General features: G+C 39.1%; 3 protein-coding genes across 5 annotated transcripts in view; 1 reads left to right on the top strand and 2 right to left on the bottom strand.

Annotated features, from left to right (window-relative positions):
• Nucleotides 1-711, bottom strand: part of fyb1b (FYN binding protein 1 b) — a 13,701-nt gene extending 12,990 nt beyond the window's left edge. For both annotated transcript variants that reach the window (XM_062435043.1, XM_062435044.1), the window contains exon 1: nt 539-711. In XM_062435043.1, coding sequence (XP_062291027.1) covers nt 539-541 — 3 coding nt within the window. In that variant the 5' untranslated portion in view covers nt 542-711. The remainder of the gene's footprint in view (nt 1-538) is intronic.
• Nucleotides 712-4,335: 3,624 nt separating this feature from the next.
• ccdc80l2 (coiled-coil domain containing 80 like 2) lies at nt 4,336-10,129 on the bottom strand. The gene is made up of 12 exons (XM_062435108.1): nt 9,777-10,129; nt 9,604-9,692; nt 9,281-9,454; nt 9,022-9,173; nt 8,102-8,428; nt 7,715-7,952; nt 7,443-7,599; nt 6,514-6,650; nt 5,915-6,066; nt 5,429-5,532; nt 5,012-5,092; nt 4,336-4,670 (listed from the first exon to the last, which is right to left on the bottom strand). Exons 1-12 carry the CDS (start codon nt 10,060-10,062, stop codon nt 4,336-4,338), a joined length of 2,232 nt encoding a protein of 743 aa, XP_062291092.1. The 5' UTR covers nt 10,063-10,129.
• Nucleotides 10,130-15,725: 5,596 nt separating this feature from the next.
• On the top strand, nt 15,726-50,741 carry nnt (nicotinamide nucleotide transhydrogenase). Of its 2 annotated transcripts, none has more exons than XM_062434152.1 (22): nt 15,726-15,791; nt 17,962-18,181; nt 22,787-23,016; nt 24,059-24,276; nt 24,562-24,649; nt 24,791-24,879; nt 25,483-25,670; nt 26,072-26,205; nt 26,353-26,544; nt 27,998-28,151; nt 29,197-29,358; nt 33,339-33,449; nt 35,807-35,952; nt 36,301-36,496; nt 37,152-37,385; nt 37,958-38,118; nt 39,896-40,075; nt 41,635-41,794; nt 45,087-45,168; nt 46,493-46,611; nt 47,526-47,641; nt 48,621-50,741. In XM_062434152.1, the coding sequence occupies exons 2-22, from the start codon at nt 18,028-18,030 to the stop codon at nt 48,768-48,770; spliced, it is 3,264 nt and encodes a 1,087-aa protein (XP_062290136.1). In that variant the 5' UTR covers nt 15,726-15,791; nt 17,962-18,027; the 3' UTR covers nt 48,771-50,741. The 2 variants fall into 2 exon arrangements, with proteins under 2 accessions (XP_062290136.1, XP_062290135.1); XM_062434151.1 differs by having other exon boundaries at nt 22,778-23,016.
• Nucleotides 50,742-72,089: the final 21,348 nt, after the last annotated feature.

Genomic DNA, 72,089 nt, shown 5'->3' with positions numbered 1-72,089 from the left:
GGTCAAAGCAAAGAGGAACCACAATTTCTATTTCCAGTGTGATGAAAAGCGGACACCAAAGTTGTCTTGCACAATATAGTTGACACAAAACCAAACCTAATGGTGACTTCTCCTGTTTATACATTATACATGGGAAAATGTGGCCAAAAATGTCTTGAGTATCAAGCACCGACTTATCAATATAATCTCACAGGGTCCTAAATGCTATAAATACAAATCACCAAAGTGAGTTTCTACGTGAGGTGTCGATTGCAAGAGTAAAACCAAAATATATTTCCTCTCTAATCACACATGCAGTAACTTGCCCAAAGACACAGCAATGTCAGAATCATGTGTACAAGAATGGATGATGACATGTAGGTATTGTTACACATAAATAGTCCCATATATCAACGTATAATAAGTGTTAAAAATGATCCTAACATAGATTTCCAATAGCAGCTTTCGTTCACAGACCCCAGAATACCTGGCACTATAGTTTTCTTATCTAGAAGGTGATTATGTCAATAGTTTCAATATAGAGATAAAATGTACTCACCATGTTGAGGACAACAAGCTGCCTCTGTATGTCCGAATGGTTGGTGGATAAGGTCGTGGACAGTCGGTTTGCTCAGTTTATCTGTGTGAGTCTCTGTAACTGTCGAAGAGAGAAAGGTGCAGAGATAGTGAATGACAAAGAGTGTGACAAAGCATTGAGTGTGTGAGGCTGCGTGTTGGTACGTGGGGGGGGGGGGGGGGGGGGGGGGGGGTGTATACTCTAGCTCTGTTGGTGACATAGGCCTTGTCCACAACTGACTACTTCCTCTCTTAGTAGTATGTGTGCTTTGTGTGAGTGTGAGTCTGCACAGCCTCTCTTATCTCTGTGTTTCCATCTCATGGATTTGCCTATCCCTGGCAAACTCCCTGCAGTTTCCCCTCTGTGCTCAACAACTAATGGTCACGCCCTCCATGCCTGGTCAACAAAAAAAAAAAAAAAAAAGAAGAAAGAAAATATAATGGTTTCTTAGCAACCATATTCAACACTTTAATACTGATAAAGTGATTTGGTAAGCAAAGATATCATAAGACAAAAACACCCATGAGACAGTATTGGACATTACAATAATTATCTGCATGAGAAACAATTTTTTTAAGTATAGAATTTAAAAATGAGAAGAATTACAAAGAATTAAAGGCAATCAGAGCTCATTACATGAACCATACATTGTAAATGACTTAAGGTCAGTGTTGAAAATCTCTCAATAATTAATTTATCAGGGATGTACAAGCTCACCTTATTGTACCTTAGTAAACCTAAGATAGCTGAACAGTCCCCCTAGTGGATGTCATTGCTGCTAGCATTATCTTTATGTCATAAAAACAAGTTGTGTAAAGTTAGGAGGGAAAGTAAATCAGGGTGAGTTGTACTGTACATAATTCTTCTCAATGATGGTCACAGGCATTCTGATTTTGTACTCTTTCAGAGCTTGTTTATAGAAAAATGTAAAATGGTTTCTTTGCTGTATAAGAAGTGGGTTTTACTCTGTGTTTTATTGTTTCCTTTATACCTGCCCAGGGACTGAAGATGGAAATTACCTGGTAGCTAAATCTGGTAGAAAGCATATTTTCTCTTTTTTGATATTAATATATTATGTACATGGTCCCTGATATGAATAATTTTTTTTTTTTTTAAAGAAAGAAGAAAAAGTGGACAAAAAACAATTGCAGCTAAGCTTCATCTGTGGCCATTTGTTATCTGATCAATTCATAACTCAAAAAAAGGTGATCCTGCAAATCAAATTAATCAACCAAATGCAAAAAATAGTTGCAAATAAAATCTTAAATTAATGTTAAAGGGGACATAACATGTTTTTTTTTGTGAATTTCTGTTTAAATACTGTTACAGTGCCGGATGTCAATCTTAAACATGGTCAAAGTACCAAATGCAAAAATGCTGCCTTAAAGTCAAAAGTCCAGGCTTCTGCCGGCTCTGAATGCTTCATTTGCAAAGTTATCTCTACTTCCCCATCAAACTGACGTCAGATTGGTCGTGTGAGCCCACAAATGGATGTCCGTTCCATAGCCTTTGTGCTAAGGTTTTTCCATGTCTTGTTCACATTGTCCACTAGCATGTTTCATATCTGATTTTGAATGAGCATGTACAGATGTATTTGAGAAGTTGCCATTTTGAATAAAGTGCAAGAAAAAAAAAGAAATACTACTATTTTTTGTTTACGTAGCCTCTGGAAGCTAGCCAATCAGGATGGATTGGGCTCATGGGGAGGGGGGCGTTTAAAGAGACAGGAGCTAAAACGACCTGTTTCAAACAGAGACTGCACTGAGGGGCTGTGTAAAGGGTCAGTATAAGATAAATAAGGATTTTTTTTACCACTGTAAATCATGCAAAAATATTTAAGTAGAGTCCTAGAACATAAATATAAACCTTACAATGAGCATGATATTTCCCCCTTTTTTAAAAATTAATTTAAATAACTAATTTTAGCAACGTGAGACCCTCAGACATATTTATCACTCACAGCAAGGGTCAGATGACTTTTACTCTTGAAAGGCTATCGGTAAAGCTTAAAAAAAGAGGAAAATACGATAACAAAACATGTCACTGCTGTTTTGTTGATAAGAATATAAACATAAATGTTTTTGGTGACTCTTTAGTTTTCAGGATGATTAAGACAGACTTCAGCTTTGTCTAAATGTGTCATTAATAACATGACTCAGTCTGAAGTCTCTAATCTGCCACTCTGCCATTTTTTTGGGTCTGTTGATGGTTCATCATGCAAACATGCCAACTCAACAACAAGTGACAGTTCAACTTTCTATTTCACTCCAATGCCCAACTTCTTCTTCTTGTTAAGCCTTTACTCACATTTAACCTTTCACCTTCTTTAGCTTTCTGTGTAGCTCTTTGAGTGTCAGTAGCAGTCAAGCACAGTGGAGCTGCTCATACTTAAGGATGTAAATCGCAAGTTGTTGTTTTTTTTCAGGATGTGCTTTTTTTCTCTCTTTGATATATTTTAGCCTTTTGTTTTGTCATATTTCATCTCTATATCCCTACATTCCTTCTCTGCCCCACTTCTTTCACATACTGCTGCAAAACTTTAACCCAGGTCATGCTTTCACTTACTTACCAACACATTCCACACATCAGTCTTCAGTCTGTCGCTTTAACTTGAGACTGATTTTTGGCATCAACACTTGACGGGATTATTGTATTATTTTCCCATTTTCATCATACAGGCACATTTGGACACGTTGCACCAATTTACAATTGACAAAAATTTATTCAAAACAGATCGCTCCACAAGTAAATCAAATTTAAGAAAATATCCCCTAAACTTTGGATTGTATGCACTTCTTAAAGGTTCGCAGAATTCTCTCTCTTTATTAAGATGCTGTTACGTTTGCAGAAATTATAACCTACATTTATGTGTGGTGTTCTTGTTTTTGACACAGATTCCCCTGAACTCAGTCTGCATATCTCCCTATCTTGATGATTATATTAAGCTTTGCTTCAGGAGGTTTCCAGTGGTGTCATCTCATAGTCACTCTTTACTAGATTTTGGATTGGTCAAGATCCATGTGAGTATCTTCGAAAAGTTATTGTATTCTTAATGAAAGAAACATGAAATTAAAATGAAATTCAAAATGATGTTTGTGTGTTTGTTTGTACTGTATGGTATTTGATGTACTGGTAGCAACTAATAGGACAGTTGAATTAAGGTGATGGAGTGGAAATTCTGGTGCCATGCTTGCCTGCATTCATAGCATGTTTTTTCAACAGTTGAAAGCTTTTGCAGAGACGTTAAATCTCGCTGTTTAAAGAGCTGTTAAAAAAGCTTCTCCTTGGGCATGCAAAGAGTCCAGCATCAACAACTCTTTGTTTTACTAACCCTGAGGTGTCAGCAGACTGCAGCTCCTTAAAAAGACCAGGACCAGATGTTTAGCTCAGAGCTAAAGAAAAGAACATTTGTTTTGTCTAAATACAGTTTCAACTTCAACATCACAATATTTCAAAACAGGAACTTTCCATTTGTGTACTTTACAGAGTGAATGTGTTTGAAAAAGATCGGACAGAAGTGTTGCCAAAAAGCAGAAACTTGGCAATCTGCACTTATGCAGAGAGACATCAAGACTTTCTTGAATGAAACCATTCCACTATTTTCTGCTCCACCTTCCCTTCAAACATAGAACATCCATCTTATTAATGTGGAATCCAACAATCAAAACGTTTTTGAGGTCACTGTTTAATAGCTTGCTTATGTGTAATCCAAGTGTTCATGTTTTGGGTGTCTCATCTTAAGAATTTAGATAGCTCTTCTTCTTCCTGCACCTTTCTCATCATTCTTCTGACCGGTGATACGAGTATGCGTCCTCTGCCCCATCGTCATCATAGCCACCATAATGTCCCCCCTCATTCCCTCCTATTCCTCTGTCCTCAGGGCAGTAGATCCCCAGCCTCCTCTGCAGCTTCTCCTCCTGCAGGCGAAGCTCCATGGAATCCACCAGGTCGTAGATGTTATCCAAAGACCACATGGGTGACGGGAACCATGCCTTGACATCGCTGTCCTTCCCCACCACCAGCATGCTGAAATAATCCTTACTGATCTTCAGCTGTTCTTTCAGATTGTTGACCATGTCGCGGGACAACGGCTCAACCTCACTCTGACTACGACCTGGACAGATGACACATTGAAAACTAAGTAATGCACTTGACAAAACACAGAAGAAGGGGATATTAAAAGACATACAAAATCTGAGAAATACAGCTCAACTTCTGGATCTGTCACATGATGCACACTGGCCTTAAAAAACATGTTATATGCTATCACCTCAGGTTTTAGACACTTGTACATGTTTAACATAGCCATCTAACATCATAACAATATAAAAATAACAGAAAAGTGCAAAAAGCATGATGTGTTTCCTCTAAAAACGTTTCTGTGTTTTAGTTTTTAGTTGCTGCTTTCCATCACTGTCCCATACACCTGGACTGTCCCACATGACTGTGACTTACCATTGAGGGGAAATAACTCAACAGTCCCTGAGGCTTTGTCTCCAACCCCAATCAGCTTCAACATGGCAAAGTGGCGAATGCCTGGGGGAAGACATTTTAACAGTAAGAGCTTGAAAGGAACAACAAACAGTTTGCAGATTCAAATGAAGTGCTTTTCTTTCTATTTCTTCTATACTTTGATATTTTGGGTTGTAAAAATGTTCAGGTATTGAGTCTAAATCATGTCCAGGTATCGGTCTACTTGTAGTAGTAGAGTTTAGTTTGTAATAGTTTACATTTGTGACCTTTTTATATTCAGTTCTAAGTAAGGTCAGAGGGGAAACGTGACTCTTTTCAAAACATTTCCTTATAGCACCAAAAACTTCAGCAGACAGACAGTGTATTGTTCAGTAGATGTAAATGTGATGTGTTACTAACCCAGGTGACACTCCTGTCCATTGAGAGCAGTCAGCTGCTGCTGGAAAGAGTAGTCATCCTCAGAGGGAGCAGAGACGAGTAGCAGTCTCCTCTTAGACATGAACCTAGATGCCAATAAAAAGGCTAATTTAAGTTTGGCTGCTAAATTGATCAGTCACACTCTTTCATTCAGTCATTGAAAATAGCATTCAAGCATTCCTATGGGCAGTTTGGAGTTTCTTTTCTTTTTTAATTTAATTTAATTGTCTTTTTTATTGTAAGGCTTTAAGGCACAAACGTTTACTGTGGCAAACTGTCTAATTCAGATTTCATATTGCGGAGAAAAGGAAGAATAATGTGTAATTTCATTCTGTTATAGTTATGTAACATCAGGACATTTTGAGTGTTAGGGAACAGACTTTTTTTTTAATACTTCTAAAGAGGCTCCAGACACCGTTTGCCTCAAGGAAAATAGATAACAGTGAGTAGTGATTTGTAGTACTTTACCTGAGTAGTGAATTCTCGGCTTCAGGCTGTTGCTTGTCTTTAAAGCAGGTGGGAGGACTTTTCCTTTCTTTCTCTTTTTCTACGCGCCTTGAGGGAAAGTTGTCAATGTACTCAAACAGTGCAGGGCTTGATGGAGGAGCTTCAAACACTCTCTGCAGGGAAACCATAAAAACACCAAAATAAGTCTGTTAAAGTTGAGTGTGTTTGTGTTTTTTCCCAGTATTGCATGTGGTCTTTATAAGCTAACATCTGCAACAATTTCTGACAGCACAAGACAACAACAAACTATTAAAAACACAACTGCAGCACAGCTGGATTATAATAGGGGATCAATTCATTATGTGCTTGTATTTGGTAAAAAGCAAAAGGCTAGTTAGACCAAATAATGCTGGATTCTTTGACATTTTGTTTGAAAGAAATGTTGCCTGTTTGACATCTACGCTCTCTTGAAAAATCTTGCCTTGTGAGTAGGTGAATGTTGTTCTCGTCACTCAAAGCAGCTGTAAACTAGACTTATGTTAGGTGTGAACATGAGAAAGATTGTTGCTGGATGTGGCATGCACACGTATCAAAACCCAAATAAAAGAACAAATACAAACATTGGGCTTGATGTCGTAGTCTGTGACAGTCATGGAAAAGAGGTCAGGGGATGACAGACCCAGCTCTGCTCTCAACAGGGAGATCAGACCTGAATCTGAGAAGTTCTCTGGTAGGCCGCTGAGTGGAGGCTCTGACTCTGAAACACACACATATATGTAATACATGAATTCATGTGTGTGTATAAAGAGAGAGCAGATAATACAACAGGAGCACCTTACAGTTTAATGCAAGCTAGTATAACCACAACAACACAAATCTGTCAATATTAGAGTGATTATTTTCAGCAAATCAGTGAAAAGAATGGCTCTAATTGAGATGCTCCTCCTGAGCAGTGTGTGCCAAACTCAGACTTGGATATGAGTCGGAAAAGAAACAAATATCAAACAGTGCTTTTCATCAGCGTCTGGTGTTAATATGCATGTGTGAAAAAATAAAACTGGGAAAACCATGAAAGAGCTGAACCATGAAAGAGCTGCAGGCAAACATGGACATCATCATGAAACTGACAAGTTGAATTCCTCCATTAAAAAGGCTGTTGTCCAGCTGCTAACTCTGAAGTCTTTGAAGTCAGAAGTGCCCACAGCACAACAATTGTCGGTAACATACTTACAAAGCAGCTGCAGCACATGTCTTTGCTGTAAATCTAATACAGTAGCAGGATCAGGTGTGCAAAGACACCAGCATGATCCTTTACGAATGCAGTGGTGAATAAATTCACTTTTCTAACAGTCGTACATCACGTGGAAGCACCATATTTGCTTTGGTCACGCCTCAGTAAAAATGCACAGAGTATTCTGACAGTATTTGCATCTGTAAAAACAAAATATCTGTGCAAGATGTTCCGATTGAATCAACCCTAGAAAGAACCTAACCAAATTTTTTTGCAAATATTCAAACATACAGAATGAAATGAACAAACACTTCCTACCAAGCTGGTGATGTCGTAACGTGAGTGTGGTATCGCTGCCTTCGCCCACAATGGTTGCCACAGTGATCTTCCTCATAGCGAGGTCGCAGTGTAGCTTCTCGCTCTCCTCTTTTTGCTGAAGGTACAGTGTTGCTTCTCTGCTGGGTGTCGAGATCAGCTACAGACGGATCATAAGAACATCATCATTAAATACTTTAATATCTTGAAAAATCCAGTGTTTGCAGGGATTTAAAATGTTGCTGAATGCGAAAAAAGAAAGGGAAGGTTCTTACCATCAACCTTCTTGTCCCCTTTAAATTGTCCATAAACTCTTTTAGGGCTGTTTTATCCTTCTCACTTGCCTCTCTGTTGGACTTTTTCCCTCTTCCTTTCCCTTTCTTTCCTTTTTTCCCTTTCCCCTTTTTCTTAGAGCTCTGTTTTTCCTGTGTGTCTTCCTTTACATTCTCTGTCGTATCCTCACTGTTTTTCGATCCATGTCTTTTCTTTCCTTCTTCCACAGGGGAGTCATGCCTGCAATACATTACAGAAAATTCTCATCTGGTGTTAGGGCATGGAGAGGCATGACATACCAGATGTGAACACAGAATCTAAGTATGCTTTTGAAATAAATAATTAAAAACATCCACACTATTTCTCAGAAAAATATGAAAAGACAGCACCTGTCTTTCTTCACTTCCTCATTGCTCCTGGACACAGACAGAGTATTGTGTGTATTTTGTTTTTCTTGTCCATTAGATGAGGTTCGACCACCACTGGTTGAATATTTTCCCCTTGTTGACCCCACAGCTGGCTCCTTCCGGATGACAAACCTCGACCGTCCATTCAGTATATCCTGGATCTTGCTCTTTAGGGCAGCTTTTTTGTCTATGGGAGGTTTTCTTTGTGTGGCCACCATAGAAGTCACATTCCCTCGCCTCTGAGGGCTCAGCACCATCTTCCTCCTCATTTTCTTCTTTTTCACCAAAACCTTTTTGGTGGTTTTACACCTGGTAAAAGAGCATTAAATATAATTCTGTCTAAAGTGGATTTGTGTAGATGTTTTCTCAGTAACGTCATCCAAACTGATATTCAGTGCGGAGGTCATACAGAGTTGTTATTTCTCTAATCTCTCTCTCATTTTTTTTTCTTGTGAAATAGTGGATCGTTTTCTCCCATCTAAAAAAATATTGACATACGACACACTGTGAGATGAAAATCACTGACTCAACTGCTTGTGAGTGATAGACATAAAAATAGAGTCACAAATTTCCCAGCAGTTTAAATTTAGAAAACTTTTAGGGAACTCTGGTCCATGCTGCCTGTTTTTTTTGCAAAATTCCCCCAATACAATGACGAAGAGAGAGGAGAAAGTTTTTTTTTTACCAATAATACACTCATAGCAACACATAACATGGATAATTGATTATAGCAGATATTTCTGCTTCTTTTTCCTTTTTCATTATTATTTGAAAATTCAGTAATTGAACCTAAAAAAATAGTCAAACTGCATCCACTTACATGTAAAGCAAACTGAATGACCCTATAAAAACCTCCTTAGTTTTTCATTATTACAGTGAGGGACAAAGTGTTATAATGAAACCTCAAATTGGATCCTTTCCTGGTCATCTTCTCCAGCTTCCTCATGGGGAACTGATCAATGAGCTCCAAGATCGCTTCCACACGGACTGGATAGGGGAACCGCTCACTGACCAGTAGGTTTTTCTTCATAACCAGCATGGTGAATGCTTGATCCTGAAATGATTTCATGTTGAATAAAAGGCACATGTCAAGAAAAAGTAAACCAAAAAGGAAATAGAGACTGTAATGAGTCAAACTGTATTGTATGGCACACTGGTTACCTGACTGGTGAGATCCAGGTAGTGCAGCAGTTTAGTAACTGTGTCAGGGTCGAGGTTCTCTACTGTTGCATCTCCTTGGAAAGTTGTCTTCTGGATCCTACCTTCCATCATGGCGTTCTGGATGATGGTGATGATGAAGGTGTCCCTTTCTGCCAGATGACAGTTCAGCCCTTTCTATGTGAGACAGAGAGAGTGTGAAGTTCCAATGTAATTTATATTTTTTTCAAATCAAATGAAACAACTTTGGAAAACACTCTTCTTTCTAAAGAGTAAATATTGCATTTCCCGGTGCTATGTTTGATAAAGCTCTATAAACACAGTACCTGCTCCATGTCCTCCAGCTGTTTCTCCATCATACGAAGGTAATTGTCATTGTGTGAGGGCGCTGTTATCACCCACAACCGCTTTTTACCTGGTTGGAAGAAGAGGGGTATGTGAAGGTAGGTAGACAGACAAATACTAAAGATATATCAGCTAATTGGTTCATTTCTCTCGCCTGCAAAGTCAGCAAGGAAATCCAGCTCCGGAGCCAAGCTCGATGATGTCTCTCCACCTCCTTTGTGGCTTCCATATTCTCTGTCTTCGTCCAGCCCTAGTCCCTGCTCAATTCCTGGAGGGAGGTCTGAATAGTCTCCCCAGTCCCTTACATTAGGGTCTGACTGATCTTTGGGCTTGCTTCGACCGATACCTGGCCAGGCAGTCAGCAAACTCGGGTAGCTGAGGCTCCACAGAGCAGCAAACAACAGCAGTGGCCAGTGTGAGTTATAGCAATGCACCTCCATCCTTGCTGATTCTCAGGTTGATTTTTTTTGGTTTGCAGATCAGCTGGAGCTGGTTAGGAGCTCACAAATCCTCCTCTGGTCAAACAATACATTTGCAAAGTCATAGGCAGCAGTGTTGCATCTGAAACAGCCTGGGGCGAGATGGATTCACTGGCTGTTTAAAAGTGAGTTAAAAAGCTCAAAAGTAACAAAACTCCCAGTTGTGAAATCTCCATAATTTGAAACCAAATTCAAAACCTCACTGAAGGCTGAAGCATTGTGTATCCTTAAACAAAACAGGTGGACCAAATAGTGAATGTATCTGAAAATAAAAGACGGCAAAGACTGCAGTGATGTTTACCCCTCTGCAGCAGAGAGAGACTGACAGGGGAGACTCTCCTCTCCTTGCGCACAGACACAGACGCACACTCCTGGTTCACATTATACACCAGGCTCGTTAACAGGAAACTCCTGGAATTTGGAATTTTCTTCGACTTCAAAGCAGTTTCTTGCTGAAAAGTCTCTCTCTCTCTCTCTCTCTCTCTCTCTCTCTCTCTCTCTCTCTCTCTCTCTCTCTCTCTCTCTCTCTCTCTCTCTCTCTCTCTCTCTCTCTCTCTCTCTCTCTCTCTCTCTCTCTCTCTCTCTCTCTCTCTCTCTCTCTCTCCCACACACACATATTCTCTGTGTTTCTCAGGCTGTCTCCTATCTGACTGTTGTCCATTATTAACAGAACAGTGTCTTTGATCAAGAAGGCACGGCTGCAGAGACCTCCTTCACTGGTGCTGTTTTTGAAGCTGATCCTGACCTCTGGCCTCTCTAGAGTGGAGCATGTGAAGAGACAAGAAGAGACGGACCAGTAAAACAATAATTTACTTTCCCCGTAACATCAGGTAAAGATTTATTATATCTGACAATTCAGATTTTAACATTTGTCACTTTTATATCAGACACTGGCACAGAACTTTGTCACTGTTACCAATCACAAACTATTGCAAGCTGCATCACACATGGTGGAACAAAAACAAAGTGTTGAGATCCCCCTCTGAGCCCTCACTTTTATTACCTTTTTCAGGAGTTCAGCCCAGTGCTATTTGTTCAGCAGAGGTTAAAGTATTTAAGTAAGGGGGAATGACAGCAACCATATATTACCCTGCAGGCTAACAGACATTGCAGTCTAGAAAAGATAACACCGGTTCAAAGTGGTGAATCTGACTCAAAATTTGTGTCCACGGATGTGACTTTCTGCCTACTTATAAAAAAACCATCAGAAGTTTTCACATTTTAACCATACTAATCCAAAGCCTAACACGAGATTTCACTTACACTAATCAAGCTTTAACCCTCCTGTTGTCCTCGAGTCAAGGAAGGAAGGGAAGGAAGGAAAGAAGGAGGGAGGAGGAAGGAAAGAAGGAAGGGAGGAAGGAAAGGAAGGAAGGAAGGAAGGAAGGAAGGAAGGAAGGAAGGAAGGAAGGAAGGAAGGAGGGAAGGAAAGAAGGAGGGAGGGAGGAAGGAAGGATAGAAGGAAGGAAGAAAGGGGGATGGAGGCAGGAAAGAAGGAAGGGAGGAAAGAGAGAGGAAAGGAAGAAAGAGAGAAGGAGGGAGGGAGGAAAGGAAGGAAGGAAGGAAAGAGGGAAGGAAAGAAGGAGGGAGGGAGGAAGGAAAGAAGGAAGGGAGGAAAGAGAGAAGAAAGAAAGAAAGAGAGAAGGAGGGAGGGAGGAAAGGAAGGAAGGAAGGAAGGAAAGAGGGAAGGAAAGAAAGAGAGAAGGAGGTAGGAAGGAAAGGAAGGAAGGAAGGAAGGAAATAGGGAAGGAAAGAAAGAGAGAAAGAGGTAGGAAGGAAGGACAGAAGGAAGGAAGAAAGGGGGATGGAGGAAGGATAGAAGGAAGGGAGGAAGGAAAGGCAGGAAGGAAGGAAAGAGAGAAGGAGGGAGGGAGGAAGGACAGACGGAAGGAAGGAAGGGAGGAAAGAAGGAACCGTCAAAACAGACGGGGTCAATTTGACCCGGGAGGACGACACAAAGGTTAAATTGTCATTCTAAACAGCTAGCATTACAAGAAACAAGGCTACAAACTTGGCCTAATGTAACTATACATTTGATGATGTGCAATGTTATAAACAGCCTGATTCTGACAGAAATCACTTAATAGGAATGAACATACTTTCAGATTTCAGTTTCAGTCTCTGTGCTTATTGTTCCACGAAAGACTGAAAAACTGTATTTAAACTGTATTTTGAATTATATAATTGAGTTGACTTGAATTCGATTTTATGAGTAAATGAGCGACTTTAACGTCTACAAAGCAGCATGAGGCAAAATATGGGAGCAGCATTCATTGAGAATCAAATTACTAGGTCTGCTCTAATACAATTCATATGTGACCGCCATATGAACCATGAGTCTATTGTTGAAGCTTTTCTTTATGTTGACCTAGATCAGATTCCACAGGTCTAGACTTCTATGACCTTTGATATACAAATCACATTATCAGTTTTTCAGTCATAAAGTGTCTAAATAAGACCTCGGCCAATACGTGTATGGCGTAACAGAAGGAACAGAAGTTTGCTTTTTTGCATTATAAGTAGCAGATTATAGTTTCTTGCACAAACACTGTTTGATAATTAAACAAAATAAGAGACAGGAAAAAGAAAAAAAGAGAAAAATCTTGTATTAAGTTGGAAATGACTGAAAAGGGGGACTTTTAGGGGGGAGGGGGTCACACTCCTCCACCTGTTTCCTGACCCCAAAATGAAATGTGTTGTATAGAGTCTCAACATCACTGAGGAAGAAGAAGAAATTGAAAATATAATATTGGAAAAACAACATCAAAGATGCGCAAAGTGTAGCAATTAGAGTTGTCTTTAGGGTGAAATGCTAAAATGAGAAACAGGTGTAGAAACAATGCATTCCACTCTTTGAGCCTGATAAGGAGAACCAGATGATTGTGAAAGAGAGACTATATATATACATACACAGTATACTGTCTACACTGTACTGTAAGTGAATGGATGCGCTATTGCAGAGTGAATAGAGGGATAAACAAAAACAGACGAAGAAGTTATTGCTCCTGTTTTATTGTATGCGTGTCCACGTAAGTTGTGTCTTCATGCCAGTTTTTCATTAAAAAGATTTACAGTGAAAAAGGAACGACATCTCATTTCTCAATAGCACTGAAATGCAGATGCCATTAGTCCTTCACATCCCATAAAATGTAAAACACATCAGCACTGGAGGAACAAGGCAGCTGTAAAAAAAAACATTTTATGAGAATTGAGAGGAGGAAAAAGGCTTATCATCAGTTACTTGGTGATATTTCATTGGTACTTTGACTCGTGGAGGTTATCCAGCATCCAGAAGCATCCATCTCCCTAACAATTAAAACCTCAGTTGTACTTTAATAATGAGTCCTCAGTTATCATTTTCTCATTTTCAGAAGCAATGAAACTGAAAATAAATTAGTGGCAGATTGTTATATAGTTAAAAAAGCACTGCTTGTTAGAAACCTGTGACTCATACTATATAAATAGGGCTGGAGATCAACAGTTGAATTCAAACTGTGTTGGCCATATTTCATTTCATTTTATTATTTCATTATTTCTAAAAGAATAGGACACATTGAAACAGATAATAACATCTATTATAACATTGGTTTACACCATGTAATCACAGAAAATAAACATTACCATTACATCACCATCACAAGACACTTTTATAATATATATCAGAGGTTTTTAAAGTGTGAGGCGGGTTTCCCCAGGGGGCCCCAGAGCAGTTTCAGGAAAGGCTCAGTGAATGGAAATGGGAAAAAAAATCATTAGTTATCAAAAGGAGATCACATGGAGCAGTCTAAATAAGTGTGATTTGGTTTAACTTTTCTCAAGCATTGTCTGAGAGGAGGCCCACAGTTTTTGATTCTTAAAGTACACTGTAAAATTGTGGACCATTTTGGTGAAAAAAGTACCTAAAAATAGATTTAACACATCTTATGCCTGTAATAATTCATATCCAAAGATATTCAAAATCAAGTGTCCAGCAGACAAGCTTTTGGGCACATCTGTTAAATATATATATTTCTCCTCTCTTACTATTAGATTATCAAGTTCAACTGAAAAACTTTAATGGCACTAAATCAAACAGTACTCTTTCCCAGCCTTTACAGCTTGTGCTTTTTCATTAATCTACAGTAATAAAAAAATAGTATGTCTCTAGATTTCCGCACTTCCTCATCAATTGTTCCCTTTGACCCCTGTAAATTGACTCATAGCTTTATAAAACAACAGCTGTTTGAAGTAACATTTTTTCTCTTATTTCACTGATATCATCGCCGTGCTGAAACTATAAAACTTGTTATTTTCATGTTTGCTTGTTGCTTTTAATGTGAAGCACTTTTTAACCTTTGTTTTAAAAAAATGCTATACATATATATATAAATCATCACTTACTTCCCCCCAGAAACTGAAAGTCCAGACAATGACCCACTGTATGCTGTTTGTGGACGTATCTAAAGCTTTTATTCCTTTGAACGTCAAAACATTAACATTATTATTGTTATATAGTAAAATTGTTATTTTCAGAACAGCTGTAATATTTTAAGACAGCCAGAGCTCCAAGGGCCCTAAACCAGTTTGTTCTGATTTAATCAAAATGTTGTGGGGTTATGTATCACTAAAAGCACAAAACCAACTGACATGATGAGGGGCTTTAAGATAAGTACTTCTCTCTTATTTTTTAATCCTGAGGCCTTGTATTGAAAACGGTCCCCTTATAAAAAAAATACTAGTTTCCACCTTCTTCGTCTGTCTGTGCAAGGTTTCCCCCTACAGTTCAAAGACATGCAGGTTGGGTTCATTTGAGACATATTGCCTGAAGATGTGATTGTAAGTCAATTGTTTTGTGATACATATATCAGCCCTGAGGTTGCCATCATCACCTCTCAATCAAGAACTGGTATGGGCTCCATGCAGTCCTGCGTGATCCTTAAAATTATGAGCTGGTAGATAACAGAAAGATATAAAATAGTAAATAATCAAATTAGCACACTGAAAACCTGGATATTGCCCACTTTTTGACCAATACCAACCTGCAGGCTGCAGTAACACGTTCATCTGGACATACCTGAAACATATATGTGTGCATATTCTGATGCATCATTTATTTGTAGATGAATAATAGATTGATACATTACCAGTCAAAAGTTTGAGACACTTGCTACTTAGGCTCTATATTGATATTTTGCATCTAGTGCATTGCTGAATATAAAATGGTGAAAGAGAGCCACATAGTGGGAATATAGAGAGTTACATCTTAAATATGATTCAGTAATGAGACGCCATTTCTGATATAGTAAAAGACGTAGTCAATGTGGTCATGAATCATTTTTAATCAATATACGTGCAACTGCAATGTATAGCTGTTTGTCTATTTACTCATCTAATCATGCATATGCTTATTTTCCAACACAGCTTGTATTTGATAATTTGGTATGATAATAAGCTGTGAATATGATAATGTTACTGTCAAATGATAAGAGGGAGGTCGCTTTCAGGCCAGGGAGATATATAGTATGTTTTTTATAGATAGCCTACAGCACGTCTGCAGGCAGCCTCTACGTGTCCCGTCAGTGACAGCACATCAAAAGTCATATGATGCATCTGATTAAGGATCCAATCATAGTCCTACCTCCCGTGTGACAGATCTTCCGGGTCGACGGAAAGTTTGCCTGTGCTGCACAAAGCCAGGACTGTCTGCAAAGGTCAGTCGCCTTTCAAACCGCCTCTTACCTCTCTACTCTCATTTTTACTCCATGCTTTTGTTTCGCTTTGAGTGTGTGTGCACGTGCAGGACGCTTTTTTATTCACACGTAGCCTTTATGCACGAAGCAGAGTGTTTGTGGGTAGCTAGCGTGCTAGCCTGTGTTAGCTTCCTCCTCTCCTCCTCCTCCTCCTCCTCCTCTCTACTTTCTCCCGAGGCTAGAGGGGAGAAGTGTAGTGGGATTATAATAATGGTGATATCTGACTCATAGAGGAACTGCTTCACAAAAAAACAAGCAGTCCAACATCTTTAAGACTGCAGCTTTAAGTCTGAATGACAGCATGTCATTGACTGAATCGAAAATGAGGTTTTATTGGTAACTTATTGAGTCATAAATGTTCTGATTGAATCAGGAAGAAAAAAACAACAAGCTGATCGTCCTCAGCTGGCTCTTTAATGAGCTGCAGCGTTTTCGCAATATCTTATCTGAATCTGTGTCGATGGTGTTTTTTGTTTTTTTTAATCTCAAAGTCTAACATGAAGTGACAGCTCATACAAGTCGTTATGAGATAAATCAGCAGTGAAACTAACTAACCCTCTCTATCGCTGCTCTGCCTGCAACAGCTGTGTGTGGTTTTTATTTCACAGTGCTAAAAACCAAGTTGAAATTTATTGCAATCATTTGTTTTGATTCATTGTTTTGGGAAACAGTAATCAACATTTTCTGACAACTTAGACCAAACAACTAATCGATTAATTGAGAAAGTAATCAATAGATGAATCGATACTGAAAATAATCACCAGTTGCAGCCCTACTCAGGTTCAAGAGCTTCTTTCATCTTTTATATATCAGTGTAGCTACTGTACATAGAAAGTCTTTGAAGACATTTTCCACTATAATCTATAAACAAATAATTAATTGATCAATTAAAAACATAATGACAACAACCTAATCAATAACCTAGTTTCAAACTTTCTAAAAAAATGCTTACAATCAGACCTATGCTATGCTTGTGCTTTGATTGATTAGATTTATTGATCCTTTGACTCCACTACATGATGATTTATATATATATATAGTTTATATAGTTAAAGACTCTAACATTTGATGGTGTAATGTATCATTATTTTCTGCTCATTTGTGTTGTGGGGAATGCCCTGTAGGGCTGCAACTAATGATAATTCAATTAATAAAATAATCATTTTTAATGTTTTTAGTCCTGCTTTAGCCTTTGTAACATCAGATAATAGTGCCAATTGCAAAAATGCCAATCAGTCATTCAAATAGTAAAATAAGTCAAAGGTTTTCAATTAAAAATGATATAAAACAAAAAAAAGCAGCACATCCTCACATTAGAGAGCTGGAACAAGCACATTGTGTGCATTTTTACTTGATAAATGACTTGATTGATGGATTTTGTATGAATTTTATTGACGATAAATCGACTAATTGAATAATAATAATCATTTCAGCTCTAATGTAAGCACTAGGGAGAAGAGGTGTTTATTGTTGCTGTTCTATTTGGCTTTTTGTGGCTCTTAAATTGATGTTTGCATTTCACCTTTTCAGTGCAAAGTTTTTTTATTGCCAGTCAATTCCAGTTTGAGCCCCACTCTGTCAGCCAGGCTATCCCAGTCTATCCCTGTTCCACTATCTCCCCTTAAAGTAAACATGCTGTCTCACATGCTGTTTACTGCCTCACAGTCACTGAGTTAGCAGCAGTTTAAAGACGTGGTCATCTATGATTTGTTTTAATATAAAGGTGTTGAAATTATACACTTTCTTCATTATAAAATTATATTTCTTTGCATGAAAATGGCAGAAAAAAATGAGTCTTTGTAGTGTGGGTCCAACAGCCAAAATACGTGTGTGCATTTTGGTACAAATGCATGAAGGAAAGTGTCTGAATGACATAGGTCGTATGTGTGTGCTTGTTACAGGGGAACAGGGTAGAGCGTATTTCTGTAGAACTTGAAGCCACAACTTGCATATCTTTTCAAAAGGGCATCTGTTTGTGTGGAAGTAGTTGATAATGTTGAGTAGAGATAGTGACATTCACTAACTTTTACACACTTTCATCCCGTTGTTGTTCTTCTTTACCCACAACCCCCCTCTCCACTCTTTCTCTCGGTGCCCTTTTTCTCAACTGTCTCTCATCTTTCTCCCACAGGAGGAGTGCCGTCTGTCCTGTTGAGCTCCTCCTGGTGTGTGTGTGTGTCGGGTGTGTGTGTACACCATGGCGAGCCTCCTACGTGTCGTGGCGGCCAGCTGCTCGGCCCCTGTGTTCAGCGGGGTTTCCTGCATGAAGCTGCAGAACAGCCATGCTATCAAAACACCCTGCATTCGCTTTTTCAGGACCCATCAAGCTCTCAGAAGATGTGCAAGTCCAGGTAAGACATACTCATTCACAGGAAGTTACAGAATAGTGCAAATAATATTATAATAATATTCAATATTCAGAAGCCATTGAATTAACACAGCACATTAAGATAATGGTAACAACATGGGTCTTGTTTGTGCAATATACACTGAAAGTATAGGGGTTGAGACCGTGTCACAACCTGGAACATTAAATCTCCTCTGACCATTTCTGAACACATAAATTAGTTTCAATAGTGTGAGTAATTGGACATTTTATGTATTGACAGTGTTCATACATTGATGGACGAGCTTCAGGCTAATCAGATTAGTAGCAACAGCTTGTTCCTGTTGTTGATTGTGCACATTAAATGGCTCTTATTTATATTGTAAGTTTTGCATTCATGTTACACTCTGAGTCTGAAAGGAAAACATTTACTAGAACAGCCAATTCATTAAATAGTAAATTGATAGAAAAGTAATCAGAAACTAGTTTAAGTTTAACATTTTGTGGCTTAGGCTTCCTAATTTGGAGGAATTGGCTTTTACTTTGTTTTATATAGTTGGAGAGGCATTTTCACCATTGTCTCACATTTTATAGACCAATTGATTGCTCAAGAAAATAATCAGTTTATTATATCAATGACAAAAAAATGCTAGTTGCAGCCACAATCACCTGTTGGGTTTAGTAATGGCACGATGGGGAATGCAATTCTCCATGGTGATTTAAAAGGGGCGGTATAAACAGGTGTTATATAAAAAGCAATTATGTGCTGTATACATGTCATGTTTTGAGTAAATGGTTTAGGCTACTTGACCTCTTAACCGATGACATAGCACCTCTTTTTTTTAAGTGATGTGACACACCAGCCACAGAGAAAGCATGTGGAACTGACTTGGAAAAATATTTCCACAGCTGAAACTCTTAGATAATATGTAGGTTTGTAAAAATATAAAGAGGGCAGGATGACCCAGTTCTATGTCTGCAAATTATTATTCAGCCTTGAGCATTTCTAACCTAGATACAAATGTTTCCATGCAAGAATGGTGCTATGTATTTGATAATTATGTGGCAAATACAGTACAGTATACATTCATTTAGACTTCATAATACATTTATATATATATTATATATCTTGAAATGAACGGGATCACAAAAAGATGGTTTAAGTCAGATTTTCAGGTGGATTTTTCTTCAGCTTGAACTTTGAACCTTGCTGGGAAGGTTTATAGATGCACATATAACTACTGATAGCAATATGAAACACCACCTGTAGCTTCTGTGTACATTCCCATGTATGTGCTGATAGCCCAGGAGGCGTCAATGTACTCATTACATGAACACATGAATATACTACAAACCAGACTGCTTACCCATTCATTCATTCATCATGTTTTTCTATGCATACCGTTTAATTTTTAGCGATTACACATTGTAATTGTTATGATGAAGTTAATCCACTCTTTTGGCAAAATAAGGATAATTAAAAGATATCCTTTTAACCTGAGAGCTTTTCATTTATCTCCTGTCAGAAGTTTATTTGCTCAGTACCGAGGTCACATGAAGGATACTGCTGCCCTCAGGCTTTATTCTCCATTTTCCATGTCCTCAGTCTGTATCCAATAACCAGACAGAAGGTGTGTGTGTACTGTGAAAAGCCAGTACCAGCTGGTTGCAGGTGCGTCATATCAGTGTGTGTGCTGGGTTCATGGTGGTGCTCATGTGTGTCTGTGTGTAGGTGGATGTTTAAAGGGGTGCAGGGGGAGCTGGTTCACAGTGACAACAGTGACAGGTTGACATTCCTGCAAGCTCAGCCAGCTCAAGTTGGCAGCGGCTATTCTTGACTATCTAGAGGGGAGAGTCGAGAATAGCCGCTGCCAACTGGCGAACACACACTGCATATAGATGTGCTTATGTTTGGACTTGTAGGGAGCCTATAGACATACAGTACAGACGGTGGCAGATGATCCCGTGTGACTGGTGAACTTTGGACAAGGTGGCACTGTGCTACATGAACAGACTCACGTTGGCATTGTCAAACTTCCAAACATAAGTGGATGTACATTATTAGATGTAGGTGTGTATTCATATTGTGTCGAAAGGCTGACACAGTACTTACTGGAGGGTTGTGATTCTTTACAGGTTGGGGAACAAGGTTATGTTAGTATTAAGTCAGATTGTGTGTATCCTTGAGATATAATGATGCTAAATGCATTTCCTTCTAATGAAAAATATTTACTGAGCTGAATTTTAAAGCGGCCATAATTGATAGTGTTGTTTTTGTCCACAGCAAGCAGCAGAAAAAAGTGCTGCTTGCTGCTCACCATTGAACAGCAAAAAGATACAGTTAGCAGCTAGCTGGTGAACATAGTGGAACATTTTGTACCTAAAGAGCCATATATTTTACTCACAAGTTGATATATACCAAATATGGAGCAAAAAGAGTATTGGACTTGTAAATAAGCAACTGTTTACCAACAAGTTCATGTTGGTATATCAACTTAAAATATGATATATCTTGTTTCCGCTGCCCAAAAAAATCAGTTAATGTCATTAAGGTCATACTCTTTTACATCCATGTTTTCTAGCTATCAGCCTCTTTTCTTCTCTTTTTTTGGAGCATGTCTGCTATCAAATGTTGAGCAGTGGAAGAGCATGAAACCTTCTGCAGGACCAGACAGTTAAAGCCTGTTTACACCATCCCGATAATCATGAGCTCCTGGGGAGAGAGGTTGACATCTCTTTCTGGCCACCAGAAGTGAGGAAGCCTCAGTAGGCCAGAGCTTTACTTGTGGCTCTGATTTGAGTAAAGGCCTGTTTTAGAATAAGGTTTATCCAATAACTCAGCTTCTTAAATGAATGGGGAAAAAAACCCTGAATGAAATCCCACAGAGAAACAGTTTACATATAGCACTTAGATTCCTACCACTGAAAACTTTGTTGCCATGGAAACTTACATTCACACATTTTTCTATCTTTAAACACAATGTTGAGGTTTATCTCTAGGTTACCATTTTATCTCTACTGTGAGATTAAAGTACAGATTTGTAGAATATAAACACAAGATAATGCTGGAACAGTTGCAGCTGTACGTCATAGTCATTTTCAACATAATTCAAACTGCATTTTTGCTCAGTAATATGATAGTCATGGGATAGGCTGCCCAGTCCTCTCAGCCTAATCTCTTAGCTTTAAGCTAATTGCTACCTGAGGGCTAAATGTGTTGGGTGATGCCTGGAAGTGAGCCTGTGGCAACTGCTTTGTTGCTCAGTTGCTTGGTTTACAGACGTCTAAAAATCACACTGACAGCTTGCAACCAGTTGTTTTTTTGGTGTTTTTGTGTTGTGGAATTTTTTTTTTTAAAAACAGAAGAAACTAGAGGGCAGGTCATTGCAGCAGGTTGGGAGGAAGGGCAGCTTGTCCTCTTGTGTTTATGTATAGACGAGGAGACAGTGGGAAATGGCTGCAGTGGAATTTTCCATAGGAGAAAACACAGCATGTGACCTGCCTGTTTCTTGCACACTACACCTGAATAAGGGTACTAAAAAAGACACAGACATGTCTTTATTTTTGGCTGGATTATTGTCTTTAGTCTCATGACATTTTTGCTACTTAATTGTTGTTTTATGACATCAGTTTGATTATAATATTAAGCTTCATAGTTAAGTGAAGCTTGGGTGTGAAGTGAAAACAGTTAAGGCAGTGAATTAAAGTATTTCCATTTTGGCTGATATGTTCTTCTGTAATAATTGTATTCATGTATTCTGATGAGTTTTGGTCATCTTCTGTCTTTTCATCTGGTGCCACAAGCAGGTAGAAAATGTTTGCTTCAGAGTGAAATGTCTTTACAGTTATTGGCCGGATAACCTTGACATTCAGTACATACATTCATATAAAGAGAGGAGGAATTGTAATTGCTGTGGTGACCACTTACGTTTACATCTAGCGCCACCTTCAGGCCAAAATGTTACTTTCTCCAATACTTTGATTTATGAAAAACTGATGACATTCCCATTATCCTCAGCTTTTTGTGTTTAATGCTAATTTGCAAATGTCAGGATGCTAACATGGTAAAGTTAACTTTGCTTATTATCAATATGTTAACATTGTCAGTGTTAGTGTGATGTTAGTATTCCTCTCAAGCTTTGCCTAGGAACAGCTTTACAGAGCCACTAGCTGCTGTGTCTGTCAAAGGCCACTGCACATACAGTATTTATGGTCAACACTCACACTCACGGTCATGAAAAGCTGTTCATTCATACATTACTTTGCAATGATCCATTCAGCAAAATGGCTTTGAAGTATTCTATGTATTGTGTATCTTTCTGTTGGTTTGGACCAGAGCAAGGTACATACACATAAACCTGTATACACACTGCATATTTCTCTCCCTAATTACTGTGATGTTTGTTATTTTATGTGAAAATAAGATATGAAACATGATCAAATATGTTATGAAAACTTTGGAACAATCAGACTGTGTCAACAATCCTTTGGCTTTATAATCTGTTGGTATGAACACTCAATGCCATAAAATAGGTTAAGCAAGCCCAAAAGCATCTACCCATTTGTCTGCTGTGAAATCAGTGAATTTATACTTCACACGCTCCTCTGTTGTTTCTCTTAGCCTCTCCAGGAATTCCATACAAACAGCTCACAGTCGGTGTCCCGAAAGAAATTTTCCAGAATGAAAAGCGTGTGGCGCTGTCTCCCGCTGGCGTCCAGGCGCTCATCAAACAGGGCTTCAACGTCGTCGTGGAGTCTGGAGCCGGAGAGGCTTCCAAGTTCCCAGATGAACAGTATGTCCAGGCCGGAGCGACAATTAAAGACGTCAAAGATGTCTTGACATCTGATGTGTTGGTTAAGGTAAGCCTTAAGTGAGAAGTCAATGATTGAATAGCTCAGTGAGGCCAGACAGAGGAAGGAGAAGGTAAATGAGGTTGTTGGATGAATCAGACTAACTTGTGAGCAGTTGAATACGTCTGAAATATCTTCTTACCTGAAGGGTCTGATTAAGGTATAAGAAGAGTTAATGAGGGGAAAAAGGAAGGAAGGAACTGGGTGGGCCGGTGAGTGTTTTAAGGTGGCAGCAGCTTTGGCACCTTTGGTGGTGTTAGGTGCAGGGGGAAGAGGGAGGATGACAGAGCCCAGTTCTCCCAGGCCAAAACGCCAATTAACTGTCAAGTATGTCTTTGTAGAGAAGCAGAGGGAGGAGAGCAAAGGCAAATGAAAATTAAGGTGACGATTACATATATTTCCATTATCATCAATGAAAGTGTGGATCTAAAGAGAGGATGAGAAGCCAAAGTAAACATTTAAGATGCCACTGGAGTCTCTTGATGTGTTCATATGCCAAGGTGGGGAAAGAAGGAGGGAGACTGAGTTGACAGGCGGAAGGTGAAAGATGTGGAAACAAAATGTAAGGGTGTGAGAGGGAACAGAGAGCGTTTTGGCTGGAATGTAATTTTTTTTTTTAAATGTAATTTGACAGCCTAGGGAAAAGGGAGACATAGAGTGAGGAAACAATTATCCTATTCTTGTACAGTAGCTTTTACAGACATCCTGGAATGAGACCAGGCAGATATATGACAGGAGGGTTGAGAAGAGATGATGAGCACACCCATTATAGCCATTTAAAGATGTCAAAGGTGTTGATGTTGGATAGTATTTTCATTGTAGAGAGGAGGGTGGGACTACAAGTTAAACTTTTAGCTACTTTACAGCTCAAGCACTTTCAAAGATATTATAATGTTTTGCAGATATATTTATACATAATCTGACTTTTTGACCTAAATTGAATGCCTTTTCACACTCTCTGTCACTCAAACTCTCACTCTGAAGTTGAAGAGATTTGAATATGTTGGTTTCATTCTCATGTTCCCCTGTGTCCTCTCACTCTGCTACACAGGTCCGTGCTCCCGTTTTCAACCCTGCTTTGGGCGTCCATGAGGTGGAGTTGATGAAGGATGCAGCCACTTTATTCAGCTTCATCTACCCGGCTCAGAACCCTGAGCTGATGGATATGCTATCCCAGAAGAAAGCCACTGTCGTTGCTATGGACCAGGTTCCCAGAGTCACCATCGCCCAGGGTTACGATGCCCTGAGCTCTATGGCAAACATTGCAGGGTATGTACGTGGCGCCTTCAATGGTGGACTGTGTTTTTGAGTCCATGGAAGTTAACATTTTGTCTTTCTATAGATTACTTTTGTTGTGTGCCCTCTGTGCATCATTCACCTAACTCAAAGAATACTAGGTGCTGTCATGCTTCTCTCGTAGCTTAATGTCTTATAGGTACATTTCACAATTTCGAATGTTAAACAGTAAAGTACAGTTTTTACTTTATAATTACATATTAATTGATCATCAATTTCTCCATCGTTCCTGTGCTATTTTCCTGTCTGTTATTTCAGGTACAAGGCCGTTGTGCTCGCAGCTAACAGCTTTGGTCGTTTTTTCACCGGACAAATCACAGCAGCTGGGAAAGTGCCACCTGCAAAGGTGTGTAGTATGAGTGTGTTATCCTGTAGTTGGCATTTGTTTTATTTTACTATTATATGAATTTCCCTATGCTAATTTGACTTTTAAGACGCTAAAGCACTTTTTTGACTATGTTAAACTGCTTCATGTCTTTGTGAATAGGTGCTGATTATTGGAGGAGGTGTGGCTGGGCTGGCAGCAGCAGGTAGTGCCAGGTCCATGGGAGCTATTGTCAGAGGATTTGACACCAGGTTTGTATCTTATATCATATGTGTGAATTCTAAATGAAAAGAATACTGGCTCGGAGCACATGGGTAGTCAAATGGTTAAATCGCATGCCACACAAAGGCAGCATCCCCGGTTCAAATCCGGCCATAGATCTATGCTGCAGGTCATTTCCCTCTCTCTGTCCCTGTTTCCTGTCGGCCTCTCTGCCACCTACTGTACTTACAAATAAAGGCAAAAAAGCCCCCAAATAAATCTAGAAAAATATAATAATGATACTGGCTTCATATTATTGTATTTGGATAGAAGTACAGAATATGATCACCAGAAAATATGGTCAGTTCTCGAGGTCTGGCGGCTGCAGCGCTAGTGTCTGATTGTCTTACTGATCGGTTAAAGATCATTAAACAAAGTGAAGTGTTATGGGACAATGAGTTGGTAATGTAGGAGTAAAAAACACAATATTTTCCTAATTTCAAAATGGACCAGGCCAATGAAAAGAAAAGATCAGAGTTTCCCGCTGAGTATAGATACACGTTTTGCATTACTAATCTGACAATCTATCAGACATTTTCCTTCTACCCAAATAAGCAATCACCTCTGACGACCCCCTCTCCCTCGCCTCCCAGAGCTGATGCTTTGGAGCAGTTTAAATCTTTGGGCGCAGAGCCACTGGAGGTGGACATGAAGGAGTCAGGAGAGGGCCAGGGAGGCTACGCCAAGGTAATGTCAAAGGAGTTCATAGAAGAAGAGATGAAGCTGTTTGCCAGACAGTGTCAGGAGGTGGACATTGTCATCAGCACTGCTCTTATCCCAGGTATGCACAGAAGCACAGACTCATGCACAATGTAAACACCAACTGTAATGTAAAATGTAAAAGGCGAAGGAGGTATTTCTTCAAACTCAAGGCCATGTAAACAGCTTTCCTCTGCTTGTGGAATATCTGGAACATCACAGAATTTGAGACATGTATTCTGGGCTGGTAGTCAGAGAATTTCTAAATAGAAAAGGGCAAGTCACGGAATATTAAAATTTAAAAATAACTTAACCAGAATGTACCAGAACATATTTTACAACCACTTCATATTTGTTCCATTATTTTGTGGATTTCAAATGTTTTTCCTGCATAATGTGGCCACGAATCCACAGTCAGCTCAGCTTTTAGTGAATATCAGTCACTTCTTGGGTAACGATGTGTTTTCTATTTTAACATTGTAGGTAGACGAGCGCCCATCCTGATCACCAAACCAATGATTGAGAGCATGAAAGATGGGTCAGTGGTGGTGGACCTGGCAGCTGAGGCCGGAGGAAATATTGAGACCACCGAACCCGGAGAGTTGTCAGTATACAAGGTCTGTGCACATACACTCACAATGCCAAAACAGTGTGGTATAAAACTTCCAGTGTTTTAGGGCATTCACTTTAGGAGATTTAAGTGTCACTGGTCTTCTCGTCACATTCAATGTAAAATTACAAACTTTTCTTTTAAATTTCTGTAGGGAGTGACCCATATTGGCTACACAGACCTGCCCAGCCGTTTGCCCACACAGTCCAGCACTCTGTACTCCAACAACATCACTAAGTTGTTGCGGGCTGTCAGCCCCGGCACGGAGAACTTCTACCTGGATGTAAAGGACGCGTTTGACTATGGAACAATGGATCATGTTGTCAGAGGATCTGTGGTCATGCAGGTACGAAGCCAGCAATAAAACAAACACGCATGTATGTGCACAGCAGAGAACATTTCAGCTGAACAGGTTGCATTGAAGTATACAGTAAAAATGTCCTGCAGGTCCCTTGCATAATCACTAGATGTCACCCTAAGGACAATCTTGTGTTCTTATTCTCTCTGTGTGCAGTGTCTTCAGTTGCCAGTAGAGCAATGTCGTCTCCTAAATATACATACACTTAATTTGATTATTAACAGTGATAAATAGCTGTGTATTATAATAGTAAAGTCATTTAAAAAAAACAAGCAGACATACCAAAGAGACCTTTGATAACTATAATATATAATGTTTCATTCATTTTCATAAATAGTGTGACTGAGTATTATACTGAAAATACTTCATTGTTCAATAATCCACCCTTTAGTGACATGAACATCATTTTATTATCACTTTTGATAATGCTTGGGTTTATTTAATGAATTGATTGATTTAAGTTAATGGTTATAGTCATGTTATCCAAAAGCAAAAAAGTCTCAAATCAAGGGTTTAATTTCATGTCATTATAATTTAAACATACTGTGTCCATGTGTCACACAATTAATTGTCTGGAGCTCAGTACAGCTCTGCATGAATTAGTGTTAATTTTTCATATAATCACAGTCAAAAAAACGTAAATTTAAGATTACATTTTAAGATGCTAGCCCACGCCTTGTTTGTGCACATATTAAGATACATTTTCACTTTTCGGCATAGACAGGCTCTTTGTGCAGTGATTTAGAAACAGGGTTGTTTATTTTAATCTGTTAAATGTCATGCTCTGAACAGGTTTTGGTCTCAGTTCTGAAATAACCAAACTGTAATTCCATTTAGGGATCATCATCAAATATGGTTTTATATTATGTGTTAAAGTAAAAAAAAAAAAAAAAAAAAAAACACTGGCTGACATACTTTTTTAAATCTCTCAAATATATCACAATCAGCCTTAAAATCCCGCTGTCAGTCATAGATCGTTATTCTATTTAGTGTAATTATTTGTTTTTGCTGTAATCAATCTCAGGAAATCTGTATTCATTTTTTAACGAAACAAATAGAATGCAGATGTATTTTACCCATATCTGATCACAATGAAGGTTGCAAATCTTACAAATGATGCTGAAATGCAGATATTACTTACCCTACCTGCTGATCATTAGTTTACTTACTTTGATCTTGACAGCATGGTCTAATGTTACATAGATTTACGAGTGTAGCAAAGGTCACTGGAGGCCATCAGGGTAAAAAAACAGCAAAGATCAAATCAGCTCTTAATAAATGTCATAACAATTACCCTTATTGCCACCACTTTTTGTGACCTTTCTTGTAGATATCTTCTAGCAGAGCAAATAATATACTGGCAGTTAGGAAATATATATATTTATTTCCAATGTTTCTCTTTTACTTCTTTGTACTATTCTCTATTTATTGTCATCTCCAGGATGGAAAGAACCTGTTCCCCGCTCCTCAGCCTAACAACTTGCCTACCGCCGCTCCTCCTAAAACCAAGTCTGTCAAAGAACTGGCGGCAGAGAAGGCTTCACATGTCTCCCCCTTCCAGGCTAGACTCACCACTACTAGCATGTACACTGGAGGTCAGTTGTCACAAATGTGTCGTGAAATTGAGATATTTTCTAGTTGGAGAAGTCAAGAGTGTGCCGTATTTGACAAAAGTGCTCATTCAAGTCTATTCTGTCAATTGTCCTCATTGGATCTTTAGGGAGGCTGAGGTCCTCCTTAAGGTGAAGGATAGGTTAATAATCAGCTCTTTAGGTCACTGCTGGAATGTGCAAAGGAGGCGAGAAGTGACAGAGGCAGATTACAAGCCCGTACACACATACATAGACACCCTGTTAGTGTCAGGAAGTGTGCATTGTAAAAACAGTGTCATGCTGAGTGTTTGTTTGAAGTAGCGCTGTAGCGAGCGGTTCCCATGGTGCCACATAGCGCTCTGTGTAAGTGCACCACATGCATTCATTAATGTGAATCACACATTGTTGAGGTGCGCGAGAACACTTCCGTGCAGCTACTGTTGCCACTTTTATTGTAAAAGTGCCGCTCCAGGAATTCCTTGACAGTGCTGATGTGCTTATTAGCTTGGCATGTAATGTATTTATTTAGATCATTTTATATCAGTTGTCATGGGAACAGACAACCTTTTTTGCTATAACTGTTAGACAACAGTCTGATTTATAACGATGCAGGTCTGTTGAAGTAACAGAGAATAAGGACATCATGGATGGTCATGGTTTATTAGGGAAATCAAATCTGCTACACATAATAACTTTTATTATGTCTGACTTTTATCCAGTCTTTTGTGAAATATTGGATAGTTTTCAGGCCTGTAAAATGGTTCAAATGAAACAATGTGAGAGGGTGAAATCTCTCTCCATGCTCATAACTCATGAACATATTCAACCTTGGACAAGGAGGTGCAAGACCACTTTGAGTCTTTGTATCATGGGGTTATAAGCCAAAAGGGGGTTGGGAACTATTTCACTATACAGTGTCTGGTGGCAAATACACTGTAAACTAACTGATAATCATATTAATTAGATATACCGTAAAAAACAATTCTGTAGTTATCACAGTTTCTCTTTTTTTTTCTTTTTCCTTTAACGTTGTCTCTCTTTGTGCCAGGTTTCGCCACCCTGTTGGGTCTGGGTCTGGTAGCTCCTAATGCCGCCTTCACCCAGATAGTCACCACCTTTGGCCTGGCAGGCATCGTGGGATACCACACTGTGTGGGGCGTCACTCCTGCTCTGCACTCTCCACTCATGTCTGTCACCAACGCCATCTCAGGTTAGTGTTTGTGGTGTAGTGTCTTCCATTTAAGTGAAATCATTTTTAAAAAAAAATGTTTTTATACAAATGCACATAAATGATTGGGAGACCTGCTGTAAGTAAAAGAGGAGTGGGCAAAATATTAGGAACACCTTTCAATGTAATGCAATCCATTACACTGTGACCACTTATACAAGCTCAGGGTAGTTATGATCTAAAATATATATATTATGATAAATGGGTCAATGACGTATAAGGATTTGCAACAACTCAATTGTAGAATAATAAAAACAAGCATATCTAATGCAGTAGTTCAAACATTCAGAATGTTGTGTACCTGGAAATCCATATTATACATTTGAAATTAAGTGATTTTAGTGGGTTTTTCAAGATTAATTGGCACTGGCCTTAAAAAAAGTCATGTGGTGCGACCATGATTCATCTTGAAATAAATTAATTTACTTAACACGCTTCACATCTTTTTTTTTTTTTTACAAGTTTTCAGTAATATAAAGTGTTTGGAAACAAAGTATTTGCATTTTTTTTTTTAAATCTTTGTAAATGATGATCTTTTATTTATATAAGATATTTCAAGATGAATCATGGTCGCACCACATGACTTTTTTTTAAGGCCAGTGCCAATTAATCTTGAAAAACCCCCCCCACTAAAATCACTTTCAAATTGTAATATGAATTTTCAGGTACACAACATTCTGAATGTTTGAACTACTGCATTAGATATGCTTGTTTTTATTATTCTACAATTGAGTTGTTGAAAATCCTTATACGTCATTGACCCATATATATAATGCATATATATGCATTTCTGAACAAAACGTTTGAATGATTCAGATAATTTAATCATTAAAAACGGCAATGACTTTAAATTGTCAATAAATTCACAATGCTGATAATTTGATCCATTTGGTTCATTGTTAGTCCCAAACTCAATGTGTATTCTGAAAGTTCAAAATATGAGTTATTGCTTTTCTTATTTAATTGTCTCTTTGTGAAATAGCAGAAGTTATTGTCTGTTCTATTTGCTGGCTGTGAAGTTATCTCTCTCAGCTGTGCAATTACCTTAAGACTCATTTTCTACATAGACACAAAATGTATTAAATTCAATCATATGGATACAATAGAATAGAAAACTACTACTAGAATTGTCTTCAGCTCGCCAAATAATAATAAAGACCTAGCAAGAAGATCAGGTTTGTCACATGACCTTTCAGCAGTCCAAAGAAAAAACGTTAAAGATTGTGTCCTTATTGTTGCCGCTGCCGCTTAACACAAGGGGGTTAAGAGGTTAGAGAGGTACCATAACGTGCGTGTGTGTGTTCTCACGGCTTTGATCACTCCTGAGAGTCACACTCTGGTAGGAAGTAACACATCGTCGGTGATCTTTGGGGGCCAGGGTGGTCTTCTGCTCATTTAGTCGTGCACACAGCCAGACATCTGAGCTGGGTTGTGGAGCCCAGTTGGGAACAAAGGTGGACAGTTTTCACTTTATTAGTGACAGCTCTACCCCCTCCTTTTTTTTTTTTTACATTCCCCTTTTCACATGTCTAACTTATTCCACTGGGTCTGTGCACTTTCACATTTTTCTACCTTATTTTCTTTCTTTTTTTAAATTCATGATCTTCAAGTTTGTCATGTTAATAAAATTCCATCATTAAATTAACATTTTTTTATACTCTAAAAGGCACATGTTCCCACAAATTAAATAGTTACATTAATATGAACCACATTAAAGTTCATTTGTAGGTTTTCCTTGTTGTCATCTCCCCCCTCTTTCTGCCCTCCATCCCCCTTTCCTCCCTGTCCAGGTATTTTTCCCTTTTTATATTTGGCATGGCTCTATTACTTTCTTTTTTCTTTTTTTTTGTCACTGACTGACTGCGGTTATGGAAACAGTGAGAACAGCAGAATCGGGTTGTTGTTGTGCCAGGCGTCATAAAGACACACACAATCAGTCACAGACATTAGGGAATCATGTTGGAATTTCGGGTTTGAAAGTTATATTCTTTCATGGGGAGATTCGTTTTACAACCAGTAGTGAATGTGACCATTGGGTCATCTTAAATTCTTCAGACACTACTTCCATATCCAGTGGCTCATTGAGGCATATCTTAATATCTGGTGTCTGATAGAAAACCCTTTAATCTACATGAGAGCACTGAATCACTGTAGCCTGGTGGCTTGTTTGTCACAGACGCACCTAAAGGCCCACCCAGTGTGTGTGGCATAACATCTTTGATATTAACTTGATTTTACAATGTCCGCTTATCAGTATTAAGTGACCAGGTTGGGCACAATAAGGTCTCTGTATTAGGAGCGTGATGGATCCTAGTATAATAAAGTAAAACCAGATTTTACTGGGTGGGGGATATATATAAAATATTAAGTATGTATCACTCATAATTTAATGCTTTCCTCGTTTAAACCCCAGTATTCTTTATGAGTCTATTTTATGTCTCTTATATTTCAAGCCAGAACTAACAGGAAATGAACAGTTGATTATTGTTAGGTGGTTTTCTTCAGGAGGTCGGAGGAGAACAAAGTAGGATGAAGCTCAATTTTTAGTTCAAGCAGTTTAATGAACGTGCACAGCAGTTCCCCACTTGTATACTATGTGTGTGTCACTGCACATGCATTATTGTCTATTCAGTGATTTTTGGCAACAATTCATTAATAGAAACCCCAAAAAACCTTCATCTTGGTTTTAATAGTTTCAGCAGATTTATTCATATTCTAATGGTCTTTAATTCAATTCTTTTTAATCTTAACCCACAATATGATTACGTGATATCTAATATGATTAATATGACATAAAAGTTAAATTCATAATGACATTGTTCATAATGAAAATACGTTTTATCATTTATTTTGACAGCTGATGGCATGTTTGATCTAAAATATGTAATTAGGTTGTTGTTCACCAAAAATTGACAAAAAAAATAATAAGTGTTGCGATAGAGTAAAAAAAAAAGTGGCACAGCTACTGAACCATAACGCTGCAGGATGGGTGTGAGTAGATATACATACAGTATGATTTTCCACAATGGACGTTGGCTAGCATCTGTGCTAGCTTGGTAATAATAATCATTAGCATATGGAGAAAATGTATTTTTTTTACCGTTTAATGCAGACAGACATGGAGTCAGGTGTTTTTCAGTGCCAGAAACCAAACTATGTGTTTTGGAACGTTTGTTTTTCCTGTGAATTCTGTCTTCTTATATACTCGTCACAGCGAAGTTGCACATTTCCTGCTGCAGTCGTCTATTTTGTTTCAGTGGAAAATTTAACCTAGCTCGTGTGTAGCGCGGAGTTGTGAATTGATTACAGGGACTTTTCTCTAAAACATTGTTTGGCAGCCTTTGAAACATGCTTTGTTTAGGAGCTGATATACACACATGATTATAAAGTTTGTCTTTTGTTGGGGAAGAAAAGCAGATTAGTGAGAGAAGGTCATACTTCACGTTTGCCTTATTTGAAAATCCAATCTAAAACTATTGACTTCAAGCTCAAACATGCACACACATACACACACATACACACAAACTCTATACCTGCTAGTCAGCCTAAATTGTACAAAAACACATGTCCGTGTGAAGGAAGGCTCCCAGGGTGCTGTGTATTGCATCTTACTGCCTGTAAGTCATTACAGGACTGATGTTATCAAGGATTCCTGAGCCTCTTGTGGTAAACATGCACAAACCTTTTCTTTCTCTCTCTATTTCTGTCTATCTCTAAATCTTCTTTCTTTCTCTTACCAATCTGGGAGGCAAAGCATTCTGTGGTTAAGAACGTAATTGTAAAATTGTCTTTAGATGTGCTTATTGAGCTTCTAATCAGTGTAAAACTTTTCAAATGACTGAATTAATGTTCTGTTGTGATCTCGTTCTTTTATTTTTTTCTTCTTTTTGACGTCGTCACCGAAACTATTATGAAATTGTAGATTGATGAATACTAAATACTAAATTTGCCGCGTTCTGCAGGTCTGACGGCTGTGGGTGGTCTGTCCCTGATGGGAGGCGGCTACACCCCGACAACTACCGCTGAGACACTGGCTGTGCTCGCCGCCTTCATCTCCTCAGTCAACATCGCTGGTGAGTCACCCCGCACACAGACACCTCATAGTCATCCCTGCCAGTTACAGCAACCTGTAGCCAACAAAATATCAACGGAGGCTGAAGATTGAAGTGTTTTATATTGATTGTACAATAACATGCCTCTGACCCAAGTTTTGCAGCTGCCCTCTCTGCTCTGACCAGCGTAGGTGGCTCTGACTTGGACCACACACACACACATTCATTTCTGCTATTACCCTTAATAATTCCCATTATAATGACGAAGTGTTCCTGGAGTCATTATGATACTCATCACTCTAATATCGCTCTAATGGTCCAGGGGAAACAGCGTGTTCCTTCAGGGATGAGCGATGAATTAGTTTTGAATATCTCGAACTCACAGCGAGACACCTGGGGAGACACTTATGCACACAAATGAATAGTTTAATCAAATTAGAGAACAGTTCTGCCTGTTTGTTAAAAATGCACCCAAGCTTCTTTGAGGATTGTGTGTGAGATCTGCAGGAGACTATTAGGGTTGAAGTTCATGGTGAGACCACCACAAATCCTGGGCCCCCTGGGCTCCATGGCTTCACTTTCTAGTGTTTTAGACCCCTTAATGAAAGCATGCTAAAACACCACAGCCTTTATAGAAATACCTAGTTCCTTGCCTGTTGCTTCATTTTATTTTTTGATGTTCACCATGGGTTCGGTTCCACACGCACATTTCTAAGTGGCTTACCACATTACCCATAAACCCCTGGGAACAGAAAAAAAAACATTCCATGGAAAGGAACGAAGCACAATAGTGAAATTTAGCTCCAATAAAACAGACAGACTGACATTTTTCAGCTTGTGTGTCTTTTCTGAGGGAACAGGTCCGTGGACGTAGCTTCTCGTTCCCCTATGCATCTCCACAGTCATCAGATGTGGGCATGTGTGAGAAAACACCTGGACCTGCTGTATAGCCTGAGCTGAATATGTTCTGTGTCAGTATCTGAAGGTCAATCTGTGCTACTAAGTCTTATTAGATTACCATTTTCCCTGTTATTGCAAAAGGCCTCTCATTTCCACAAGCTTTGGTCCACTTTGGTGTTATAGTGAAATGACCCCCTTATCAACAAAGACACTTCTACCAACCAAACAACCACTGGGTGCTCTGCTAATGCCAGTTTGCAGGGTTGGGAATTAATCAGGCAGTCAGCTGTAGCACATTGAACAGCTGAAAAACGTACCAACAAATGTCAACATCAGTTAGATAAGTTTAGTTTGATCATTATTGTTCACTGATGAACATTGTGTGTCCTTGGTTATAAGTTTTTCCTTGTGTATCCACAGGTGAATGTATAACAGTTAAAAGAAATAGACCACACATACACAGTCCATCCATCCATCCATCCTTCTCTTTTTCGTTCCATATCCTCATACTTACCCCACAACCCCTACTAATGAGTAAAACAGTAATAAATAATGAATTAATATGAATATAATATACAGACATAAGTTAGCAGTGCAAGTTTGTTTACTTTGTTTCTCTTCCAGAGCTCAGCCTGCCTCAGCTTCAGATTTGACAGCAAAGACTATATTCCTCCTTTCAATTGAAAAAACAAATGTATTAACAACATATTTCAAAATGACATTATTTTTGACTGCAAAAATGGATGACTAGTTGTGATTTCAGACTTTTCCGGACACCGTTGCCAATTTGCTTGCAGTTTTTCTAAATCCACTGCCAGCAGAATCATTTTGGGGATAAAATAACCAAGAAGAAATGAGTGGATACTGACTCTGCAGTGTTTCAATACATGAACATTCCTCCATATGAATATATTGACTCAGATTGGTCTGAAATAATAGTAGACAGATTATTCTTACATGTTTTAAGTCGGACAGTCGAGGACTAAAATTACATGAACTGGAGAGAAACAGGTGCTAGCCTCTGATTCACCTTTTGGGTGTATGGGCGCATGTGTGCGCACGTGGCTACAATCATGCCAGAGGGAAAAAGGGAGACATGCACACGGTAATGTGATCTCTCCCTGTAAAGCAATGAGACACTGTCTGGTCCGGTTTGACACTTTTGAGGTTTCCTACTTGAAATATTTACACTGACATAAAGTAGACTCGTTAAATTCCTAACATTTGTTATTGGGCTTGGCAACAGTTTTCAGCCAATGACTTAAAAACACCTGTTGTGTACAATAGATACTTTTTATGAACTCCAAGTGCCTGTACATCCCTGCTTCAACCCCCTAACTCTTTTCTTTTGCCATCTTGCTTTTTTGCTTTCTGATGAGTTTTTTTCTGTCCTGCTGCACCTTTTGATCCGTGCAGCTCTTTTTAAACCTGATTTTTGTGCCATGTATTAACGTAGACTTTCTCTGTCTCTCATCCAGGTGGTTTCCTGGTGACTAAGAAGATGTTGGACATGTTCAAGCGTCCCACTGATCCTCCAGAGTACAACTACCTCTATCTGCTTCCTACCGGCGTCTTCATCGGAGGATACGGTGCTGCTCTGCAGTCTGGATACAACATTGAACAGGTGTGAAAGATATTCAGTTTAGCTTTGGTTTTATTCAATTTGAGCAAAATGATTAATCAATTATCAAAATAGTCAGTGCTTAATGTTCTGTCAGTCATCTAATCATTTACTCAACTAATTAATGCAGCTCTTCTACCAACGCCATTTTCTTAGTGGCTCCGAATTATAGCAAAACAGCCCATGACCATATAAGGATACGCTAATCATCCTCCATGTGTATTCTTTGTTTGCCCAGATGTTGTACAAGACCTTCCAAGTAAATCACCTCAGCCTTTTTTCTCATCCGGTGGTTCTTCAATCTTTGTCTATAACCCCTTTTTCCGCTTTTGTCTCTTTTTCTCTCACCAGATGATGTACTTGGGTTCAGGCTTGTGCTGTGTCGGCGCCCTTGCTGGCCTTTCCAACCAGTCCACAGCCCGTCTGGGTAATGCTTTGGGTATGATTGGAGTTGCTGGGGGGATCGCTGCCACTCTGGGTGCCCTCAAACCAAGTCCTGAGCTCCTGGCACAGATGAGTGCAGCCATGGCTGTAGGCGGCACTGCCGGTGAGTCACGGTGGTTTTATGTCAAAAGAAGGAGAAGCCAGCTCTAAAAATTGCCGAGTTGTATTGTAGAAGATGGAAGTTCTCTTAACTGTGTTAATTATATCGGTGCTTTGCGCATTGTGTGTGCATGTATTCCAAGCTTGGACAGATTAAGCAGCAGGTGTGCTGAGTGCAGAGACTCTCTGTGATGTTTACATCAAACACAACGTGACTAATTCCCTGCCAGACAGGGGGTCTGTCAAAATGGTCAGCATCATGTATTACTCACTATCTCTTGCTCACTCAAGACAGTTTGATCATTTAAATGCTAATTGTTCCAGTAACCAAGCTGAATCCTAGACTAAACTGTCCACACAGACAATATAATGCTCTTTCCCAGATACAGGAAAGATACAAGACTTCCTGCAGGACACGTACACACAAACACACACACACATACACAAAGTGCAGTCTCACAAACATGGAATTTCCCCAAACAGGCCTCATCAGCAACACCTGGTTCCTCAGATGGACCCACTTCCCAGCAGTGGTCTGAGTGTGTGTGCACATGCTTGTGATTTTGCTCGTGTTTTTTTTGTGTGTGGGTCTTTGAGGTCTAGTGTAGTTATCTATCTAATTATTCATTTATTTATTATCTTTCCTCCTTTTTCTTAAGGCCTGACCATCGCTAAGAGGATCCAGATCACCGACTTGCCCCAGCTGGTAGCTGCCTTCCACAGCTTGGTGGGGCTGGCCGCAGTGCTCACCTGTGTGGCTGAATACATGATTGAGTACCCTCACTTCGCCACAGACCCCGCTGCCAACCTCACCAAGATAGTGGCGTACCTCGGCACCTACATCGGTGGAATCACTTTCAGCGGCTCTTTGGTGGCATATGGCAAACTGCAGGGTGAGAAAAAGCACCACTCCACAGACAATCCATGTACCTCTCATTGGTTATATAAAGAAGATATTGTCCTACTTACTAATGTGAATGAACACCCCTCATAACAAGATTAATAGTACATTTTTCAAATTTAGATTAGAACAGATGATGTGTCAGCTTGGCCATTCTGTAGTTGTCAACAAGGAGAAGTCTAATGCTTCATACTCAGAGCTGCCTGCTGTGAAGAGAGGAGGGGGGGGGGGGGGGGGGGGTTCATCAGGTTCACGTGCTGGCACCAGTCCTGGCAGCCGTGCCATGCTGGCTGCGAGTGTTTCATAAGGACAACTTATGCATGAACATGACATTCAGTTGATGACAAGTCTCAAGGGGTTTGCTGCTGAAGGAGAAATATGATGAATGCTTCACATATATGAGCTTTTATAATCTTGAAATCTCCTTGTCATAATTTTTGCCTTTCGGTGTCATGTTCACAGCTGAATGATAACTAAATGTAGATGTTTGTTTATAGTTAGTAGTGGTGGTATGTTATTCCTGACTAACATTATTTTCTCTTTGCTTGTCTTCTCTCCCTGCAGGTGTTCTGAGCAGTGCTCCCTTGGCGCTCCCTGGTCGTCACGCTCTGAACGCCAGTCTTATGGCCGCGAGTGTTGGTGCGATGATTCCCTACATGTTGGACCCCAGTTACACCACAGGCATCACCTGTCTGGGGTCTGTCTCTGCTCTCTCTGCTGTCATGGTACGGCTTGTGTGTGTGTATGTGTGTACACATTTCTAGGGTCTGGTTTTCACACAGTGAAGCTGTTTTAGAGAAAAATCTGCACTTAAACGTTGCAGATTGGAATTTTCTTACAACCTGACAGACTGAACATGTGAGAATATAGTTGAAAGACTTCAGTAAACATCAGGAGAAGGAAAAGGCATAAAAGGGTCATGAAAAGTCTATGCTGGAAACACTATAATGTTACATGGGAGAAAAGAGACAGCAGCAGGGATTTGCTAAAACAAAAAACAAAAAAAAGGAAAGAAACAGGTTTGAAGGAAACAGTAGGTGCCCAGAAATGATTTTCAGTCACAGTTTAGGAGAAACCTGTTAATAGTTTGGCAACCAAAGTGGCAAACAGGCATGACTAAGTAAAACTGCCAACTTCCTGCTCGTATTTGACTCATTATGTCGGGCACCACTATTATTAAGTCATGCTTAAATGCTTGAAAATGTGCCACAGAATCTGTCACCTGTTGGATGAATGGAAATAGTGGAAAACAAACAGCAGCTCCAGTCACTGTTTTAACATGTATATATAATACTGTGCTTTTAATAATAATTTGTAGCTGATGTTATTTTTCAAAAAAAGTAATTTTGTTTAAATTTACTTAAAATGACATCTGCTCCTTATCCCACATAAAAAAAAAATCCAGACTCTATGAATATACAAATGTATTTAATTTCAAAAGGTTAGGGTTAGGCTTTATGTTTCATACTGGACCATGTTAGCTTAAAAAACAAGTTGTGATGTCACAAATCATGCTCATAGGTCAAATTTAAGGCAATCGCAGAGAAACTTTCTAAAACCGCTTTCTAGTGTCAAACTCTGCATATTCATTATTCTCCACAGTGAAGCTCAAACATCCAAGTGCAGTAACAATAAAAAAACACATTTTTGAGTTGAGGGAGAGCTTTGGAAATTTTAGCTTTACTAATATTTGAATGAAGCAACACATTTCAAGTAAATTCACAAAGAACAATTCATCAAAATGTCCTAACAACTAACCACTGATCATCTTTTTTGATCAACTCAATGGTGATAGTGATTAGATATTGTACAGTACACTATTCTATACATCCATAAAAAGTATAAAATTACTCTTACAGATAGTCTTGATTGGCCTTGATAAACTCTGCTGTTGGGTTTTTGTGTTTGACTGCTTTGCATATTTACATGTGCTGTTAGAAAATCAGCAGCTGGACTCCGTCCCAGAAAAATGAATCAGACCGTCCCTTGAGTCGTTAGATGGATATAATTTGTTTTATTCGAACATGTTTGTGATCACAAATCAGTCTTTAAAGTACAGTATAATGTATCATCTACTGCACCGTCTTGGTTCGTGTGTCTATCCCTTCAATTCCCTTCAAAGTTCTTAAAAATAAACCCGTAATATATCACAGAGAACCATCTTTGATGTGCACCTGTACCAGTCCAGAAAGTTAAGCTTACACTGGATCATACGGCTGCTTTGGTAACAATAGTTGGACCTTGTTAAACAAAAAGTACACAGATAATGGACAGATGGAGAACAGGTGAATTTGATTGTAAAAAATGTTTCTGATGCTAGAAAGGCTGTTTCTTTTCCTCTTGTGGAGGAGAAATGGTTTGGTTTTTTAAGGGATCTTAGTCAGTGCATCAGTGAGCTAACTTAAACCAAAGTTGAGCAATAGATAGATACAGAGCCATTAGATCTATATCAGGCAGTGCTTTATTAAACCCCTCTCCTGTTCTCCCACTCCTCTCCTTTAGGGTGTAACCTTGACAGCAGCTATTGGAGGTGCTGACATGCCAGTGGTCATCACCGTACTGAACAGCTACTCGGGCTGGGCCCTGTGTGCTGAGGGCTTCCTGCTCAACAACAACCTGCTGACCATCGTTGGGGCTCTCATCGGGTCATCTGGAGCCATTCTGTCATACATTATGTGTGTGGTGAGTGGAGCACATTCTCAGTTTTAAGGACGAACAGTTTGAAAGGATAAAGTGAAGTACTGCATTTGTTGCGTTTTTTGTAAATCAACAGCAAACACTTGTCATGTGGTTGTTCCTCTGCTGTCCACCAGGAGGGACTCTAACTTTACCATAATGGCAAGACTCAAGGGTCCCAGCTCAGAATGAAACCTCAGGTCACCAGAGCTGGATTAAATGGATAGATTACAATAGGCAGACTGTATTTTTCGGGGGCACTGCACATTCATTTTTTATATTTGGTGAACAAACAATATGACATTTAACTACCACATTATTATTATGGTCATTAATTAAGTTAGGTACATATTTTAGCTTCTCTATTTAGATTTCGGTGTTCATACAAAATGTGTTATATAGTGGAAAATATATCCCTGTATTATACATTTTATATTCGATTTTAATATGTATCTTTATTTCTTCAGATTTAGACATTTAAATGGAAAACTTACATTTACAGATGTTTTGTCCTGACTTTCAATGAGGTGAAGTCCTCTGATGCTATCAACATTCAGGGAGGTCATAAATCCATTTTCAGTTGCCAGCAGGGCAAAGATTCTCAGTTTTTTGGGTTTTTTTTTCATATTTTCTCAGTGATATGTTTTCTGGCCTATTCTAATGCCATAGTCTTGTCCTGTGATGTTAATGCTGATGTTGTAGGTGATGCATTGTCTTCATCTGTATCTGTCAAAATTGCAACCCGCTGCTGCTCTACTGCTAATGCAATGTTGGAGCTAAAATCACCTGCCTCTGCCGCCAAGGCTTCAGGTACAGGCCGTCTTGACTCTTGCAGCAGTCGTTAATTGAGGCTGGCTTGTGGTCTTTGAAACTGCAGGGCTCCAGACAAACTTGTGTAAAGCCCCTCTCAATCGTTTTCTTTCTTCCTCTTCATTTTTCCTTTTTTTCCTCTTGCACTTTGCTGCATCTAAAAGCATACTGAATAGCTGCTAGCCTATATGTTGCTGCTGCTAACATAGGAACATGGCCTCCACTAAACCAGAAATACTTTTTCCTGCATATTGGTGCTGTGTATAAATAAATCAAATAAATAAATATATAATCATTGAAATAAAGTTTTAGACAAGATTTTTTTTAATTTTTTGTAAATATTTAAAAATATATGTTGAACATTAGCCTATTTAATCTAAACAATTGGTGTTCTTTATGCCCCTGTCTGGGCCCCCTAGTGGCAGTGATGCTCTAGGAATGATGCCTACAATGCCTGCATAAATCCTGTTACCTTGCGAGGCACCTGGATTCATGAGATCACGTTATCATGTGAGATTTCATCTTGTCAGGCTTCAAGTTCTGACCAATCAGCACTGCAAATCCAGCTGCTTTGCAGGCTAAGACGGTGATAGACAGATGGTTCATCCACCTGCCAAGTATTTTTTGAAAATGCCTTACCTTTTCCATGTATGACTGACAAACCATCTGGCACATCAGGTTATAGATCCAGCTATGCAGTTCACAAGTGTTTGGTCATAAAAATGGGAGTCCAAAATACTTTGCTCCTCTCTTAGGCCATGAATCGTTCTCTGGCTAATGTGATCCTGGGAGGCTATGGCACGTCTTCCACCGGTACAGGAAAGCCCATGGAGATCGTTGGGACCCACACTGAGGTCAACGTGGATCAGACCGTCGACATGATTAAAGACGCGCATAATGTTATCATCGTTCCAGGTAAGATACACACACACACACACACACACACACACAAAACAAGCACACACATAGACACACTGCACACAATTCAGAGGTCTTGTGTGAGAGTGGAAAAACATGGTACTTTGACTTTGCCAGTCACTTTTTTTTTCTTCGGCATTAGCAAAGTGTGTGTTCTGTTTATTTAACCTCTTCTTGACCCATGTTACATCACCATTTCGCTAGGCTAATTGACAAGTCATGGTAGAGTGGCCACACACACACACACACACACACACACACACACACACACACACACACACACACTCTGGTCTCTGTGTGGTCGTCAGTCCCCGGTAAATAGACATTCTACAGTGCAGCGTATATATGCAAGGTCAAGGGAAAATAAGATGGAATGAGGGTATGCTGGGTTTTTGTTGACAATTCAAATACTACGTTCAAAACTGGCTTCTAGTTACCTTTTCAGGGGTTAGGATGTGGGGTCCAGCCTTTGTTCCAGCTACATGGTTTTCTTATTTTCACATGTTTTCAATATTTGACTCTAAATATGTGTCTGAACCTCCCATCTGGACCATTTACACAGGTCCTTGGAACTGTTCTAAAGTCATCATCGAGTGGCCCAGTGACATTTTGTTCCTCTCACCAGACTGTTGCAAACTAGTCACTGTTCCAAAAAGTTGTTTTACTCACGTGGGTACACGTAAACATAGACTAAAAGCATCCAGCCTGCAAATTGGTGATTCCAGTCAGACTGCTTAGTGCCTACAAACTAACCCTCCAGAGGAAACCACTGCTATTTCCAAGAATTGCTAGATTAAAGTGGTCACGTGATTTAAGCAGTGAATACAAGTGAGAAAGAAGTGATCCATGAAACTACATCGAATGTAGATTTACCATCTATTTTTTTTTTAAACATTTGTGAGACTAATAGCAGACAAAGAGGAACAAGTCTGTCAGCTTAAATCAAAAACAGGCCAAATAAATTTCGAGTTGAAAGGAGTGGGAGAAATGGAGCGGAAATGAAGAATTTTTTTTTTTTTTTAAGTCTTTTCACAAAATAGTCTACAAACAATACCACACCACCAACAGAACAAATAATAAAATGCCAGACATTTATTTGAAAGATTTTAAAACATCATAAACCAGTGCAATTATCAGGATTGAATAAGTAGAAACAAATCAGAGCAGAAGCTGTTAGGGTAAACTGATTAATTGAGTGATTTGAAGGACATCAGTCAGATTTTCAGGCTCTGATGGTCAGTCAGGGTGCCACAGATCCCTCGTAAACTTGGACATAAAAACCCAAATCACACTTGATCTTGAGCATTTAAAGCATTTAGACTTTGTTGAAATGGGATTTGTTCAGGGTGCAGTTTTACAGAGACACGTCTCTCTGCAATTCCAACTGTTGTATGAAACCTGAGTCAAAAGTTTCATGCTAAATGAGATGTAAAGCACAATATAAAATTAAAAAACTTATCTAGCCCAGATGTCATCAGTGTCAGAACACATAGCGTCCAAATGTGTAATTCTTTTCTTCGCTGTAGACTGGTATTGTTACCCAGCACTGGCTTTCAGTCAGTCCCCTTGTTTCCATTTTGACCATTCTCCCTAATTGGAGCCGTCACAGTCACTTTGCCTGATTGACATCTGTGGAAACGGTTAAGACTCGGCCTGATAAACATCAGTGTTTTCCAGGCTTCGTCTGGCCCATCTCTGCCTGGTCTGGGTCCACTTGTTTTTCTTATAGGAGAAACTCCAGAGAGAATATTGGAAGCACAAGGAATGAGAGAATTGTGACGGGGGAGGGAGAAAAAAAGAGTAAAAAACATTAACTTGTTGAACTGAACTGCAGACAGTCAACCATGTTTCTGATAGAGTTTTTTCTTTTTTTGCCCTCCATTTCAAACCATGTCATTTTGATTGGTGTTTCAGTTTCTGACTGGTTGTTGTGACAAGGCTAGTAAACACCAGTGGACCGTTTGGCATGTGTTTGTGTGTGTGTGATAGTCAGAGTGATAAAAATCGAGTACCACACACCAGCATTATTAAACATGAAATAAATTCAAAGGCAAAGAGAAAGAAACAGTTGCGTAGAATGTAGTGCAAACTGTTTTACTAGAGACATAATTTTATGTTATTCTAAATGTTACATTTAAAGCAAGTTATTAAGTGTCAAAAACATTGAAATAAATATATATTAAAGAAGTTTTTTTTCTTTTATCTATCATGCTGTTCATCACCTATACCTTTTTATATTTAAGACTAATTAAGAGCCATTTACATCCAGTTGACAGACTAGGATTGATGACTTTATGCTCAAATGGTGCTGAATCCTGATTAGACCTCAGCACAGAGCCAACATCAAGAACCTTTATTGCTTATTTCACGGAATCCTTTTGAAGCTGGCCAGGTCATGTGTTTAATATTTAAGTAGTATACCTGCTTAGAAAACACACAAACGCGCTGTTTTGCTCCACTCTTGCAATCACATTCATGAGAATCATAAAACCATATCAAAGTCCCAGCAGGAAGTTGCAGGGGCAGCCAGGGAGCCGGGTCACAGTGCAGGGTCAGCTGCAGGACAGTACCCCCACAGCCTTTGTGGAGTTTTGCTGGAGTTGCTAAAATAACAGTTTGAAATGTGTTTAAGGATGATTTCTACCCCACATCAAGTCACTTGTGTCAGTCACACCGCTGTCTTGAATTTATTGAGTTTTAAAGTCAAACAAATACACACAAACAACAAGAGGAAAACATCTAATCTGCAGAAAGAGGGAATAAATGAATACCGCTACCAAGATAATATACATACATAAATATAAAAGAAAAATGTCACCTTGTTGAAGCTGTTGAGCATCTTCACTCCATTTTTGGGTCGGTTAAAGCTAGTGCAGACTACTACGTCTTGCTGTACTGCTCACACTACAAGACGTTATTTAGACAAAGATTATTTCCATGACTGGAATGAATGATGGTGATATTTAATAAAAACAAACAAGAAGACACTGTGTGTGTGTATGCGTGTGTCTTCGTTCCCCCTCCTCCAGTTTCCTCCCGTCTCCAAGATGCAGCTTCAAGCACATTTTGTTTTTGGCTACAATAAAAGCAGTAACGTCTGGTATAGTTCACAGTGAGGTTAAGACATATCTCCGAATTGCTTCCATTAGAAAATCCCTCGTGACGTATGTATCAACATGAGGGTTTTTGTCTCGGATCGCAATAATTTGTCTTTGACAGGTAAAGTGTGGAAAGCTTTATATAACCTGCATTGGGCTTTATTAAGAGCTCATTCCTACATCTCTTTCAGGTTATGGACTCTGTGCTGCGAAGGCGCAGTACCCCATCGCCGAGCTGGTGAAAATGCTGCATGATGCTGGCAAGAAAGTCAGGTAAAGTAGTGATGAAACTAACTCATTTACATTAAACATACATTCATTTAACTGAAAGAAACTGGAGTAACAAGTGTGTCTCAGGTAAAGAGATTTGAGAAAAAAGTAGTTAAGGTACATAAACAGTCAACTATTCATACAGGTGGCTAAATAGGTTTAGATGTGGAAAGATATTGTCAGTATAGATGAATGAGTAAATGACATGAAGTAAAGGCAGAGAAGAAAAAGTCACATGTTGTCCCGGATGACAGATAGGAAGAGACCTGTGTGCGAAGAGGGAATGAGAAAAAAGGGAAATGCAAAATAGAGGAGAGGAAGGGCTAGGTAGAGCGGAAGCTTGTGTAATTGTCCAGCCTCAGTTGTTTGATCCTGGCTGTGGCAGCTGCTGCTACTTAGAGCATTTGTACTTGATTAGAGGAAAGTGGGTGGTCAGAGAAAGAGGGGGAAAAAAGGGAAAAGTTCCCTCCTCTTTTCTCTGTTCTGTGTTCTACATCTTCCTCTTCATACCTGCATGTGTAATCCCTTTTCTCCCCTTCCTTGATCTTAATGCACTACATCCCGTTACATTCTTCCTTCCTTGGAATCCACAGTACAATGTCATTTGGAATAACAACGCACTTTCTCCTCCCTCTTCAAGACTGATTCTTCTCTCTCTTTCCACTGTCTTCCCAAGCATGTAGACTGTATGGTATTACATGGAGGGCAGAAACTGACTTTTTCAATCGGCAGCCACCGTCGCTAATAGATCCCAGATCTGACAGGCCATCTGCACTCTGTATCCGCCTAAAAAAAAAAAAGTCACCAAACAAATAGAAAATACATTTCCAAATGGTGGTCGGTTACATGGTAAAGTGGCTGGAAGTGTAGAGCGAGCCAGCCACCAGTATTCAGTGGCTGGTGTTAATTTCCTACCCTGATTACATGACATGGCTAATTGAGTTTGAGAGCTATGTACACTCACATACACACACGCACGCACACTCAACAAATAATATAACGGGCGAAGAGTTCAGTGGGAAGTGTGTCTTTATAACCAGATTTTCAACTCCAAAACATCTTATTGTCCCATCCTTTTCCCGTCTCATTTTATTTTGATCTGTCATCATCCACCTCTGATGTTCCCTTTCCCTTTTACCAACTCTTTGTACCACACCTGGCACCAAACCATTCAAGAACCCCTCCTGCTTCATTTTTGGTCAATATTGAAAACTGGCTGATCGCCGTGGGACTACAGAACAAAAAACAAAAATGGAAAAAACAATGAATGCGTTTGAAACAGTTTGTTCTTGTCCCCACCCCCCCACCCCCACACCCACACACACAGGTTTGGTATTCACCCTGTCGCTGGCCGTATGCCTGGTCAGCTCAACGTGCTGTTGGCTGAAGCCGGTGTCCCATATGATATTGTTCTGGAAATGGAAGAGATTAATGATGACTTCGCTGGTAAGACCCATCTCTTTCATATGCTTACATACCTGCCATGAACTTATTACCTGGTTAATCCAGAATACTTTTGATTTTGCTGCAGCTTTTTTAGAGAGGCAGATATGATTTGTAAAAATGGATTGTGATGAGAAGTTGCAAGTTCAAATATTACTAATGATATCAATTTTTACAAATCATATCTGTTGTATCTCACTGACACCATCATTTTTCAGACAGGTTTGAGATCACGCTCACTATCAGCCAGCCAGCGACATAAAAACAACTGCTTTCCTGTTTTTGCCTGTAACGTGGAAACCACTTTTTGCAGAAACCTGCAGTAATTAATTGTTCCTGAGGTTTCGTTGGCAGAAGCCAAATCTGTTGCATATGGTTACAATAATTCCCATCAATTTTCATTTTCAAAAACCTGTTTTTGAAGACTTTCCCCACAATATTGATCCAAACATCTCCAAATGTTTCACGCCCCATCTCCTCCTCATTGAGGCATACCTCGTGAGCCAGATCTCCAGGGCTAAAAACTGGATACATATAATCAAATATTGTTTACTTGGTGTTTTTTTTTTTTGTCTCTGGAATTCAAATAATTAAATGCATTCAAATGATTGTTGAGACTGTAATTTTGGGGAACGACACATGCATGACAAAATAAGCTGCAACATCCTTCCAAAAACTTTGGGACACTGTAATTTGATTTGAAGAATATTCAATAAAGTGGCATAGACTCTCAAAAGATACAACTGCATTGCAACTTGGTAACTTGAGTTGATAAGCAAAGGGGGGGAAAAGATATGTTACTTAATTTTAAAAAATACAGTGTGTTTGAGACAGATGTTTCGCTTATGAGCCAAATGCTGAAAGAAATCAATCCAGATAAAAATGAATTCAAATGAATTTATTGTGTGTCAAATCAGAGACGGACCTGGTTCTGGTGATTGGTGCCAATGACACAGTGAACTCCGCAGCCCAGGAAGATCCCAACTCTATCATTGCTGGTATGCCCGTGCTGGAGGTCTGGAAGTCTAAACAGGTGAGACATCTGGTACATGCATGTGCAATAATAAGATTTGTCCTGGAGCCCAAAAAGATTAAAAAAAAAAAGGAATGGAAGATTTTACAACAACTGGACAGCTTTTTAGCCCAACGACTGAATGTTGGATGTCCACACACATAGAGGGGGGCCTCCATTTGACAACAAAAGCCATAAACCGTTAAAAAAAATAAAAAAAATAAAATAAAATTTTAAAAAAGCATACTCAAATTCATACATAGACACAGATTGTTGCAGCTCCAGGTGCAGTCCCATCCTGATCCCATTAGTGGTGACTGTGTCGCTGTGGAATGACGACATTCAGAGCATCCCGCTGGCACCGCTCCAAGATCTGGGATTCATACAGCACTCCCACTAGTTTCCAAACACTTTCCCCTGGGGAAATCAAAGAGGACGTTCTACTTAACCACACACACAGTCATGCATACGTACACACAGGTGCACAGATTAAAGAACACACAAAGACACTCATTCAGGATATACATGCTTTTAGTTATTCACAAGTTCCCAGTGATGCTATGACTCATATGAGAACACACACTGACACATACTTACATATTGTACAATACTTTTAGACTCATCTTAATTAAACACATGCCAACCTAAATAATTATGATTTATTTTTTAACTCAACTCAGAATAGTAAAAATTATGTTTGTGATTGTGTTTATTCAACAACATTTTTTTTGAAAAATTGAACTAATAATAATAATAATATCAATAATTCCACTTTATTTCTAATCCAACGTTAATGGACGGGTGTCGTTGAAGAATAGTGGGATGGGGGGACATTTCTGACTCACTGTAGAAAAGTTGGGATAGTCTTTTTACAGCTTTTTACAGTTTACAGCTCCCCCATATTCTTTCCAAAAGCTGCTTTTTCAGTTCTGTCATCTCTGACCGTCCAGTTAGAGGCTAACAGGCATAACACGATTGCATCTCCTCCCATTTACTGTAGGTGGTCGTGATGAAACGTTCCTTGGGTGTGGGATACGCAGCTGTCGACAACCCCATATTCTACAAGCCCAACACCGCCATGTTGCTAGGTGACGCCAAGAAGACCTGTGATGCCCTGCAAGCCAAGGTCCGCGAAAGCCAGAGCCAGTAAGACGGTTAACCCCCCTCCTCCAAAAAAGGAAACTCCACTTTGAGCACACATAGAGCGAAGAAGGTAGAAGACAAAGATTAAGTAAAAAGATTTTTGGCAAACCCTTCCTATAATCTATAAATAAAAGAAATGACAGCATTTATTATAAACAATATATTTGTGCAGTAGAAGCCAAGCAATGCTGATACTGATTTCTGGTTAGTGCTCCCACTGTTATAATGTACGTGAATACAGGTTTTCTTTCTCTTTCTTCTTTTATTCCTAGATATTAAAGGAAGGGTGCGTCAACTATGTCTAAGTGCTCTGTATATTCTGACTACGTCATCGTAATTTTGGACACCTATATAATGTAAAACGACAATCTGAAATGTAGATGCTTTAAGATGTTAGATATGTAAGATTTGAGATATTTTTAAGAAAAAGTAAATTTATAGATGATTTAGAATGAATATTTAACAAAAAGCACAGAAATGAAGGGGAACCGCCAGAAAAAAAAAAAAGGTATGAGAGACCTAACTACTAAGGGTTTTTTTTCCACACTGTAAAAAGTTTTCTTCCCCATATCCCAGTTCTCTTTTCTTAAAATAAGTTGATCTGTGTGCCCTTTGATAGATCTCAAATGCTTTTGTCGCACATGGTGTGTTTTCCTCTCAATGCCTTATTTTTTATGTACGAGTCAAAAGAAAAAAAGCAAAATGGTGCAACATTTTTTGTAAGGTTCTTTCAGTTCAAGCTTTATACTGTATTGAGAGATTTTTGTATGCGGTCTGATAATTATCATAAACCTAGAACAATGCCTGTGATCACGTTTTAGAAGCCTTAACCAGTATTTGAAATCTACTCATGCTCTTTGCTTTTTTTCTTTTCACTTGAGTGTGTCTTGTGACTTTCACCCAAGCCTCTAGTGCAGCAATCGCACTCGGATCCAAAAACAGTTAAAATTCCATTCCAACCTCTTCTATCAAGCATTTAATGCAATACACCAAATGGACGTGACCTTTTGAGTGCGAGCTTGTCATGCAAGTAAAGGTTATACCACTCCTACAAACAAACACTCTTGTAGCTCTGATAGCTTAGTGGATTTTATGGTGTTTTTGGGGCCAGGTGTGTCCCATCACCGTGTGTGGTTCAGATATTACAGTACATGTGGTGTTTGCCTTCGGCCTCTACGGTAAAAGAGTTTATTTTGTAAGTGAATGTGGCTCGATTTGCCTTCATCCACTCCAATATTTGTGTCCTCATTATTGCTCTACAGGGAAATGAAGGATTACAGTTTCTAAAGGGAGGCCAGATGTTAACCTGACTTGTTATGTAAAGTCGAAAGTAACAATGCAGTTATTTTAATGTGAGTTGTTGCCACATTTCAGAGCACATTGATTGTAAAACCTTAAGTTAGCATTTATGAATTCTAATAGTCCTTTCCTTTGTTAAAGCCCAACATTTGCCATAACTGTAAACTTGTGCCAAAATTTCCCTTTTTTATGCTCAATCTGGGTTAGATTGCACAAATGTATATGTTTTGTTCTTGAAAGATCAAGTTCCCGCCTTACCCCAGCAAAGTTCCCACTCTACACCTGACTTTACGCAGGTGAGCCAACCAAACTAAAAACACCAGGAACTTAGTGCATTGAGTTTTAATTTTGGGTTATGATATTTTAATGGTCATAATACAGTAGGTGAATTTGTGAGTAAGATATTTTCCTAGTACATGGTTTAAGGAACAATGACACAGTTTTCTTCACTCTAATTCAGTCTTTTTAAAAATGTACTGTATGTAGTCAGGATGCAGATTTGAGAAGTAGACCTGCTCATCTGCCCTATAGTTTTCATCCTGGGACCTGATAAGTTGACCATGACAACTGTCCTACCTCTCCATAAAATGACCAATAGCTTTCCATGTCATCTGACCAATCACGCTTGTCTGCCTCTTCCACAGGACCAGTCATTTTCATCCTTAATTCAGCCATTCAGCATATATCCTAAACCTGACCAATGGCCTTCAGTTTTTTGTGTTAACATTTCATCTTAAACCATCAGACCTCAGTTTACTGTACGCTGTGCTAGTGTAAAGCTGCAGATGTCATTAGTACTCGTATGGAGTTATTGCTCTCGCATGAAGCGTTGCATGAAGACTATTTGCTAGAGATGTCAGCTTAATATTTGTAACTTATTGCCATTTTTTGAAATATTGATCAAATTAGAGAAGATGGAAAATTGTGTTATTTTTCCAAAGCCAATATACAGTGTAAAACCCCCACCCTCCTTTTTTTTCTTCTTAAGGAGAGTATTTTTGTAAAGAGCCATCAGATTTGTGCAGATGGGATTTTGAAGTTGTACAATGTTTCAGTGCCCCATGTTAGGGAGACGAAATGATGAAATGTACTGTGAATGTTTTTTTTTCTTCCCCTGTTTTGTTTATCATGGAACATTTTCATCCCTAATAAACCTGTATTTACTCTAGACGTTGCCCGAAGGTGTCATTTCTTCCCTGACAAACTTTTTAAAGGTGCAATTGAATTCCCCAATAGTAAACAAGTAGATCTGCAAGCTTTTCCCTGAGGTCCACCTCTGCTTTGATGGTAAGTTTACCAGCCCAATTTTATACAGCAGGGGTTGAAAACTCAAATATTTGCTGCAATTACTTAGGTGAAGGAATATAGGGGAGGGGGGGGGGGGGGGGGGGGGGGGGGGGGGGGGGATTTCTGCACACTCGCACACACAGTTCATCTGCTCAGTTATGTTTTACGTTGGGTAGACAAAATAATAAAAACACTTCACTGCAAAGGATTTCAGCTATAACAGCAGGGTGCGATTTCTGAAAAAATCAGAAGGGGGGTGTGTGGGGTGGAACGTTTTTATTAGTGAAAATAAATCGGAACCACAGTAGGCATATATAGACTATGAAGTTTTCTTGTAGCAGTTACAGTCATGTTTATAAAATAAAAACAATTATGACATTTGAACTTAACCACTGCATTTGGAGGAATGTTTTAAATTCATCAAGTAATTATATATTATATTTTCACTTTCAGGGATGTGAAGTCTAGTTTTATTCCTTGTCCTTTTCTCATCTGATACATGCCAGATGTAATCATATAAAACAAAAGGTTAAATGCTCATTTAAAATATGAGAATTAAAACCCCTAATGCACCTTTCAGTACCAATAGACTTTATGCCATTCTTGCAAGTCACTGTTTAATTCAGCTTTTTGTCATCATAACAATAAATAGGCTACAGTAATACCTTCTTGTCCGACTAAGAAAACAGCCTGCTATGATGATGGACCTCTGTCGTCTTCTTTCTCTGCGTTCCTGTGTCTGATCTTTACTCAGAGAAGGAGGCAATCCCTGGTCTGTTTATTGCATCATCATGTAGCCTAGACGCAGCGCCACCCCTGTTATCACACGAGCACTGACAGTGAAAGCCGATTCCGATTTTATCGTGGTTTGCATCAATGACCGTTCTCACATTGCAGCCCTTACTTTTTTACCTCCTGGGGATACATTTTTGTTCCTACTGGAGATAATAATAGCTCAGCAGCGAGGCGGGGATATATATATATATATATATGAGGTTTGATCTGTTAATAACCTGTATCTCTTCTCGCTGTGCAGATGAATGATAGGAGTAAACCCGAACACCTGTGCATGGTGTTTCTAGCTTCCTTAAACCACTGCTGTACTCTCTCTGCCTCTTTGCTGCTGCTCTCACCGGTGCTCCCATTTGGCTTGGTTATGTTACTTTAGTTATTAACCTTTTGCTTTTATGCACCTTCACAACACTCACATATTTCTTCTACCCATGCACATCACAAACTACTGACGTTCTCTGCCCCCCCAATAATTCACATTTTTGAGTTAATTCGATAATTTGGTTTTATTATGGTTTATTAAAATATGTTGTTAAACTTTGACTATCTATGTCTCCCTTTTGTTGTGGCCACTTTTACAGGGTCATAACAAATGAGCTGACTGACAGGGGTCTGTTAATGTTTCAGAAAGAGCTCATCTAGAGCAGAGTACCATGTGGCAGTTTCCAAATTGTTATCACACTGAAATTTAAATTAATTGCAGCTGAAGAGTTCAAGATGAAATTGAACGATAACGCATGTTTTTAAGGAGATAAAAGGCTACTTAAAAGAAAGTCATCCAAATAAGGGATTGCAAGACAGCTGGGAGGAGGCTTATTTTTGCCAAACAGTGTCATATAATGAGCATCCTTCCTAGACAAACAATTAAGGTATGAGGCGGGCGAATACAATGGCTCTGCTTTGATGGGGGGGTAGTGAAGAAAAGATGCACAAGCGGGTTAGGAAAGCCACCTCTGAAACCTCAAAGTGTCCCGGTGCAACAGAATGGGATCGCATGCGTCCGTCATGTGGGTTGTGATAATGACTGAAATGTAAATATCAGTTTGTGTGACATTTTCACCTACAAGCGGCACTTGATTGCTATTCATCAGCAGAGAATGAACTGGAGGTACTTAGAAGGGGAGTGGTGCCTTCAGAGATAGAGTAGATTAGACCGTAGATACATTTATATGGATGGGGATTGCATGTGTGAGCGATGAGGGTGACTTCATCCTGTAACAAGTAGCACTCAGACGGGCCCTTATCTGCTCTCAGGCTGGAGGAGATCTGAAGAGAACTGTCACTCCCAAAGCAGAGGCGAGATGCGGTGATAGTGATTATTTCTTTTTAAAAAGGGTTGAGAAATTACTATCAAGGACTTTGTGTGTGCTTCTAGTAAGATGCCCATCTGAAAGGTCTCAGAGGTCACGTGTGTCTTCATGGTATGTGTTTGTGAGAGAGCTATAAGTGGGAGAGACAGCACCGAGATCTACAGTCCGATAAGTGCTGAGGTGACAGCCTCCTCAGCTCAAGGTGGTCTATTGTCATGCAGCCAGTATTTTCCAGAGTGCTGAAGGATAACCAGCATGTTCCAGCTACACAAAGCCTCCATCCTCCCTTCATTTGGGGATAGGCTGTCCTCCCCTGAAAAAAACACAGTTTGTTTTGCCTGGCCTTGCATGCAATTTGATGAGGATGGTATTTAATTATTTATTGAGAGTGTGTGTTTTGGTGGGTGAATGTGTTTGAATCTGTTTGATGATGAGATGCAGTATGGGGATTCTGTGTTTGATAAGGTGCATGCAGGTGTGTGTGAAGTACAATATGCAGTTGTGGATGAAGTATTGAGATCCCTTATTCGAAATATGACAATTTAAAATAGGCTTGCATTTAACATTCCTGTTTTTTTTTTGCATGCCTGTTATAAATCATACCCTGCGTTATTGTCTATTTTACTCTAAAAGGTAAGGATGATTTGCAAAATGAACATCACGCTTTATTAGGAAAGGTAATGAATCAAGTGAGATATAGGGTCGTTTTCTTATAGACTTCTATACAATCTGACACTTTGCAGACAATAAACTAGCCTACTGTTTGCTTCCAACTGTATTTATTTGGTTGCAATCTACAACCTCGCTGCAACGAAATCTTACACACTGGACCTTTAAATTTAGACCATGACGCTCCGCCTGCTGCACGTGCTGCCAAATTTGCATGAAGTTTGCTAATTACTCCAGTCAGCTTTTAAACTGTAAGAGTCAGCCGAGTCTGTTTGTATTACTTCATGGCGGCTTTGCGGAGAATTATGTGTTTCACAGGAAGGTGGGACCGCCATTACTCTTCCGGAAGTATGTCTATCTATGCTAACAGAGCGCGAGGTTCCCGCCTTACCACAGCAAAGTAAGTCATGCTAATGGTATGTTCGCTTTATACGCTTTGCTTCCATGTGCTGATGATGTTGCCCTTGTGAATGATTTGTTTTGCATTGTTTGTTGTTTTTTTGTTTTTTTTTTGAGTTAATGAACTCTCGTGTTTGATTCTTGGGAGTCTTGTTGCTGTTGTTTGGGTGGTTTCCTGCTATAGCTCCGTGTTAGTGGAGAGTAATGCTGCATATCGGCTTTAGGGATGTAAACACGTCTTTCACGCAGCTCATTCACATAATAGTTTCGTTTCCTCACAGTATTGACTTAATTGGAAACAACATGGTTTTCTCACACACACACAAACTACGTCTAGATAGTCGTATTCATATCAGGTCTATTATTTAATTAATCATGTTTTTAGTTGTTTAGTTTCCTGGAAATAATTATTATGATTATTTTGAAAATTATTGTCTAATTATTTAGTAATTACAAGGAAAATACCCCAAATATAGACATTGTTATGCGATTATTTTATGTTTACTTTAATTGTTTCCAGTTTATTGGCAAACTGCTCTATTTAAGATTCTAGTAAATATTAAATAATTATTCTTCTGAATTGTAGTTTTCGCTCTTTCTTAAGGTTACAGTAGCTCAAGGTATCTTAGCATATGGATTATCACTCTCCTATAATTTTTACCAAATCTATTTGACTTCTTTTGCACTTTTTATGCTGCTGTTTATATGTTTTATGTTTCTATGCTGCTTTTATCTTTGAATTAGGTATGATGTGTGCTCCAATTTCACCAAATTGACAAATGAAAGCATATTTTATATGTTAAACCCATTCCTAACCTGACACACAAACTACTGCTGGTCATCTTGCTGCTTGTCGATCGCTCCAAGCTATTATTTTTGTGTCTGTAATGAGATTATATTGATAGTTATTTGCTGTCTGGCTGATTTGTTTTAGTCTGATGTTGTAGCAGGTGGTTTAAAATGTCTCAATTCACTTGAAAGTATATTTCCTGTCATCGCAGGAGGTGCTTTGTTTGGGAATGGGCCAAGTGCAGAGGGAAAGTTTATCATTTTCACCCCCCAATCGCTGCTGTGCTGGCGGGTAATGATGAGGTCAGAGCAAAGACACCAAACTTCAACTCTTTCTTTTTCTTAATTCACATTGAAAAATTTGTTCCATGCAAATTGGCTCACAAAATCTGCTTCTAAATCCCCCCAAATCCTGGACAAGTGGTGTTTTAGTGTTACAGCAATGTCTCATCTTTTCCCTCACTCACCACTGTAGGAACCACGATGTTTCCAGCACTGTTAGGACCAGAAGCACATTTTAAATCAATGCTACAGAGACAGGCTTGAGTCACTGCAGTGTGCTTGATTGTGTGATGAGCGCCAATCTCAAATCCTGCAGCCCTCAAAACTATCTTCAACTCCCCACAGACCCTAGTTACTTCTTTGTGTGTGTGTGTGTGACATCCTTGTTGAAAAGCGTGCAGATGAAACTATGTGCGATTGTAGAGATTTGTCGTTAGGCTTCCCCTCTTCACAGATGAAGTAGTGTGTGTGTGTGTGTGTGTTTCAGAGTGTGTCGGCCCAGAGGATGTGGCTGTACTATGTGATGAAACCTCTCCAATAAGCCTTTGTATGAGGATCAACATCTGTGAAACATGCCTTCCAACCAGTTACAGTCTAAACATGAACTGTACTGTATCTGCTGCTCTACTGACATGCAATATGGACGCATACAGCCTGAACTCACCACAGGAGGCATTAATAAACATTTTAACTCCAGTGCACAGGCTCATTAAAACACATTATTGCTCATTATACTCAAACAAATATATGGCCACAAATGATTTTGATCGTATTTTAAAAAGTCACTATGTCCAGTATGTATTAACTGTAATACTGAGACTGGCTGGGCCTGGTAAAAATTAAACTTCTGTAGAATAACGTCAAACACATGATGTGATCATAATTAAATACAGCAGCATTATGATTAAAAAGTGCTGTTTAATCTGCACTGTTTCACCGGAAACACAGATAAAGTTATGAAAAGGATACAAACAGAGCACACAATGTAAATAAACAGGATACATCTTCATACATCAAAGCTTCACACAGATGCAAAGCAAACAAAGGAAACTAAATAGTAAATAGGAAAGAATAAAGTACAGAAGAATAAAGTAAATTGAAATAGGAAAAACTGTGTACATTATAACATCCTACATCAGTGTACATAAATGTACTTTATGTGCATTAATGTGGTATATGTGGGGAAAAAGACTTGACTTCTGTTATGTATTACAAAAGAGAGCTTATCTGATTTAAGTAAAAATAAACCAAAAGGTTGTCCTGAGCCAAAGCTAAGATGCTAACACATTTGCTCTGTTTTATGTGTGTCTTTCTTATTAGCAAAGAGAAATGTACAAAACATTCAAGTAGTGGCTTTTCATGTGTAGCTGGCACTGATTGATGCTTCTGCCAGTTAAAATGTCAAACGTTATATCGGCTGTTTCGAATTAAGGGTAATTCTGTGAGTAGCGATGACACCACCAAAACCACCTGATGAGTCGGTGAAACTGTATCAAATAGAGGATGCATCATCCTGAGCCGTCATCGCAGCACTCGTTTTGTTGACTGATTGTGACTCATGGGTCTGTGGTAAGAATGGAGGACCTCTCAACCAGAGGAATCTCTTTCATCTTTGATCTGGAGCATGTTCCCTTCCTTAATGTCTAATCTGATCAACAGAAGAAGATGAACAGCTTGTTTGGAGAAACCGCGTTATTGAGCGGTGTCTTAAAAGCCCCCCAGACCCCGGCCTCTTGGATACATGGTCCCACAGATACACACAAACATACACAATGTCTGCCCAGCACTGTCCTTAAGTCGTTTTGACTGTGACAGCAAGAGATAAATGTAGACACACTAACCTGGCCAGCGAGCAACACAACTGGCCTCTTTACTGTTCAATTTCATAGCTGCTCAGGGCTGGCTAACATAAACATTGTGGGAGTGTGTCCTTTTAAGCTGCTTTTATTGTCCAGCTGCTTCTCAACCTCTGGATGTAAATTGTTGAGAGGTTGGGATGGAAGGATGAGAGGAGAGGGGGGAAATAAGGCAGGGATGAAAAGAGGTGAGGGGCTGGTTAATGTAGTGGTAAGAAGTGAAGGGATGGGTTTTTCTCTGAAGTCAGGCAGGAATCATTTAGAGTGGTTTCTTTCTGTGTGTATCAGTGCATCTCTCTGTTAGGCCATAAGTGTCATTAAAGCAGAGGCATCACAAAGTTCAGAGAAACAAAATGTTTATTGAAACATCTTTCCAGACCGCTTAGCATCAGTTTGTTATTGTCTTGTGGCTACTCTAGAGTTGTAGGGGCAAAAAAAAAAAAAAAAAAAAAAAAATTGTAAACTTGAATTGTATTTACACTGAATGGTCAGGAAACCCAACCTATGCAAATGAAGGAGGGAATCACACCGCAGAGCTTTGAAGCCGGTGTAGCCTCACTGTGGCTGTCAGACACAAACACTGGGATGGAAATCCTTGAAAAATTTGTTTGCAAACATGTTTGCTATGGAACTGTGGTGGATTTCAGTATGATATTTATTTGTTTTGCTTGTAAGTTGTCAGTAAGATTGTCCGTCTTGAAAAAAGCATAAATTTGAATTCTTTTCCATGTTTCCCACTTCCCACAATACCTAAAGCAAAAGATTGACATATTGGGAAATAAGCTTATTCTCTTTAGTTACTATTTAGCTACAGTCAGTGATGATTAAAGGTGCGGGGACGCAGATTTAGTCCCCTTTTAATTATTATTATCTTTTCATTAAAGTTGTGTTATTATTTTCTATTTTGTTCTGCTCTCTTTCACCCTCTGATAAGGAAAAAATAACACATACAAATAATAGATAACTAAACAGCCTTTATACTGGATCCCATTTAGTGCTGGTCAAACTAAGAAACCATGTGGTGAATAAATGCGAGAGACATTTTATTTCACTATCCAATTATCCAACTGCACAGTGTTACATGCTACTGCACAGACAGCCGCATGTGGGTTGAATATTTTTTGGTGATGGTCAATAATATTCACTCTGCCCCATTTTTAAAAAAATGTTCTGTCCTTTTAAAAGAGATAAAAGATACACATTCTGTCAAAACTCGCTCTGTCTAGTCAGAGTGTCATTAGGAACTTAAAATGAAAACCTTGATTCACACACTTACTGTGTGACAAAATTTAAATACCAGGTAATAAGCTGTTTGCTTATAAGCATCTTCACAGCTTCTCTTCTATCTGGCCAGAAGTGTTTGTATTTTTTTTGGATATCTGGAGTGACAGCAGCCTAGAGTGTAGAGTCATCTGGAAAAAAAAGCAACTTTTAATGCAATCTCATATACTAAAGATATCCTTAAAGCTGTCGTACTAGCTGTTGTATTGGGTATGAACTGTATGTATCTGGTATGAGGGCTAAATATGAATAATTTTATTATTTAACCAAGAAGTAAAACAATAGCGAGGACATTTGTGGTTTGTCAAGGCAGGATGCCATGCTCATGTCAGTATTAGTCAAACTACTAGCATTTTATTTTCTGCTTCAAGTATGAAGGTATTTAAATTACCCACAAGCCAAAACACAGTCTTACACAGACAAATGCAGCTCAGTCTGAGGTTGGGTTTAAATCTTGGGCCAACCTGGTTGTAAAACGTCTCGTCTATAGGCTGGTAGATTGTGAACTAGAACAGCTCTGGGTGTGTTGTATGTGTGCCTGAAGACAGAGAAAGCTAAAGACAGGTTGAAAGTAAATTGTTCACTTTTGAAACAACATGTCTGTTTGGATGTTTTATTGATCCTGGATGATCTGACGCTAAGGCACAGTATGACTACATACAGCACTGTAAAGCTCCACTGGTTAAAATATTCATATGTGCTTCCAGGCGTATATACAGTAAATAGTCCGAGCTTCAGAGCAGTCAGTGGCAGTATGCCTTGTTTATAGCAACAGCAGGCTGTATATTGCATTGTAAGCTAGTCTCTCTTTTTTCAGTTCAGACGTGTGTATGTGTGTCTCATGGACTGGTTTAGAAATGACCTCAATCACTTGACACTTCAAGAAGGTTCACTTAGTGTTTACTTTCAAGCCTTTTATGCCCTTTTTTTTTGCTGGCCATGGATTAAGTCTAATCCTACAGGTTTAGAATATGGACTTGGCAAGAGAATGCTTTTACATTTACAGCAGGGCAGTCCAGGACAGTGCAGTGAGATTGAAAAGGTTCCTGAGGCTCCCCTAAGGGTTTATCCAAATGAAACTCTGGTAGAACTTTGAAATTCCTTTGGAAAACAAAGACAAGAAAGATTATTAAGACAAACCTTTTTTTTTTAATACTATTACAAATTATTATAACCACCACCACTACTACAGCCACTACTTCACTGTCAGTGTTAGTGCTACCTTCACTGCTACTCTTACTGTTTCCCAGTTTGGTCAAAACATTTGTCTATAAATAACTCCAATTCAGGACAACGGTCTTAAGCCTTAAGATTATCACTGCAAAGCCAGGTAGTGAAAACAATCGAGGATTATCTCATGGTCGAGGCATTTATGGCTGCCGTCTGAGTCATGAAACATGGGCGATAAAATCAGTTCTTAGTTACTGTAAAAATGTCAGTTTGGCAAATGAAGGCAGACAACATACAAGTCATTGACTGAGGGGTAATTGTAGGTTAACAATCCACTTTACACTGTAAATCAGGGGAACTAAAATACCCCTCTTAGATGTGGGTTACACTTGTACATTTCCTGTGCGTCCAGTAAAGATGCATTACAAGGTGATATTTGAGTACAAAACCTCCATAATTATGTACATGAACAACCAGAGCTGCAGTTATTAGTCGATTAATAAGTTGCCAACTATTAAATGTCCAATTTCCAACTATTTTCATAATAAATTAATCACTTTGAGTAATATTTTAAGAAAAAATAGGTCAAAGTGTCTAAATCCAGTTTACAAATGTGAATATTTCAGTTTAAAAAAAAATTCTGTATCAGCAAACTCAGTGACGTTTGGTTCTGGTTAAAAGACATTTGCTGAAACAATGATTGACATTTGACATTTTATGGACCAAACAACTAATTAATGAATCTCGAAAACAATCAGCAGATTAGGGGATAATGAATGGAATCTATGGACAGCATTCCTGCATTGATGGGAGATGCATAGGGCTCAGTTTTGTTAAAAAAATTACAATACCAGTACCTTTTTACAATACTCATCAAAGGCCCCCATCATTACAATAATGATGGATTTGGCATCTTCCAACTCTGTCAAATATATCACGCTGGACTTCACTAGCACAGACTTTTTGAGTTGTAGGTGCTGCAGTAGTTGGCCAATCACATGTTGACACAATATCTACACTATACAAAGACCTAATGCAGGTATCATTTGACTGGAGAAGTTTCGATACTACTTGGTACTGGGATATTTCGGTCGGTACCTTTTTAAAGGTATTGAGTACTGGTACCCAGCCCTAGAGACAGGACACTCTTTTTGTGTAACCTAGTCCTTAAACTGGAGCACTGCATTCATTGTTGAAAATGTTTGCTCACGACTTCATCTGGTTCAGTTTTGTGGTTCTTGCCTCCGTATTTTTGGGATAGTTTTGTTCAAACCAGGCTTGTTTGGTGTTGTAGTGGTGTTTTGTGTCCCCACTCTTCATTATGGCCACTGTTTCATTGCAAATCAAGCACAATGGTCTCATACTTTCCTTGGGCAAAATGAATGTCGTCCGTAAATGCATGTTTTTCACTGTCAACCTTTTTCTTTTCATATTGGCTAGTTTTGAACAAGCCATTTAACTTTATTAACCGAGGCTCCTACAATCTGTGGTGACTAGTGGCCGGCTGACGTGAGTTGACTTGATAGCGATGTCACGTTGTGGTTGAATTTTATACCCGGTCTGAATTAAATTATCATTTGGTCCTATTGAGTACGAATGCTGTAAATACTAAATACAGAAATTCTTCAGTCCTTGATTCCTTAAGGCTCTTTGGAAATGTTGTGCTATGAAAAATATTTTGCACATTAAATATCTCAGAATACTGTTGGAGACTGGCATCATCAATCATACTCTGCATAATGTGAAACAGCTTTATTTACAATACAGATAACAACATTAAATTCATGCTCATGTTTTGGAACTGGAACAAACAGTAATTGTGTTATCATCTCACAGGGTTGTTGTCTTGATTTTATCTGTTTCAACAGTTTTGTTGCACTTTCGAAATCTCATTTTTATGCTCTCTTCTTAGATTTGGTTACATAATCATAATAGTTTGTATGTTTTTAGATTGTATAAAATCTTGGAGCAAATCAATAACAAATCAAGTATAACTCACCACACATTTAGGCTTTACAATTTATTTTTTTTTAGCCAACAATTCTAATACAATTTATCAATAAATGTAAAAAAAAATCTAATATTAAAGATAAAACAGATGATCAAATGGTTTGCCAGCAGTGGGTGAGGGAGAGAAGGGTAGACAGTTTGCGAACCAGCTGTTAGGTATTTCAAGTTGTCATCAGGCTGTTATTCAACACACTCACACACACACACTCACACACACACACGGAGTACACACACATTCCCTCTCGCCGTCTTATCATACCCAGCTCCGTAAAATACACCCAGCCTTATCTTGTGACAGGGTGGCCACTTTGGTCCGTCATCTGAGGTGTCTTTTATCTGAGAGGGAACTCTCAACGGAGCTTTCCGTGAGAGTCGCAAGAGAAACAACCTAAAACAAGTTCTGAAGTGGAGTTTCAATCCCTCAGGATCTGACCTCATGTGGTGTCCTGTGTCTGGTTGGTAGGGGGTTATTAGTGGATTTACTTCTCTTTTCAAGGTGATGAAACTTAACTCATTTCTGTTAATGATAGAAAAATGGTCTAGAAAGAAAAACTGAAGAAAGCAGAGCGATCTTTCATTATCACAATATCATTCAAGGGTGAAGGGAAGACATGATGCACATAAGGGGCAGGAAGGAGGGAAAAGGACAGATGGTAGCAGATGGGAGAGGAGAAGAGAAATGCACTCTCTCTCTCCATGTACTCCCACTCTTCTTTCCCTCTCCCTCCCAACAGTGATGTAAGGGTTTTCCAACACTTCTTCTTCTGTGGTAGCTTTGTGTGGTGTGACCTTTGTATCTGTGTTAGGGTGGCAGGGAGGTGACTAAAAGGCTCGGAAACAAAGAAGAAAGGAAGAAATTGAGAGACACAGGATTGTGTGTAAGAAATAAGAAAGAAAAGAGGGTTGTGGATGTGTGCATGTAATGTGTGTTTGGGAGAAAAACGTCTTCAATGGGAGTCGGGTATCAGTGGATAACCTCTTCAGTGTCAAGGGGGCCTCATCAGCAACGCACACAAAGGAGCGACTGACACAATGAAAGAAGGAATGAAAGAAGGATGAGGTTTCACAGCCGAGGCAGAAAAAGGAAAACATCATATGTCTCCCCTCCCTTTCTCTTTCTGTCTCACTCACTTTCTGTCTCTTTCTTAGTGTTTGTAAAACTACAAAGGCAGAAACACCTGAGCCCCTTATTTGGGCAGCGCTGTGTCATAGAAGGAATGTGCCACTTGTGTGAGGTTGTGTATGTGTGTGTGTGTGTGTGTGTGTGTGTGCGTGTGCGTGTGTATTTGGGTGCTTGAATGAGGGAGAACAGCAGCAGCCTGCATACCTCACCTGCGTACCTACCTGAGAGTCTTTGAACGCTCCCCAGCTGTATGGTGGCCCATTCAATGATCAGTGGCTCGCCTGAAGTGTTTGATCACACAGTCTGGGTGGGTATCTGATGAAACCTGTATGTTAGCCAGTGAGACACCAATGTGTTGGCTTACTGATATTTTCTACTGATAGCGGTGTTTAACTTAAAATCGGATGCAGAGAAGTTATATATAAAAACAACAGTCTCTTACTTAGTTGGACTACATAATGATTGTATAGTAATCATGCTACTGTAAAACATCACTTTTGATGGAACCTGTGTGGCCAAAACGTTGTAATACATCTTTTTGACCCAGAGGGGCTACGTCCCTTGTGTTTTAAAGCATTATATACTGACCACATTAAGGGACTAATATATTTCTTAACCAATATTATTGGGTTGAAACAATACAATTGATTGATCATTTTGTTGATAGCTGACAATTTTTAATCATCAATTAAATATTATGTATATTGTTTGATATCTAAGACTGAAAAATAAAGCCTACAAAAAAATTGTTAGCTTATCGTCAATTCACAAAATGCAGAACTTCATGATCACTTTATGTTTTTTAATGATTATTTTTGTGCATTTTTGCCTGTTATTGGGCAGTTATTTGGCAGATGGGTACGACATTAAACCAAGGATGTTGTGGGTACGTTTTGGCCACTAAGGTGCTTCAAAATATCACATTTTAGACCATGATCAGCGCAAAAAAACCCCCCAAAAAAATAATTAATTGGATATATCACCAAGCCCTAGAGTCTCTTTTTTGACAATTAATTGGATAAAACAAGCGGTATGAAGACATAACTTTGTGATGGAGCATTGGGGGAAACATTTTTCATGTATGTTTGACATAAAATTTGATTTTATTATATTTAAAATTTTGACCAACTTAATAAAAAAAAATATAACAAGTTGCAGTTCGACAACATTCCAAATGCATTTTTTAAAGAGTAACTTCACCCAGTCTTAAATTTTGGCTTCTCCAACCAGTGCTGACAACATGCTTTTTTCACAAGCTGTGCTGCAGTGATACACTGCGACATTACTCTACCACTCTGTTACATAGCTGGGTGTGGTCACAGGTACAACAGACCACACCACCTCTTTTTATTTTTCCAATCATAAAGATAATGGTGGTGTGTCTTTCTTGAGGAAAACATCTTTGGCTGAGCATAATAGTACAGACATAATAGCATACTATAATAGGGTTGGTCCGATGGACACCACATCGGCGATGTGCCCCCCCCCCCCTGCGTGCGCAGCAGTGTCCCACATATTGATAGCGTCTCCATGACGCCCGCAAATTAGACGTATTCTCCCGGAATCTGGAGTGAACGAGCAAGAGCGCGCACTAGAGTGACAGTGCGTGTGTGTTTGTGTGACTGTGTGAAGTTTTCCTATTTTTCCAAACATGTTATTGTTTCCTACTGTTTATATCATTGGGTGTTCATAGCGCGCTTTAGCAGCAGCAGTACACTTTGTATTTCTTCTTCGGTGGTTATGCTTATTGTGACTCGGTTTTTGACCGGTGAAGTTGAGCTGGTGAGTTGATATACAATGTGATTGTAACTTGTGTTAAATATCATAAATATGTCCGTGCCATTAACGTAGTTATGTTTATATGTTATGTTTTTCAGTTGATTACCTGCTGACGGCACGATCACTGTTTAAGTACTAAAAGAAAAGCATGTGTGGAGTTGCTAATGAAGAGAAATAAACACGTGAAAAAGACAGATTGAGTGTCGGAGCTGAGTGTGACACTGTTTCGCCGGTCAAACACACCCCGTGCGGTGGGATTTGTTAGTTTAACACAGTTAGGTTAATAAAAACCGTACAGTGACTATAAATGCAGCGCGTGCGAGAGCAAAGCTCTGTGTTGCCGCTTATTAGATCGGCGATCTTGTTGTTTGGCTTACTCACAAAATGAATGTTAATTATCTATCACTGACCAAACTTTGACTTAACTTTTTACCTGTATTGAAGTTGGGATTTAATAATCCACCCTATCAAAATTTGATTTACCGTAAAAACCTAGGGCTGGAATTATACGTTGATGCTATAGCCTCCTGCTCCTGGGTATGCTGAAAGTGAGACTTTATCCCAAAGAGCCCAAACCTGATTGTCAAAACTGTGGGGATTATTTTAACAGAGGCTTAATAAAATTGTGTTCTACATGCTGTGTAACATTAAAATGGTGTAGCACAGCAGCACAACTGCTAAGCATGGGCATCTCAAAAGAAAGGATGCTGGGACTGTCATACTGAACACTAAATCATAATTAATGGCAGAATGTAAAAATGCCTTTCCTAATTAGGCTTACACTACATAGCTAAATCTTAACTTTTGTGATAAATGGTATCAATTTGTGAAATGGTTCATTCATTCATAGACTTCATGTTAAAATGTGATATGAGACCCTTTTCGACTGTGGAGGGTCAGGGCTCCATGTGATGGTCAACACATTTTACACAGAGTACACACTTCCCTCCAGGGTCCACTGAGCTGATGGAGAGGAAATATGAGGAGACTCTTTAGAGAGTAAAAGCTTCACTTACAGAGGTCAAAACAAAAATCACTCTCACCACAGATGCAAAGACAAGTACTGCCACTGAGGCATACTTAGGCGTCACCTGCCATTCTATTAATGAAGACTCGGAGCTGACTTCATATAGCCTGACTAGGGCTGTGCTATATGACTGTATGGTGTGACAATAGAAAACTGTCTGTTTCATATTATGCTCTATCATTTATTTCATTGTGACAAAAATCACATTCTTGACGGCAATCTGCTCAGCCCTGCCTGCTCTGAGAAAAAGAAGAGGAGACGAGCAGCGTGACGGTGAATTATAAATAACAGCAAAACACAGTAGAGACTGTCTTTATTTATGTGCACTCATTTCATTTCAGCTGCAGTGTTTTGTTGTCATTTATGGTTGTGCTATTCTCCTCTGCTCTTTGTGGTTCATGGCGGGCGGAGCTGAGTCCTCCATGTATGTGCTGCACACACAGGAGAGACATTGAACGAGGTGAAGTATTCAAGTTGACAACTACACTTGTAATGTTACTGTAAGTGCATTAAAAGCTTCAGAGTAAAAACCCAAGGGTGGGGTTGCTCAGACCAACTATTTATCCCTACTGGGATAGGTATCGTGATTGTAAGCAGGACCATCTTGCCACGTGACGAGTGACATACAGCTGAAAATATTGCTGCTGAAAAAGCAGCTGAGAGATTTGGTATATCCATCACTAAAGTAATCGTTGTTTTGTATGATAGTGCTGATAATATTGTTGCTGCTCTAAGGATGTTGGAAAAGAGGCATGGGGTTACTTCTCTCAGGTTGGTTGGCTATACACTACAGTTAGTCGTCAACCGTGTACTGAAGGATGCACAGATCAGCAAAGCACTCAGGACTGCAAGATGTTGTGTGGAACATTTCAGAAAGAGTGAGCTGGCCAGCACCAAGCTAAGAGCAAAGTGGCATAAACTAATACAATATGTATCAGTAAGCTAGAACTGCTCATTCATGGTCAGCCACCAGCTGGAACAGAGGTGGCCCGTGACAGCAACTCTTTCAGTTCCTGAAGTAATACAGTGGGGGAAGCACTTCCTGGATCTGGAAAGTGATCAATTGAGCCTACTTGAAGAACTGGAACAAGTCCTAAAGCCGGTTGACTATGCCACTGTCTTCTTGAGCGGAGAGGCTGATGTCACTGTTTCTGCCGTACCTCCGCTGGTGAAGGGCTGCCAAAATCCACTCACAGCACATCATTTGAGATCATGCCTGTCAAGGCTTTCCAGGCTGCTGCAGCAGAGAAGATGACTTCAAGATGGGAGCTGGAGACTACATTCAGAGACAATGCACAAAATGTATGCATTATTGTAGCTGCCCTTGATCCAAGATTTCACAAAGTTCCTACCAGCAGAGAACAGCCTAAAAGTTCAAGTCAAAGTTTTACTTTCAGTGCAAGCAAAAAGAAGAGAGAGAGGAAACACATCACAGTGTAAAACAGGATGACTAAGCAAGTGCCAAACCACCAGTTTCAGAGTGGACACCACTGTCTCGGCTTGGCTCAGATTCGGATGAGCACAGCAACAGTGAAGAAGACAATGTTGAAGATGATGATACTAACAGTGAAGTGAAGAATGAGGTACTGATATACTTTGGACAAACCACTCAAATGGTGGAAGGAAAATGAGGCAAGCTTTCCCATGTTTGTCATCATGGCAAAGCCATAGCTGTCTGTCACTGCAGCATCAACCCCATCTGAATGCCTCTTCTCAGCTGCAGGGAACATGGGGACTAAGAGAAGAGGAAGCCTGACTGCAGAGCGTGTAGACACATTTACATTCCTCTACTGTAACACTAATTGAACTCTTTCTGTTCCTTTAGTATTTAGACAAGTTCAATATTGGGATCAGTGCTGATTCAGATTTTTTTGTGACATTATCAACCCCAGTTCAGATAACAGTTCAACTGCTACCTGAACTGATCAACATTTCAATTACCAATACATACTCTACATCTTTCTTGCACTATTTGTGTTGTTCTTATGGACATCCATTAAAGCGAATGATGTCCTGAAATTATTGTACCATTTTTGTTGGTCTGAACTGATGCTGGACTAATGGACATTTGTTTTACTGATGGAGGCCTTTTTAAAAAGGTTTTTTTCTGAGAAAATGCTTGAATAAAAGATTGAGAGATTAATGGTTGAAGTTATGTTTATTATTCATTTGTAAGTTAACCAAAGGATTAATTGACTAATCAGGAAATAATCGACTAATTGGGAAATAATTGACTAATTGAAAAATAATCATTAGTTGTGGCCTTAGTAAATGTGAATGGTGACATAATAATAGAAATATGAATGTGGGCAGCACTATATCAGTGAAGGAATGACAGTAAGATGAGGCTGACAGTGTCTTATGTAGGGCCCTATGATTTCCGCGATCACGGAAACGCGGACGGAATCGTGGAATTGGCCGATTAAACGGAATCTCTGTGACTCTGTGACTACCCCTGTAGTCGGCTTAATGGAGGGACCACCTCCACCCCTCCGCCACCTCTCTGTGTCCTTACCTTTTTATACAGAACAGTTAGGTAGAATAAAGGCACAACATTCCTGCCTTGAACAACCTTGGCTGTGTAAAAGGAGCTTTAGTGACTTCAACAGTATTACAGTGGGGGTTGCTGATGATGATGTTGATGGTGGCACAGGTGGAACCTTGAAACTCTTGTGATACCCACATCAACACTCCAGCCATATCAGTCCGGTGTATTTAAAGCACAGAAAAGCACTTGTTGTGGTCGTGTGTGTTTCATGTCCATGTGTAAGGGATGGACAATAGATATTCCGTGCCACTAGAGGAGGAGGAGGAGGAGGAGAGAGGGAACAAGAGGAAGGCCGTACAGGCTTGTTTTGCCCTGCTTGAATTTCTTGAACAACAAAGAGCAACTGCGTTCTTACTGAGGAGATTCCCGCTCTAACATACATACATGTACCATGCAGATTTGTTTGTTCATAGGTAAAGTAATCACATGAAGATTATCATTTTAACCAAACATTGGTTATTACTGAAGCACCCTGGTAGCTGAATGATTACTGTGCATACCATATAACCAACACATCCCTGTTTCGATTACAGCCAGGGACTTTTGTTGCATGTCATAATCATCTCTCTCTTCCCTTGTTCTCTGTTCACAGCCCACTATCCAATAAAGGCAAAACAATTTGCTGAATAAATAATCTAATAAAAAAAAATAAAAAAATATTGGTAAAATGCATCACTTGTTTCATCACTTGTGCTTAAATTGATCAAAATCTCTTTTGTCTCCATTGTAGCCATGACTTGCATACTTTTAATCAGCCAAACATAGTTACCATCTGGGTTTTATTGCATAAAGTGATGATATTAGTAAGTGCTGACAGCAAATATGCCTCACCAGCCCAGCTCTGTACAGGTTGTGGAGAGTTTTTGGCCTCACGTCTCTGTTTTGTACAGCATCTCTTCCTATGTTAAGTTTTATTTACAGTCAGCCAAAAGAAAATGCAAAAGAAGCTTAACTGCAACCTCATTTTGGAAACCATGACGGCAAAGAACAGCCAGCTGAGGGCTGGATTGACTGGAGAGGCGAGCAGACAGCAGCAGCAACAAAGACTGAGATGCGGCTTTGACAGCTGCACTTATTTACACGGGCGAATGCAACACACAAGTTCAGTTGGCACATCAGCTGATCCATAGCACAGTGATGAACTAGGTTTGCACACTTCATTTGATGTGACATTGCCCTCCATTAATTATCACACTACATGATGGTAACAGACAAGAACTTTTACTCAGTGCGTACATTTTCTTTTGACAGTTTAGGCTGATTGCAAACAGACAGTAATAACAGAAAGCAATCAATGTCCTGCCAACTAAACAGACATGAATAATAAATGACAGCCTTTGACACAATGAACAGATTACAGGCAGTGAAAAATAACAGTGGTTACATGGTGCCAGAAGAGAAACTAATTTTGAATCAATCACTCAGATAGGAGAGATGCTGTGTTTTGCAGATGTTTTCAGAATTGTTTTTTAAAAAGTTTAGCAAATACCAGTCAGTCTGTCTCTTGGATTGTTGTTTTTGTCGCTGGTTGATCTGTCCCAAAACTTGACAGAAAAAGCTTCTATTGTTCATTTTTACAATTGTTTGTTTCTCCACATCACAAGCTATCGAGTTTCCATGGCAAACAGATTCTCTTGAACTTGTTTTGTTGTAATTTTTTTTCACTTGGGCTCAGTGTAGCTGCTTCATTACCACAGTCATGTGTCAATGCTACACCCTCACTAGGTGTTCAGAAAGCACTGTTTTATAGGGGTGTGTTGCATCATTTTATCCTGTGCGTCAATGATTGTGAGGTAAACAGCCAAACTATGGCAACAGTGGAGCCAAATGACCCAGAGTTTGTTTGTTTTTTCCCTCTGGAGCCCTTTGTCTCAGAGTCCTGCGTCAGTGCATTTAACATCCAGGAAAAAAAAAAAAAAAGATAAGTCATGATAACTGGAGATACACTGATATGGAATTTCAGGGCTGATAGTTACTTGTTCATTGTGGAAAATACCATTTAAAGTACTGTTAAAAATGCAAACATATGAAGAGGACAATAATGCCTATATTTTTATATTTGTCTGATACAACACCAATGTTTACAGAGCTTCCAACATCACATTAATAACTGATGTAGTAACTAGGGGTGTGACGAGATCTCTCGTACCACGAGATCTCGGGAGACGAAAAGGCGCGATATTTCTAGTCGCACCAAAAAAAAAAAGACGTTCATTTTTCTATCGCTCATTTGCACGTCATGTCTTCTTTTTATAATGTCACGTGTGGATCATTAACCTTGTTGCAGCTTCTACCTGCTGAGAAGATCTCAGTCAGAAGTAAGAGATGAGGAGAGGAGCAGGGTTAGGTTGACCTCAGGTCTCTACACTGAAAGCCTGACGTAGGAGGAGCGGAGGAATCTAGCGCAGCTATGGAAGCCTAATGATGCAAAAAGTAAAATGATTCACACTACCAAATTATAACACAATTTATATGTTGTTCTACTTATGTATGTATTTATGTGATACAGGATTTGTGCAATTTACTTTTATTTGTGTTTTTTTATTAGCAATATGTTATAATTTGTGATAATTGGATTCTTTATTTAATTTATATTTATATATTAGAATTGTTTCTACTCTTTACAATTTACTTTTTAGTATTTGTATCTAACTTTTGTATTTATGGTTGTTATTTCCATAAATACCACATTTATCCACCTATAAAATATCTATATGGGGAAACCTTTTACAGTACCGCATATGATAATTATATATTTAGAAAGTAGAAAAACGTGATTAATTACAAGCTGATTAGTTCAAAGATTTCAATTCAATTTCCATTTTGTGAATTTCAAATAAAAACAGTCATGTATTTCCTCACTGAAGTTTTCTTAAAAATATAGTTAAAATCTTGTCTTGTCTCGATCTCGTGAACCCAATATCTCGCCTTTACTCGTCTCGTGAGCTGAGTGTATCGTCACAACCCTAGTAGTAACTGATGGTTACTGAAAGCTCTTGATTGTATCCAGAATTACTTCCTTATTCACTCTTTGACTACTCCCTATATAATACACACTAGATAGTTTATACAATAGTGAGCAGCAAATCAAGATTTCTAAACAATAACTAATTGTTGTCATTTTGTATCATCACCAGCAGCTGTAGAGTCTCATGACAGTAGTTTTGCATCTTTAAAACATAGATAATTGCTTTTTGGGATTGTTAGCAGAAAGTAGTGTACATGCCATGGACAGGAGTGAATTTCAGACAGCCTTTGACTTCACTGGTAAGACATGGTACCAGTCTTTCTAAAAAAAAAATGGTCAGCAGCCCTCAGCATCTTTTATGCTTTCCTCTTTCCTCCTCCCTCAGCTGCTAATATGAAGAGAATACTGCAGGTACTCTTGGTGGAGAGGACGGGCTATTTGTTTTCAGTCTCAAAGTTCACAAGAATTCAAGTAATTTAGGATATGTTGCTAATTTGTATCAACGATTGTTTTTTTTGCTTCTTCATATTTATTTCGCTGTTAGAATAAGAAGCTCTATATGGCTGCCGACTGTAGTTGAAAATGGAACAGGGAGTAATGTTCTGCTTGTTCAACAGGTTTTTGATAAATTGTTCACTGTTTGTCTTACTAGAGTTTGTTGTACTATTGGCAACAAGCATTGTCGTCATCAAATTGTGTAAAACATAACCCCATGTCCTTTTTATTCTCTCCATGGT

The sequence above is a fragment of the Scomber scombrus genome, chromosome 15 (assembly GCF_963691925.1).
Source record: "Scomber scombrus chromosome 15, fScoSco1.1, whole genome shotgun sequence".
Taxonomy (NCBI): domain Eukaryota; kingdom Metazoa; phylum Chordata; class Actinopteri; order Scombriformes; family Scombridae; genus Scomber; species Scomber scombrus.
Note: the sequence above shows the minus strand (reverse complement) of the source record. Positions and strands in the feature narration are given on the sequence as shown.

Bases quoted from the DNA above. Each gene is read 5' to 3' on its own strand.
- ccdc80l2 (XM_062435108.1), bottom strand. From the start codon at position 10,062: ATGGAGGTGCATTGCTATAACTCACACTGGCCACTGCTGTTGTTTGCT. The intron at 6,651-7,442 runs GTAGGAAGTGTT...TGTGTGTTTCAG, and splicing joins GTTACGACATCACCAGCTTG to AGTCAGAGCCTCCACTCAGC. The intron at 5,093-5,428 runs GTTAGTAACACA...GTCTTCCCCCAG, and splicing joins TGGACAGGAGTGTCACCTGG to GCATTCGCCACTTTGCCATG.
- nnt (XM_062434151.1), top strand. From the start codon at position 18,028: ATGGCGAGCCTCCTACGTGTCGTGGCGGCCAGCTGCTCGGCCCCTGTG. The intron at 29,359-33,338 runs GTTAGTGTTTGT...CGCGTTCTGCAG, and splicing joins TGTCACCAACGCCATCTCAG to GTCTGACGGCTGTGGGTGGT. The intron at 33,450-35,806 runs GTGAGTCACCCC...TCTCTCATCCAG, and splicing joins CTCCTCAGTCAACATCGCTG to GTGGTTTCCTGGTGACTAAG.